General features: G+C 35.6%; 2 protein-coding genes across 6 annotated transcripts; both read left to right on the plus strand.

The window, feature by feature from the left end:
• Positions 1-28,392: 28,392 nt before the first annotated feature.
• On the plus strand, positions 28,393-48,349 carry LOC100791481 (histone-lysine N-methyltransferase ASHR3). Of its 3 annotated transcripts, XM_014776663.3 has the most exons (13): positions 28,393-28,885; positions 29,028-29,177; positions 29,824-29,988; positions 30,354-30,380; positions 30,700-30,817; positions 31,014-31,113; positions 31,690-31,783; positions 31,932-32,010; positions 32,227-32,398; positions 37,705-37,785; positions 47,100-47,144; positions 47,240-47,595; positions 47,863-47,993. In XM_014776663.3, exons 1-12 carry the CDS (start codon positions 28,454-28,456, stop codon positions 47,397-47,399), a joined length of 1,623 nt encoding a protein of 540 aa, XP_014632149.1. In that variant the 5' UTR covers positions 28,393-28,453; the 3' UTR covers positions 47,400-47,595; positions 47,863-47,993. The 3 variants fall into 3 exon arrangements, with proteins under 3 accessions (XP_014632149.1, XP_006582100.1, XP_006582099.1); XM_006582036.4 differs by lacking the exons at positions 47,100-47,144; positions 47,240-47,595 and having other exon boundaries at positions 28,405-28,885; positions 47,863-48,349; XM_006582037.4 differs by lacking the exons at positions 37,705-37,785; positions 47,100-47,144; positions 47,240-47,595 and having other exon boundaries at positions 28,397-28,885; positions 47,863-48,349.
• A 2,554-nt stretch (positions 48,350-50,903) lies between these two features.
• LOC106799160 (protein MAIN-LIKE 1-like) lies at positions 50,904-57,783 on the plus strand. Of its 3 annotated transcripts, none has more exons than XM_041016126.1 (6): positions 50,904-51,048; positions 51,681-53,183; positions 55,670-56,020; positions 56,149-56,808; positions 56,912-57,539; positions 57,613-57,783. In XM_041016126.1, exons 3-5 carry the CDS (start codon positions 55,673-55,675, stop codon positions 57,350-57,352), a joined length of 1,449 nt encoding a protein of 482 aa, XP_040872060.1. In that variant the 5' UTR covers positions 50,904-51,048; positions 51,681-53,183; positions 55,670-55,672; the 3' UTR covers positions 57,353-57,539; positions 57,613-57,783. The 3 variants fall into 3 exon arrangements, with proteins under 3 accessions (XP_040872060.1, XP_040872059.1, XP_040872058.1); XM_041016125.1 differs by having other exon boundaries at positions 51,684-53,183; XM_041016124.1 differs by having other exon boundaries at positions 50,904-53,183.
• Positions 57,784-72,089: the final 14,306 nt, after the last annotated feature.

Raw genomic sequence — 72,089 nt, forward strand, 5'->3', positions numbered from 1 at the left:
CCTGTTAGCTTTTTTTGGATCTGGAATTTTGGATCCTCTCCAACGACTTGTGACTACGACCTCTCTCCAGCAAAAGTATGTCATTTCATACATCTAAGTGCTGATATTAAAAGTTAAAAAAGCCACAGACAAACTAATAATATCCCTTAAATATCAATATTTGCAGAGTCACACTAACTTTAATGAGTCCCGATTTTTTGACAACTCTACATTACACACAATCGGTTGACAACCGTCTATGTGGCTTTTTTTATTAATTTCTCTTTCATATTTTTTTAAAAAATAAAACCTTAATTCAACAAAAGGGGAAAAAAAGGGTTCAAAAAAAAATTTACACTCTTTCTCTTTCTGGCGTCACTTGCCCTAAATCACCACCACATAGCTCGAGCCACCTAGAACCACCACACCATCAACATGCCACCCAAAAACACCACCACCAACCAAATCACCAACCACTGCGCCACCCATCTGCCTCATCAGCTCCGACGTCGTTTACCTGAAGGTATGGTTGTTGTCTTTTGTATTTATTTGTCTGTTTGGGTTTGTGAGTATCATCTGGGTTGTATTTTTTTGTGGTGAAAGCTGAGAGATTTTTAGTGTGGGGATTGGGATAAATTGTTGGGAACCACGTCCATTACTCCGCATACACTCGTCCTTGTTAACACTACCCCACAATACTGGTTCCATCAACAACCCAATTGATCCATTTTTATCCTCTTTAAAGTTTAAATTTGTTTCCAAACACACATTCAATAATGAAATAAGAGTATGTTTGGATAGAAAATTTTAATTGAGGGAAGTAATTTATCAGAGAATTTGAATTTCTGTAATATAGAATTCATTGTTTGGATGTTTTTTTGTGAAGAATTTAAAATTTTGAAATTTTAAAACAGAATTTTAAACAATTAAAAATCTGGAATTTCAATTTTCTTCTAAAAGGTGAGAAATTAAAATTCTCTTCCTGCCGTCTTTTTCAAGAAACACCGTATGAGATTGTGGAATATCAATCGGGCCTAAGAACACGTATAACTAGCACATCAATCATATCTTTTCTTTTTTTTTCATTCATTTTTTTTCACCCTCATAATTTTAACTTTTTTTATCCAAACACAAAATTTTGAAAATAAAAGAATTTCAATTGAAGTATTTGAAATTCTTAGAATTTAAAATTTCTCATAATTTTAAATTCCTCCATCCAAACACATCCTAAAAGAATTTCAAAACGAATACAGTTGGATGTCGTCTATCATAAACCTTGTTGAGTCTCATAGATTCCCTAATATTTATGATCATAGGTCATTTGTGGCAGCAATGATGCTGCAGAAATTAGGAATTTATAGTTTTTGGAGCTAGTCTATAGAAAATTAGAAGAGTATATAATTTTGGAAACCCTACATGTAGCAACATGTCAATATGGATGTGATTTTAACCTTAAAGAATTAAGGAAGTATTTTGTTTGCAATCTTGAATTATATAATAAACTGCTGGTTGGAGCGTGAGACATTGAGTCTTTATATGATTGTGCTTTATCAATTTATGGAAATTATAGTGCATGGACCAGTGAAGGACTTCTGTCTACCTAGATTGTTGTTTATGTTGGTAGTCAATTAGTCACAGCATACATTCTTGTTTGAACATGTATTTTTTGTCAATTGTGCAAATTTTTGATTGAATTTTATAATAATAAATCTACGCATGTCTAAATTCGAAAAACATAGAAGAACACATATACCTTTCTTACCAAAAACAAGTAAATGCTCCCTAACATCCTCTACTTTGTTCTAAACACTCTTTTGCTTTGCTTGAATAGTTTTGAAAAATCAATGATTCAATCTCCATCCATCTTATTTAGCAAATACTTAGTTATTATTTCTACAATAAATCACCTAAAATGTTTTATTTGACTAAGGATTTTAGTATGCAAAACTTGTTGCTTTAGTTGGTGCATGTCAATTTGTTAGAGATGATTGCTAGTTCTTGCATTAGAGGTCATTTGCTTTTACTTGGTGATGAATTTGTTGATGTGGAAATTCCAAAGCAATAGTTGTTGCATAAAATCGCTAGTGTGGTGTTGAGTCTTTGAGTGAATTGATGCATATTATGTATCAATGTTCTATAATATGATGTTGGTTCCATAGCTTTTATGTTTGACCTGTCTTAGTTCGTGAGCATCTAATCAATGTTTATAATTTTTTCCTTGTTGTCATAGACCTCTCATATTTGCATAAAATTTTCATTTTCTTCAGGGATTTCTCAATCTATGGGTAAATTACACAACTTATGGCATTCTCAGGATTAATAAGAGCTAGGAAGGTGTTGAGCAATGTTCTCTTGTTATTATTCCCAATATTTGATATTGGATTATTCATAGCATAATTAAACCCTACCTATTCATTGTTGTTTAGTTATTTGTCGGCATGAGTTACTACCTAGATCAAGGTTCTGATGGATGGAAGAATTAAAAAAAATTATATTAATTGTAGAATTTTCTCAATTCTAGTCATATTGTGTTGATTAAAGATAAAGGGGGGGGGGGCAAAAAACACTAACTGGTAAAAGTTAAATCAACTTGCATAGTAGTTGGAGTTTCTTGAATATGATATTGTGGTTATGTAATGTTGTAGGTTTTGATGATGCTAAAAAGCAAAGGACAAAAAGGCAAAAGCAAAAATAACATGAAGAATCTTGAACACAAACAAGTCAAGCAATTAGACGATTCAAAACTTAGGTTAAATTGTTAAAAGGTTTTTCCAATAAGCATATTTGGCCATTTGATTAATTTAAATCAAGTCTTCAAGTTTCTTTTAAAAGAGTTAAAGTAGTTTTTCAAATTTTGGAATCAACGTTATCGATTATCACATGATGTAATTGATTACCAGAAGCAACGGTATAAAAAAAATTTGAAATTTGAAATTGGACCAAAAGGTGTTTTGAAGAGTTACATCTTTTGTGAATGACCCCTAACAGTTTAAACAAATTTTTGCTATAAATATTCATCATTTTAACACGTTTATAACATGAATAAATTTTGAAAAGATCTTGTTAACAATCTTTCTTGATCATCAAGTTCTTGATAAAAAAAACTTGGTCAAATACACTTATTATTGAGAAAGCTTCTAGTGCTTCAATTTGTAACATTTCCTCTAAATGAGAGAGTAATTCTTGTATTCTTTATTTAAACTTTTGAAAAGGGTAAGACATCCCTTGTAAGAACAAGAGTGTGGTATCTCTTGATTATTGAGAGACTCAAACACAAAGGGTGAGACATCCCAAGGTGTAAAAGTGCTCTGTTGTTGTAAATAATTTAAAAGATAGTGAAACTTTCAAGTGGGTTGCTTGAGGACTGGAGTTAGGCACAAGAAGTGATTGAATCAGTATAAATCAAGTTTGCAATTCTCTCTATCCTTATCTTTTTACTTTTATTGTAAATTTATTGTATTCATTTATATTGGTAGAGATCTTAATTACTTGCTTTTTCTCTTTTTAATCAAGGTATTGATACATTGTCATATTTATCATATATGAAGTTGCAAATCTAAGTCTCATGGCTAGAGATTGTGAAAGTGATGAAGAGGTAACATCCTCCAATCTTGATTCAACTATTTCATTTGATGAACTTCAAGATGCATTTAATGATTTGCATAAAGAGTCCATTAAACTTGGAAAACTTGTTTCATCCAATAAGAAAGTCATTTCAAACTTAGAAAAAGAAATTTCAAAATTGAATAAAGAATTAGAGGAACTTAAACTTGAAAATGAAACCTTAGGATTAATTGATGCAAACTTATCATGTACTAAATGCTTAATGTATTGAAATGCTATTAAATCCTACTCATGTTCATCTCGCAACAAGTTTGAGAAAGAAATAAATGATTTGAAAAACACTCTTTCAAAGTTTACCTTTGGTAAAAATAATTGAGACATCATATTAGGAAAACAAAGATGTGTTTTTGATAAGGCTGGATTAGGATACAATCCAAAAAGTCAATAAAAGTTTTATAAACATTTATTCATATCATCTAAAATGACTAGCTCTCTATTCCTATCATGTTTTTATTGTGGAAAGAAAGGTCATAGTGATGCAATCCTATCCCCCAAGGGCATTAGATAGAAGACTCCAAGAAGATTGGGCTAGAGATGCAGGAGAAGGCTCAAGGGTTCTCATGATCCTTAGAGTAGACTTTGGGTCTACAGGCTAAGTATGAGCCCACTTATCTTTGTAAATATTAGAATAAATTTTCCTTCTTTTGGGCCTTGTATCTTGGTCATTTTAGGTTTGTAGGGTACCCTACGAATTAAGGGCACCCTGCCCTACAAGTTAAGGGTACCCTTATAAGATTTAAGCCTTATATTTCAAGGCATTTTGAATAGTCTTTGTAGTAGGGACTTTCTTGTATTTTCATGTATATTGGGGGGTGAGCTTAGCTATCGGAGGGATGTGTGTTCTCATGGGGGTGAGCTTAGCTATTGGAAGGGTGTAACACTTGCTTCCCAATGATGATTCTCAAGGAAGCTTTCTTCCTTCATGTATTTTGGCATGGGATGAGCTTAGCTATTGGAGGGGTGTAACACTTGCTTCCCAAGGAAGCTTCAGCTACCTAGGCTATAAACATAAGCATGTGTAACACTTGTTGTAACTTTGATGAATGAGAAACTTGTGAGACACATTTCAAAGTTCAACTTCTCTCCCTTTCTTCCTTTAATTTTCCATGCCACTTTCTCTCTCTCTCTCTCATTGTCTTCCTCCATTGAAGCTTCCTTTCTAAGCTTCTTATCCAAGGCACTTTCTTGGTGGTGAAGCTTCTCCTTCCATGGCTTATTCTCTAGTGGATGACGCCTTCTCTCTCCTCCTCTTCTTTATCTTTCATTGCAAATCCATTGCTGAAAATCACCATTGAAGGACCTTATTGAAGCTAAAAAATCTAACCTCCATTGAAGCTTCTTAGGCAAGCTTCCATCAAGTGGTACCAGACACTACTAGAAAATAAGGTTTTTACATCGGTTATTCAAGACTTTCAACATCGGTTAATAACCGATGTTGAAAGTAATATCGTTAACATCGGTTTTTCAAAACCGATGTTAATTAATAAATACATCATCGGTTATTTAAATAGTCGATATTATATGATAAGAATTATGAAAAAAGAAAGTTATAAATCTACATACCAACATCGGTCTTTTAAAAACCGATGTTAACTGGCACTAACAACATCAGTTTTTTAAAAAATCGATGTTGTTTTAGAATATTTTTTTAATATGCTGTCTGTTTTTTCAATAAATCCAAAATTAACTTGCAAATTTTAAAACTGGGCCACACAACATATAATTTTCATTCTATTTTGAAACTACTTTTACCAGAAATTACATGAGAAATTTACTAATTACTATGAATTAAAAGCATATTTAATGTTGAGACATGAATTGTAAAAAATGTAAAGTAAGTAAATATAAACTACAATTACAAAATTTCCTAAACATCCTAAGTTTCATTTTTAACTTTCAAATAGTACTTTTCCCACTGGATGTGAAGCGCCTTCAATCTCTCTGGTTCCAATGGTCTAGCATCAATGAAATATTGCATGATATAATAAAACATAAGTTAATAATATAATAGCAATCATAACAAAATGAAATTTTGTGAATTAAAAATTACCATTTCCCAATTATTCTTGAAATTTCCTAAGATTATAGTTGACATCCAGTGCATGACATAATACCCACACTCAGTGCTTCCTTTTTGTCTATTACACTAAATGCATTATGAAATTTAGATATTCAACGTTAAGTACAAATTAGTCTACACAGTACTAAAATATAAGTAGAAGCATATTGTTTAAATTACTTACTTTAACAACAATCCACCTAGCAGCATGCTTGGATTTACTTTGTTGAGTATCATCAAGTCCTTTCAAAGCATTGTTGAATACAAACATGGATGCTTATTGTACAATTAAAATTTTGATGTTCATGACTAATGCTAATGCAAATGTATTGAAAAACAACACTGACTTGTTAATTATGCCTTTGAGGTAGTTGTCTGGCCTATTATGCAACAAACAAAACCAGATGACAACATTTTCCTTAGGCAAAATGACGACCATTTGCCAATGTGCACTGCAGTGGAGACCAATAGGTTATTATACTATTATACATTATTTAAATTCATTTGTTCCATTTAAGTTACCCATTCAGGTAAGCTCCTAGGTACACATCCCGTTTTGAATTTTGCGTCCAGTTCTTAATGTAACTTTCTTATTCAAATTGTGATTGGCCAGATCTCTGGATAGACTATGGCTCGAGAAATCCATACACATCGGTATTCCCCGCTCACATACTTGTCTCAGTCATATGTCTATTGTTGTTAACACAAAGTAAATTATGTATGAAGGTAAAACAATAAGTTAGGTAATTAACAATAATCTAAATTGACTTACAGAATCCACAACTATATAACAGAGATGTTGAGACATTGACCACCGTGTGCTATTTCAAACAGATTTTCATGCTTTATGTACAAGGGGAAGTATTCATTAAACAAGCCAAACAAGGTAGCATCCTACATAACCTGCAATGGCTTCAGAAAAAGTTGTGGGATGGTCAATGTCATCAGATATAAGGGATCATCGACTTCATGATCCGGCCTATCTACAGGTTTTGCGGGTCCCACAGCTCCCTGTTTATCCAACATAGTTAATTAACATAATTTAATCATAGTGAACACTTTAATGGAAAAAATAAGCATTTAATGACACTGAAATACATGTTCTGATAAATGCTTGACAAGATGTGTCAGCCAAGCAAGGAAGGTATTAAGTGTCTGCCCTATGACCTTAACCTCTTTAGTGGGTACATGAATGGGAGCATCTGTATCTCTAACCTCCTCAACACCAACCTTGACTTGATCATGCAACAAAGGAATGTTGTGAACAAAAAATAAAGTAAGAGAAGCACGGAGTGTGCACCTGATCTTTCTTAAAAACCCTGTAAGAGCTTGTGTTGTGGGTGTAGTGAACACTAGCTGACAGAGGTGGCACACGCAGAACAGAAAGGGCATTCACCACACCAACACGTAGCAAAAGCTAAAACCCTGAAACCATTGTTGAATTGATATTTTTAGGTAGCAATGTGAAGGTGTAGCGATGAATCTAACTAGTTTTTGTTGTTGTTCTTGTTGTGTGTGTTGGAATGGAAGGAGGAACAGTTGGCGAAGAAAGAGAAATGGGAGAGGGAAGAAGCAATAAAGAAGTCTCACGCACTTTACTGTCTGAAACACTGCCCACTAAGTTATTACAACTGAACAACATCACATCTGCATCATTGTCGTTCGTTTTGCCCTATGGTCTTTTCTTCTCTCTCCTTTTTTCATTCTTTTAATATGTTAGAACAATTATTTTAATATGAGAAAAAAAGTCATACTAACTTATGTTGTTGAATTTGTGATGAACTTTTTAAAAATAATTATTTTAATATATATTTTTTTATTGGAATTTTACCTACACTATATATTTGTAGGTAGAAAATTTTAAACTTTATCTACACTAATGGATTGTAGGTACAAGTTTTATAAGATTTTACCTACACCAAGTAATCATAGGTATATATTTTTTGAAATTTTACCTACATTAAGCATTTGTAAGTAGAAGTTATTTTGACTTTAACCTGCACCAAATGATAGTAGGTACAAATTTTTGAATTTTACCTATGATAAGCAATTGTAGGTATAAGTATTTTTTACTTTTACCTACAGTAATTTATGTCTGTAGGCAAAAGTTTTTGTAGGCATATGTCATTTTTCTTGTAGTGAAAAGGGTTTTAGATCTTTTTGGCAAAGGATCTTTAGAGCACTGAGACTAGATCTAAGGATGAGAAAATGAAAAGAGATCTAAATTTCAGTTAAAGAGATCTAAAAAGAAAAGGCAATGCGATGAAATCGCAAGAAACATTTGATTTTGGTTAGAATGATTGTAGATGAAAAGGCAATGCGGTGAAATGGCTCGTTAGGAATTAGGAAGAGAGAGCAACATCATTTGAGAGAATAAACAATTTTTTTAAATTTACCAAAGTATAACTTATCTTTTTTTCCTTTCAATGCGGTGATATATTTTATTTTCAAAAATTAATTACACTAAAGTTATATATGTATATACGATTCATCTCAGTTTTTTAATTTTTTTATTATTAAAAGTTAAAATCTAATGTTAAAATATAATTTTAATGTTTTTATGGTTATTTAAAAATCATATTTTAATATATATTTCATTAGAAAAAAGAAAAAAAAAACTAAAATCATAATTTAACATACTATTTCAGTTTTTAGAAGAAGAAAAATGTTTTAAGCAAATAAAAAGCAAAATCGTATTTAGATATATGATTTCTTTATTATGAAATTGTATACCAAAGTATAACTTATCTATTTTTGTAATTTAAAATAATACCATTTGTGATCAGTTTTTAAAAAATTTATCCATTTCCTTAATTAATCTGATGTCTGAACAATGTCACCGCATGGTTAGAATGATTTTGGCTCATTAGGGATTTACCAAAGTATAACTTATCCTTTTTTCATTTTCATATAATAAATAAAATATAAAATATGAAAGGAGGCTACATGTAGTGGGGTTAGTTAGCATATGTTTTTCAAAATATTTTTATGGAATTTTTTTTTCATTGAAACAAATTATTTAAATAAATAAAATATTAGTTTAGCTTACAAGAATAAACAAAGTAGATACTAACACATGACCATAGAACACTTGGGGTCAAAGCCGATAATCCTGATGAAAATAGGCACCAAGTGAATTTAAAGATTGAGTTGAACATGTCCACATAACAACAAAGCTGCAAAATAAATTCAGCCTATCATTTATATTTAAACATCATTGAGTCCATATAATAACAGAGATTCAAAATAGTTTGAAATGCACATGAAGTCATAAATCAAATAATATACCAGATGTTCCATTACACATGAAGTCACATGTTTACATGAATCTAATGTCAATTTTTGAACTTCCATTGTTTCTAACAATTCCAATCTCAAACACCTAGTATTCAAAATAAGTAGAATAGACACAACAAGGAGAAACAATAACAGATCACGAATATTAGAGAGATTGGAAACAATAATGATATGCTGACAAATCAATAATAAAACTAAAAAAACAAACACACAGACTAGAAACCCTTACTTGCACTATATCTAAATATCATGTAGCCACTACTACAAATATAGGTTTCAAAGTCGATTGTTTGGGACTTTTTACGACGGTTTTGAACAGTCGTAAAATGCAGTGTTGTAATATAAGATAGCATTTATAATGACGGTTTTAAAACCGTCTTAGAAAGTAAATCATTTTAAGACGATTGTGAAATAACCGTCTTTGAATGTCTCCTTTTCAAAGGCAATTTCAAACTATAAGTCGTCTTTGTATGATTGACTTTCTAAGACGGTTCTTTAAGAACCGTCTTAGAATATAATAGATACTAAGACAATTATCTTGAAAACTATCTTAGTATGTCATCATCAACATGTGAAATCTAAGACGATTCTCGAGTAACCGTCTTATCTAAGACGGTTATTTAAGGACCATCATAGTATCAAGGATGCACCAAAAATGCAGTTACTAAATTGTCAGTCATGATGCACATGTTTGATCTCCCAATATGAATATATGATTTCCATGGTAATTGTATATCCAAATAGTAATCATTTTATGGAGATGTGTTTGTCAAAACTACTAAGAGCTAACAATCCATTGGCCAACTAAATAGATCTCATCTTAAAGCCAAAACTTATATTCCAAACTGTAATTAAACAAATCATCAATATAACACAACAATAAATCTAAATTTATATAGTAGTATAAGATAATAATAATAATAATAATAATAATAATAATAATAATAATAATAATAATAATACATAAACACATGTGTTGCAAGAAAACAGTGACTCAGGACTGAAATTTTTTTACTATAAAGATTGAATGTTAACATGCAAAAGTAGACTTACGATCCAAGTGGAAGTGTGTGAGAAATCAGTGAGAACAATCTCCTCTGAGATATTTGAAACCATCCTGCATATAGTAAAAGTATTATCTCATTATGGATATTTCTCTAACCTAGAAAGTTGGTATGAAAAAGGTATTTTTCCAAAATATAAAGAGGCTCAGGCATAAGAAACAATGATACATATCAAATTTATTTAATGAAGTACTAAATTTAGAGTGACAATTAATATTGCGAAAGAGATATTAAATAGTTTGCACCTATGTTGTTATTGTTGCTAAATATTTTTTTATTAATTTCATAAAATATTTTTTCATTCACTAATTTTTTATTGATCGGAGAAACATTATGCAACTAACCTCGAATGGATCATGCTGCAGAATCCCATCAGATAGGTATGTAGGAAGAAATTTGCCAACATCGTCTCTACTATATCCAAACGTCATTTGAGTAAGGTCATCAATTCCAAACGAAAAAAACTCTGCTTCAACGTGAATAATAAAGCAACAGATATCCGAAACCAAATGAAAACACAGGTTACAAATAATAATAAAGTAAAAGTACATAAAAATAAAGTGGCAAATGACGGTGAAGGAGTGGGACTTACAGAGCTCGAATCCATCGAGGAGGAACATCAAGGGAAGCAATCACAACAAGATTGGCTTCAGCGTCGAGCATAGCCAGCGATTTGAGAAGCACGCGTATGGCTATGTAGAATTCGTAGTCCTCGGCGTACCTATGTACATCATCGTCGCGTATGCATTTCTTTTTCCTTCTTTCACACCAGAAACACACCAAAACCCCGATAACATGTAATGGATTTGGCAAGTTCCTTGATTCTATTCCAAAGAGCTATTTGGGGGTGGAGATTTCGTCGCGACATGAATTTGGGTTTTTTTGGGGGTTAGGGTTTTTTGTAGTTTCACTGGAGGAGAGGGGAATGAGGGCGAAGGACGAATGTGGAGTTGGGGGGCGGTGGTGGTACCAGGGAGAAGGTGGAGAAAGTGTAATGGGAAGAGGAGAGAAGAGGAGAAGGAGAAGACAACTAGCGAGTGGGGAGAGGAACAGACGCCAGTTGGGAAAGAAGAGGAACGGACGCGAGGGGCGCTTTAAAAATTAAAATGGCCCGCATTCAAAGACGGTTTTCCGAAACCGCCTTTGAAATGTTCGCAATATTTACAAAATTACCATCCTTATACATACTAAGACGTTTTTGTATGATCGTCATAAATATGATGTCGTAAAAAAATGTTTTTTTAGTAGTGGGCATTTTGGACTTTCCAATGATTCTAATAGTTCCAATATCAAATACTTGAGGTACAAAATAAATAAAATAATTAGAATAGACAGATTGTAAAGGAAATATATGGTCAAAGATTCAGCAAATTATTATGAGACAACAAACCAAGAAAATCAAAGAAAAGAAAAAGGACAAGTAAAGTAATCACGAAATCAAAACCCCAAAACAAAAATATATACTCCATAAACAATCATAAAACTATAGCAAAGCAAGAATATATAATGAGAAAGAAAAAACCCAAAATGTTTGCACCAATGTTATAGATTAAACCCACATACAAAAAGAAAGAAAAAAGAGTGAGAAAAAAATTTCACTTGACTATTTTTTTCTAAATGAGTCAAGAAAAAAGAAAAATAATGAACAAAATTAGTACACAATCCTTCCTTTAACATTAAAGCAAATGAGAGAAGGAAGAAGAACATTGCAAAGAAGTGCCATTCATTCTTTTATCTCACATGTTTGTGTAGAAAGGTTGAAGTTATATGTATGCCCTTTGCATGTGGATTTGCTTGTTTCTACCCCTAAAGCTACTCTTGTGATGACTTCTCTGGTTTGTGTTGGTTATCCTTGATGTAGCTCCATCTGGAGTTTATAGGCCTTGAATCGTCTTCATCAATGGAGTCCTTTGCTTCTTGAAAATCAATGGAAGCGAAATGGAGAAGGGGGAAAGGTGATTGGAGATGTCACTTCAAGGAGAAGATGACTCAAGAACAAGTTCATCACCATAGGAAACCATGGATAAGAGCTTGAAGGTAGGAGAACATGAGTGGAGGGAGAGGGAGGGAAGGGACATGAAATTTATGCCTCAAATGAGATCTGAACTTTGAAGTGTAATTTCTCAAATGATCAAAGTTGAAAAAATGCACACACAAGACCTCTATTTATAGCCTAAGTGTCAAAACAAATTAGAGGGAAATTTGAATTTCTATTCAAATTTCACTTGAATTTGAATTTGTGGAGCCAAAATTTCACTAATTATGATTAGTGAATTTTAGTCATGGTTCAACCCACTAATCCAAGATCAAGTCCAAGATTCTCCACTAAGTATGCTTAGGTGTCACGAGGCATGTAAAGCATGAAGGACATGCACACAATGTGACTATATGATGTGGCAATAGGGTGTAGCAAGCAAATGCTCACCTCCCCCTTAGGAAGGTCCAAAATTTAATTGGATTGGGCTTCTCCCAATTCAATTAAATTTCTCTCCCAACACATACACATCAAATAGTGCACTTAATGCATATGAAATTACAAAACTACCCCTAATACAAAACTAGTCTAGGTGCCCTAAAATACAAGGGCTAAAAAATCCTACAATACTAGGGTACCCTCCCTAAACTATGGAGCCCTAAATAGAAGGCCCGAAAATAATGAAACCATAATCTAATATGTACAAAGATAAGTGGGCTCATACTTAGCCCATAGGCCCAAAATCTACCCTAAGGCTCATGAGAACCCTAGGGCCTTCTTCTGCATCTCTGGCCCAATCTTCTTGGAGTCTTCTATCCAATATCCTTGGGGGGTAGGATTGCATCATCCCCTTCCCCTTGAAAAGGATTTGGCCTCAAATCCAAAGGTTCTTGAAACTCTGGGCTTCTTCCTTCAATACCTATAAAAAGAATAAAAACATATATATTAATGGTGTTGAGTATGTTAGAGTAGGGTGAGGTCTGAAAACCCTTTTCCTGGGCACCTTCCCATGAGGGAACATGGTTCCTCACCAACTCAATGAGTGGTGCTACAAGTATAGAAAAATATGGGACAAACCTTTTGTAAGAGTTTGTTAAGTCATGAAAGCCTCAAATTTTCGTTATACTTGGTGGAGTGGGCCACTCAGGGATGACCTTTATTCTCTTAGGGTCTGGGCGAACCCCTTGATCACTGTTTAAAAAATTAAGGAAAGTAATGCAATAAAACATACCGTTTTTTATATTTTCATGTTGATTACTCCTACCTAAAAGTCCTTGTGTACACGAAGTTGGGTGCATGAGTGATTTTACAAAAGAAGGTTGCACCACTCAATATATTCATCATATCACCTATTTTAGGGATTTGTTGCCTAATAATACCTATTTTGGGCACCAACAAAGCACAAGGATTTAAGCTCTTTCAAACCAAACCTTCATCCAACAACTCTTTTACTTAAGGAATAACCTTAAGCCCAAGAGGTGTGGTAGTGCTAACAAGTATATTTTTACAAAAGAGAAAATGTGGAGGTTGTCTAAGAGAGGAAGTTTCTTTAATGTTTGTCTTTATTGCAAATTACTTTCCTTCTTAGCTAACCTCTTGGAGGAGACACTTACCTCCTTACACTCATCCTTAACCATTAAAGGTTATCCTTCTTCTTAGGGGTAGATTTCTTCACTAGATTCTTCCTTTTTTGCTTCTTTAGTTTCACTAGAGGAAGGTGAAGTAGTAGCCTCATCTTGGCTACTATAAATGTCTTGGCCTCTCATAATCATGGTTTTCTTGATGGGGATTGAGAAGTAATGTGTCCTCTTTCAAGACATTTAAAGCACTTTATAGAGGTAATCTTCTCTTGCATACTAGCCTTAAGGGGTTGCTTTTCTATTGTCTTCCCCTTACCATCTTTGGGCTTAGAAGGTGTCACCCCTAAGATTCCTTGACCTTGGTCTTTCATTGGATAAGAGTGAGATCCATAAGATTTTGAAGTAGACTTTCTTTTAGGTTGTTGCTCTACCCTTATTTCCCAATCTAAGTAAGCCTCTACATTGTCCTTTCCATGGAAGTATGGGAGGCTAATGTTAGCCTCTTGAGGCTTTCTTTCCTTTTCTCTCCTATGGGAGTGAGGTCTAAGTTGTGAGCTATGCATTTCTTCATAATAGCCACGAAGTTCTTCACTTAGGCTCTTACAAGAGTCATGACTACTATAGGTCACATGTTTTTCTTTTCTTAACTCTTTTAGTATTTTTCTTCTTTCTTCTTCCCTTATTTGTTCCCTCTCATCTTGATTTATTTCTACCCTCTCCTTTTTTTTTCTTTCTAGTTTTTCTTTCCATAACTTGAGGGAACTCAACTCATCTAAGATTCTAGATAAAGGGGGTCTTTATGACTAGTACCCTTACCATTAACACTAGATGAATGATGAGTCATGTTGATTCCTAAGTTGTGGTTTTTTCTTGTTGGTGGTTTGCAAAAAGGTAAAAGCTATGGTTCCAAAAGAACTCAAGATAAGTGTGATAAGCAAGAAGAAAGTATTATGCAATAACAAGATAAACTAGGCGTGACTAGTAAAGAAAATAAGTTATGCAAGTAGGCAAGAAATTAAAGTGCAAGAAATGTAAACTAGGCGGATCCTAAGAGTGTTTGAATGATCACATTTAAGGTTCCCAACAAAACACTCACTATCCTAAGGGAAAATTGCCTAAAATTTTTACACACAAATGGAAGTTTGGTAACCTATTGGAGGCTCCCAACACACTTCCAATGAAAGGCCTTTTTGTTACAAAATTTGAAAGCAATGAAGGTAAGTAAATTGCCAATTACAAAGTTACAAAAAAAAAGGTACTCAATTTTGTTGGTTGTTCTCTCTTTGGTGTTTCACTAAATTCAGAGTACTTCTTAGTACAATAGCTCTTAAGCTGGTTGGCCCCTTGCTTCTTGACTCAAATTCTTCAAGGGATGGCACCAATATGTGAATGCATGAATACAGGGTTTTGATAATGCCAAAGTATAATAAAACAAGGTTGCTTCAACAAACATTCAAGGTTAAGCATTGCTTCAAGATTAATTCAAGGTCAATCAAACAAGATCAAGAAAAAGATAAGGCCTCAAAACAATCTCACTGGTTGATTACTTTTTGCCTTAAACAAATTGTTTCCAAGAGATCAAATGCACTGGTAATCAATTACTAGGCAGTGTAATCGATTACCAGAAGACAAGTTTGCAAATCAGCTTTTCAAAAGGGTTTTGAAATTTGAATTTTAAATCTTGTAATCGATTACCAGATGTTTGTAATCGATTACCAGTAATGGAACTCCTGAAATTCAAATTGAAAAGTCATGACCCTTCAAAATATAACTATGTAATCGATTACCAGAATCCTGTAATCGATTACCAGTTAGAAAACTTCAGAAAAACTTTTTGAAAAGACACATCTCTTCAAACCATTTTGAAAAGGCATGATGGGCCTATATATATGTGTGTCTGACTTCAAAAAGTAAGAGAAAGATGTTCTAAGAGAACTTAATTATCAAATGCTCTCTCAACAACTATTGGGCAAACACTTGCAAATCTATTGAGAATTCATCCAAAAACTTCAATTTGTATTATCATCTCTAAAAGAGAGAAATTCATTTAGGATCTTCAATTTGTATCATCTACTCTAAAGGAGAGAAATCTTTCTATTCATCTCAGAAACTCAGTTGTAATCAAGAGACTAATTGTCTCTTGGAGAATCTTGAACACAAGGGTGAGGGATCCCAAGGTGTGTTAAAAGTTTGTAAAGGATTTACAGAGATAGTGGAAAATCTCAAGTGGGTTGCTTGAGGATTGGACATAGGCACGGGAAGTGGCCGAACCAGTATAAATCGAGTTTGTAATTCACTATTCCCTTATCTCAGTTATTTTACTACAGTTTACTTTGCCTTGCACATTTAAAAGACCATTGTTAAATTGATTACTTCTTCTTCTGCATTTTGAGCCTATCATATATCATTTAAAAAGGGGGTTAAATTTGTTAGTGGGAAATTTGAAAGACTTAATTCACCCCCCCCCTCTTAAGTTATTGAGTCCACTTGTCCAATACAATCCTCTTTTCTAATTCCCTATATGGCAACTCACAAATAAGGAAACAAAGAGACAAGAAAAAACCAAAGACCAAAAATGAAATGAAAGCTAAACCAATAGATTTTTAACAAAACAAATTTTCAAGGATTATTCAACAATCAAAGCAATAAAAAGCACATAAAAGCAAGCTAGGACTCAAAGAGAAACCTAGAATTGCTCTAAAGTAGAGTAAAAAAACAACTCAAGAAACCTCTAGTTTTGAAACTTGTTTTCACACTACTTTTCAATTAAAATTTCAGAACTAAGATTGGTATAAAATAGGCACCAATTATAGAACAAAGTTTGAGCCAAAACAACAAGCACACTTCCCTTTCACTTTTTTTCTGGACACTGATTTTTCTACCAAATTGTGTGATTTTTCTTATTGTTTCCTTTTATCCAAATCACTTGGTTCTTTTTTTATAATTTTTTTCCAGATGTCTAGAAAATTCAGTAAAATTTCAGCTTAAAATTTGAAGCATTCAATCCATGGTGGAGTTAAGAACACAGTGTGGCAAAACTGACAGCAACCAGAATTTCAACCTAGAAATCAAGAGTAGTGTTTATGTTGCTTAAGACTTGGATAGTTACAATTTGTGTTTGCTTGTGATCAATTGTCTTGAATAACACAATTCAAGAGAGCTTAAGACTTATTTTGATTCAGAAATCAAGCCACAACTCAGCACCACAACTCAATTTCTTCATAGGCATCATATAGGAAACTTAGAAAACAAAAAAAAAGTTCAACAACAAGACTACTTCTAGGGATTGATTTAGAACATGTTATGAACTAAATAACATGCATGAATTAGACTCAAAATTCAAATGATAGGCTAAGAATTGAAAGAATACATGAACAAATGTATCTAGAATTCAATCAACAAAATCAAAAGTAAACACAAACTTAGAACATAATGTGACAATTATTATGACTAAACATGACTCTAAGACAACATGAATGAAGTGATTTACACTTAGATTTTTTTTCTTTTCTAATCAATATTTTGCAAGAAAATTGAGATCTAAAGGTTCATCACAAGAAGATTATGACTGAAAAATTGTAGAACCTAAAATCAACACAAAAACATGATTCAAGAGTAGATCAATAAAATTTGAACCATAGAAATGCATGAACAAGTGTAGATCTAAGATTTAATCGATTTATTTTTTTGAATCTACTCTAAACAGCACAAAATCACAAGACAATGGAGGAGATACATGGAGAAGAAGATGAAGAAGAAGGAATTAAAGTGAATTGATTGAACAAAAAGATATAGGAAGCAAAAGAATATCACCTAGATGAAGATGCTCTAATACAACATGATGTAGCTCCATGTGGAGCTTTTAGGCCTTAGATCTTCTTCATTAATGGAGTCATTTGCTTCTTGAAGATCAATGGAAGCGGAATGGAGAAGGGGGAAAGGTGATTGAAGACACTACTTCAAGGAGAAGATGAGTCAAGAACAAGAACATCACCATAGGAAGCCATGGATAAGAGCTTGAAGGTAGGAGAAGATGAGTGGAGGGAGAGGGAGAGAAAGGGCACAAAATTTATGCCTCAAATGAGGTCTGAACTTTGAAGTCAAAGTTGAAAAAATGCACACACAAGGCCTCTATTAATAGCCTAAATGTCACATAAAATCGGAGGGAAATTTGAATTTCTATTCAAATTTCACTTGAATTTGAATTTGAATTTGTGGAGCCAAAATTTCACTAATTATGATTAGTGAATTTTAGCTATGGTTCAACCCACTAATCCAATATCAAGTCCAAGATTTTCTCTACTAAGTGTGCTTAGGTGTCACGAGGCATGTAAAGTATGAAGGACATGCACACAATGTGACTATATGATGTGACAATAGGGTATAGCAAGCAAATGCTCACCTCCCCCTTAGGTAGGTCCAAAATTTAATTGGATTGGGCTTCTCCCAATTCAATTAAATTTCTCTCCCAACACACAAACATCAAATAGTGCACTTAATGCATGTGAAATTACAAAACTATCCCTAGTACAAAAACTAGTCTAGGTGCCCTAAAATACAAGGGCTAAAAAATCTTACATTACTCGAGTACCCTCCCTACACTATGAAGCCCTAAATACAAGGCCCAAAAATAATGAAACCCTAATCTAATATGTATAAAGATAAGTGGGTTCATACTTAACCCATGGGCTCAAAATCTACCCTAAGTCTCATGAGAACCCTAGGGTCTTCTTCTGCATCTCTGGCCCAATCTTCTTGGAGTCTTCTATCCAATACCCTTGGAGGGTAGGATTGCATCAATCCTATTGTGGTGTATGGACATAGTTACAAGGTTAGCTTGTTATGCCTCCCTTTGTCTGACTTGGATGTGATCTTAGGAATGGATTGGTTATCTTCTAATTGCATTCTCATAAATTGTGCCTAGAAGACTCTTGTTTTTCCCAATCATGAAGATGTAGATATCATCACTTCTAGTTAAGCTATAGATTCTTTAGAAGAAGGAGCACAAGGTTATATGATCCTTTCCTTTTTGGAAGTCAAGGATGATCTTAACTTGAAGTGTGTAGATGTGGTCAGGGAGTTTCCTAAAGTCTTTCCTGAGGATGCGACTAACTTGCATCCGGGATGAGAGGTTAAGTTTTCCATTGATCTAGTCTTAGGTGTGAGACCAATGTCAATTTCCCCTTATAGGATGGCACCGACTGAGCTAGTTGAGTTGAAGAAGCAAGTTAAGGATTGGCTTAAGAAAGAGATGATTTGACTAAGTGTTTCTCCTTGGGGAGCATCGGTGTTGTTGATCAAGAAGAAGGATGGTGGTGCTCGGTTGTGTGTTGACTATTGTCAGTTTAACAAGCTCACTATCAAGAACAAATATCCTTTACCAAGGATATATGACTTGAAGGATCACTTACATGGAGCTACAATTTTCTCAAAGATATATCTGAGATCGAGATACCATCATATTAGAGTGAAGGATGAGGATATACCAAAGATGACCTTCCAGACTCAACGTGGGCATTATGAGTATGAGGTTATGCCTTTTGGGGTGACAAATGATCCCGACATATTCATGGATTACATGAATAGGATCTTCTGTCCCTTCTTAGACAAGTTTGTTGTTGTGTTCATCGACGATATTCTTATCTGTTCTTTTTTTCTCATGAAGAACATGGAGAACATATGAGGATTGTGTTGGGGATCTTGAAGGACAAATTGTTGTATGCTAACTTCTCTAAGTATGAGTTTTGACTTGATGAGGTACGGATCTTAGGTCATGTGATCTTGGTGGGTAGCAATGTAGTGGATCCTTCCAAGGTAGAAACAATTTTGCAGTGAAAACGCCCTAAGATAGCTATAGAGATTACAAATTTTGTTGGATTGGTTGGATACTATCGAAGATTCATAGAAGGATTTTCGAAGATAGTAGCACCATCGACTCAAAGAGTTTGCTCTAAAAACTCAAATCATGACTGCAATAAGAAATCAATAGGTATATATATATATATATATACAATGGAAGAAAGAAAAATAAAATAGTACAAAAAATGCACTTTTCAATGGAAGAGATGGAGAAGAAATACAATAGTAAAATCATGCATGTCTTTGTTTAAGGAAAAAATGTAGAATGAAGGTTGGAGGAAAAAGAACCCTACGTTGATCTATCTAAGCTTAATTGCAAATTTTACCACTCAAGTTTTATTTTCGTAAATTTTACCATCCAACTTTCATAATTTTGCGGATTTTACCACTTAAGTTTTATTTTGCAAATTTTACCATCCAACTTTCAACATTTCGCAAATTTTACCAATCAAATTTTTTATTTTTGTGCATTTTATCATCATGTTGGTAACAAAACGATGCAAAAAATTATTTTTCTAGATTTTTATACATCGGTTGTAGTTATAATCAATGTAGAAAATTGACTTTCTACACCAATTGTGGTTACATGCGATGTAAAAAGTCACTTTTCTACATCAGTTATAATTATAATCAATGTCAAAAATCATCTATCTTTCATCAGCAATGGTAAAATGCACAAAAATTTAAAAACAAAGTGGTAAAATTTGTGAAAATAAAACATGGCTGGTAAAATTTACAAAATAATAAAAGTTGAGTGGTAAAATTTGCAATTAAGTCATCTATGTATTTAGCTACTAACAAGTAGTATGGTTTATATATTAACAAATCATAATAGAATTCAATTTGAAAACAGCTTAATGGACCTTTCTATATTTAGGGAAATAATTTAAAATGACATTTATTTGAGTCCTTGAAGTTGCAATTAAATTGTTACCCATTTTTCAATCTGATTTTATCATAATGTATAATATAGAATTTTGCTTTAAACAAATTTTTTATTTAAAATGATTTTATTATCCTAAATAAATTATTTCAATTAATCAATTAACATTAATATGTCTTACTTTTTTTTAAAAATAATGTCTTAATTTAAAATATTTTTTTATAAGCATTTCTTATAACTCAAATTAATTAAAAAATTGATTTTAATTAACATATTTAATTAAATTAATATAGTAAAAACCATATTTCAATATAGTAAAAACTTCATGATAGACATAACATTATATATTGTCCTAAATTTTAACATCGCAAAAAAGTAATCAAATAATTTTATACACATATTTAATAACAATCATTGTAAAGTATATATTAGAGTAATTTGTATTTTGTAATTGCTAGTTTGTCTTTTTCTTATTCTCTAAGTTTTGCTTTTGTTGAACCCTAAAAGGGGTTATATATAGGGCAAGCTTCCTTAGGCCCGAACATGTCACATCATTTCTTTTTTCTTGTATCTAATCACATATTATTAATATAAGTGAGTGTCAAGTGAGACATGTACTGGAGCACTCTTTCACTAAGTTTTCTCTCTCAAGTTGGTATCACAACGGGTACGATCTCGCTTTGTTGGTTTCTTATCACCGGCCATAGTTTCTTGTTATCGAAGCCGCCATTCTCCACCTTCATCCGTCGATGACCAATTTTTTGGTGATTTGAGGGTTAGGTGTGCCTCGTCGAGTGCAACCTAACCCAAGTGGTCTCGACTTCTATTTTTGAAGGATACTCCCCTACACACCTTATTTGGCTTTTTCATTGGTTGGTGCATGCACCTCATGCACCCCTTTTTCGAAGTTGGAAAGTCACCATGACGCCTTTGTAACTCTCGTCGGCGCTAGGCTAACTTCGTTTAGGCCTTGGTTTGTCTTTTTCTCACTTGAACAATCGCGAGTCTTATATTTTGTTCTTCCTTTCCTCTTTTAAGAAGAGTTTCATGGCCTCCACTTGTTTAGACCCTTCTGTCACTGGAACACCCCTTATTTGTACTGAAAAACTTAGCGAAAAAGTTAGCCTTCATGGTCTACAAAGCTATGGTTTCTTGATCAAGGACACCATGAGCAATTACAAAAGGAAATAGGTGATGTATCAGTGGAAGACCTTGAATAGTGGAAAAAGGTTGATTTTCAACTTTGTGCATTTTTGTGGCAGTCTATGGAACCAAAGTTTTTGGTGAATCTCAAAGCATTCAAGACTTGTTCCTTTTAGAAGAGGGTACAAAAAATTTATGCTAATGACATCCAACATTTGTATGATTCTACTCAAAGGTTTGCCTTTCTTAAACAAACCGATTATGATATGGTTTCATATGTTGTTGAAGCACAAGCTGTTGTGGAAAAGTTAAAAATGTTTTTAGAAGGTGACTCTATGGAAGAAGTAAGGAGGAAGAATAATAATTTGTATATGGTCATGATTCCTCGAGGAGCGAACCAAGTTTTTAACCATATTCATGTTCAAGTTCTAATTGCACATGATGTTCCCTCGGTGGAAGATTTAGTCACCCAACTCCTTCATGTCCCTACTCAAAAAAATAAGGTTAGTTCTCTTGAGGTTCATGAGTTATCTGCTATGGTATCCTCTAGAGGAAGAGGAAGAGGAGGTTATCAAAGAAAAGGGGGCCAAGGAAGGGGTAGAAAAGGCAAGAACAATAATCTTTGGCGCAACCATTTCAAAACCTCAAGTCATACACAAGATCTCTGCTATGATTTAAATGGTTTTCTTGAAAAGACAATCCATGTGTCTAAATTTGGAAAATCTGAGCAAACTAATGATATTTTTGAAGAAAAGTATCAGGAGTACTTACTGTTGAAGACAAACAATCAAGCTCATTCATCCTCCACACCAAGTGTCTCAACAGCCTGCATCTCTCAATTTGTGGAAGGTCAAGGTCCATGGGTAATTGATTTAGGTGTTTTTTATCACATTGCTGACAATGATTCTCTATTCCCTTTTATGTCTTCCTGATAAGTGTCATATTTCAATTATTTTTGGGATTAATATGTTAGCACTTATCTTTTTATTATAATAGTTTTCTTATAAACTACACTTAAATCTAGTTGCTTTTTATATATTGTACATTTACTAATGTTTTTGTTTAAATATGAAAGATTCACCCATGATTTTGTAGGTTTTGATGGTTGTTTGTTAGGTCTACAAACAAAGTCAAAAGGAATGGCAAAATGGTAATTTTACCAAAATTTCATACATTCATTTGCCCAGGCTAGCAACCATCTCGCTTGGGCTAATCAAATTTCTTCAAGCTTAAGCAACCAATTCGCTTGGGCGAGCTACAGCTTACTTAGGTGAATTGATGCCTTCAGCACTAAGTCACAAATTCGCTTGGGCGAGCTACAGCTTGCTTGGACGAATTTCTTTGCACCTCTTGACTTTTTTCTATAAATAGTCATGTTTAGGAAGTTGAAAATGAGATCCGGTAGCAGAGAAGAAATGTGAGAAGCTGAGGAAGTGAAGAAGAAAGTGGAAAGTGGAGCCCATATGCTGCAGAGTTGTGATCGTGGATCACATCCAATAAAAACTCAGAAGAATTTTTGAAGTCCATCAGAATGATGAAGTATACTTCACTTTGAGTACCTAGTTCTTGACAAAATATTGAAACAACAAGACCTTATAGAGAATGATCATCTAAGGCTACATGAAGAACATCATAGTTTAGAATCAAGTCATACATAGTCAACATCAAAATGATGAAGACCAAGACTTCGAGTTTTCTAAATATCAGAAAATTTCAGAAAGACACGGAATGCGTCACTTAAATAATATGAGTAGAATGAAGGTTCACAATCTTCCGCTTTCTATATGTTGAAACTGACATAATCACTGAGGGTACAACAAAAAGTGAGAGCTATATGCATAAGAAGATGCAAGTCTGTTTGAAAGTTATAGTTGTCCTTACAAAGCATTGATGATCAACATCAGAATAAAGGATTGAAGTAAATTACTCAGTCTTACCTTGGACAAAACACTAACACACCAACAACTGAATGACTACTAAGCCTTTCTAAAGTGATCAACATTAGAATGCTTAAAGCTATGAAGAAATGTTAAAAGTGATGGAGTCACACTACATCAGAATGGAACATCTACTTGAACTTCATCAAAGGATTTCACTCCAACGGTCTATTTGAAGGTTTTTTAAAGCTCTTTTAAGGGCTATGAAGAAAAAAAGTTAAAATACTCCATTTCTGCAATATCTTGAACTAAATCTATGGGTGAGAAATTTATGTTCTGGCTTTAACCCTTTCTGTGAGAGTAACCTAGTTATGTATTGAGCTCTTTAACTTGTAATAACCTTAGTTAGAAGAGTAAAACTACATTCCTAAGTGGAATCTCTGTGTGAGGAGAGAAATCTGTTATCTGTGCAGTAAAATCACAAACCCATCCACTATAAAGTGCAAAAATGTCTAGCAATAGTGAAATATAGTGGTGTAGTTGGTTAAGCAGAGGCTAGTGCTGAAGTCAAGTAAGGAACTAGCAAGTTTGCGAAATCTAGTGGTTGCAGGTCTAGTTGTGAACTGGTTGTATTAGTGGAAATTTCATCTTGAAGAGTAAGGACTAGATGTAGCCCAAGGTTAGCGTGAACCAATATAAAAATATTTGTGCACTCTTCTTTTCTATCTCCTTTATTGTATTTTTACATGAGTCTTAAATCTGGATTTAATTAAGAACATTAAATTTGTTTCTCTATATATTAATCAACTTTAAAATCAGGTTTTGATTGAAAGGTTTTTGTTTAAAACTCTTTGAAACACAAGTGATTATTTCCAAAGAAACTATTTTTCTAGAACTATTGTAATTTCATTCTAAGCAACTTGAATTTCTATTCTAAACTCAAAACAATTCTTAAGATATAACATGTTCTTCTAAATAATCACCTGAAAAAGTATTTTAAACAGGTTTTAAAAATCAATTCAACCCTCCTTCTTGGTATTTTTGTCACTTCAATCACCACTTGCTCTCCTTATAAAGCAACACAAGACACAAAGAGTTGACTCTATCTTGCAAGAAGACTTATTTGGTTCATCTTCTCCCATAGTAGCTCTTACAATGGATCCTTCTTCATCTTCACCTTGTAATTATGAACATTCAGGTCCTTGTCCATTCTCATCTCCACATGATGACAATTTAGGTTGGCTAATTGCTCTTAGGAAAGGTATTCGATCAACACAAAACCCTCATCCTATTTATAATGTTGTGAATTATCATCGTTTGTCTCCTTCATATTTTGCCTTTGTTTCTTCATTGTATTTCATTAGAATTCCTAGAAATATTCAAGAAGCACTTGACCACTCAGGATGGCGATAAGCCTTGATTTCTAAAATGCAGGCTCTTGAGAACAATGGTACATAGGAGTTAATTACTCTTCCTCTTGTGAAAAAAAAACTGTTGGTTGCAAGTGGGTGTATACCATCAAAGTTAGCCCAAGTGGTGAGGTAGATCTTCTGAAGGCCCGATTAGTCGCCAAAGGCTACACTTAAATCTATGGCCTTGATTATGGAGATACCTTTTCTCTTGTAGCTAAAATCACTACAGCTCGTTTGTTTCTTGCCATGGCAGCTATTCGACATTGGTCACTTCATCAGCTAAGCATTAAAATTTTATTTCTTCATGGAGAATTGGAAGATGAGATTTACACGAAGAAACCTCCTGGGTTTGTTGCTCAGGGGGAGTTTGGTCTAGGTTGTAAACTTTGATGGTCACTTTATGGCCTTAAGCAGTCTCCAAGAGCTTGGTTTGGAAAATTTAGTCAAGTTGTGTAGAATTTTGGGATGAAACACAATGAAGTTGATCACTCTATTCTTTATCCTCATTCTTCTCTATGAAAAAGTGTTTATTTGGTTGTATATGTAGATGATATAGTCATTATAGGTGATGATATTACTAAAATCTCACAATTGAAACAACACTTGTCTAATCACTTTCAGACTAAAGACCTTGGTAACCTTAAGTACTTTCTTGGTATTGAGGTAACTCAATCAAAGGAAGACATTGTGGTCCGCAAAGGAAATATGCTCTTGATATCTTAGAAGAGACATGCATGACTAATTGTAGACTTGTTGATAGTCTCATGGACCCGAATCAAAATTTAATGGCAAAACAAGGAAAGTCATATTCAGATCTAGAAAGGTATAGAAGATTAGTTGGAAAGCTTATCTACCTCACTATCACCAGGCCTGATATTTCCTTTACAATTGGAGTTGTCAGCCAATTCATGTAGAGCTCATATGTTGATCATTGGAATGTTGTGGTTCAGATTCTCAAGTACATTAAAAAATCTCCCAAACAAGGTTTGTTGTATGAAGATAATAAGACACTCAAATCTCTAGATACGGTGATGTTGATTGGGCGTGATCGCCTATAGACAAACGGTGTACCACATGATATTGTGTGTCTAATGGAGGAAATATCATCTCTTGGAAAAGCAATAAACAAAATAATGTTGAAAGGTCTAGTGTTGAAGTTGGATATAGGTCTATGGACTCGAATACTTGTGAATTGATATGGATCAAACAACTCCTCCAAGAATTAAAGTTTTGTGAAATACAACCAATGAAACTATATTGTGATAACAAGTAGCTCTCCACATTGCTTCTAACCGAGTGTTTCATGAAAGAACTAAGCACACAAAAATAGACTGCCATTTTTTTAGGGAAAAGTAGTTGTCTAAGGAGATTAGCACTAAACCAAGTGGGAGATTGTTAGGAATTTTATAATTCATAATTAATTAATATGGGCTACATATTTATTTTAACATTTATATTAGTTATTTACATTTAGATGAGTTCAATATAAAGTGATCTAATTCAATGAGCCCATTAGACTGCCAACAAAAAATTGATATAAGCTTAATGAGCGGAAACCAATTTGGCCCATTAGGGGATAATGAGAACTCTAATAGGTTAAAACCCAAGACATGGTTATGGTCCCCAATACACCAAATCAAGAAACAGTTTCTCCTCTTCCCATCTGAAGAGAAAACAAAGGTCTCATAAAGAAGAAGGTGATTTGGTTGAGGAAGATCATTAAACCAATTGTTTGTGAACACTATAAGATTCCGTTGCGTATTGATCAAGCTCTATGGATCGAGGTATTCCTTAAAACCTCTTAATAATCTGACGTAATATATTTTGATGCTCATTTGGTATTTTATAAGGTTTGTTAAAAATTTCAACAAGTTGGTGACCTGATGATAAGAGAGCTCACAACAATTCTCTTGCTGCTGACTTCCCTTTCTCTTCTGTCCACAAAGACAAAATGTAAGTCAGGTGCCAGTCGTTCATCACAAAAGAAAGGACTAGTTGAGTTCTACAAAATCTAAATTCCATTTGCTTTTTTGGATTTAATTTATTTTCTATCATGTTAATTTTTTATGTTAAAAAAAAGCATCGTCGGGTAAGGAAACTAGTACATTGATCAAGAAGGCTTAAATTTTTTTTTCTTGAAATTAAAAATAAAATGAATAACAATTGGAATTCTCTTAACTCGATCGTAATACTTTGATGAAACATGCTTCACCTCCAAGTAAAACATCACTCACTAATATCCAAATCTATTTAGTATCTATGGAAACAAGGTTCTTCACCTTCCACGAAACACTATTTTTTGGGAATATTTTAGTTATGTTTCTCTCAAATTTATTTCTTTGAGTGATAAACTTTCTTGAGTTAAAAAAAATTATATTGTAAAAATTAAATAATCTAATGTGACAAATAATTATATTTTTTAAAATATTACTTATTATTTTTTTTCAAAAAACTCAAAAATATTGTTAGATACATTTATGACCAAATAAACAAATTTTTAGTTATTTTTAAAATTTATGATGTCTAGCTCCACACCCCCACACCCCATTGTTTAAGCTTGTGGTAGATAAAGAGTTAAGAAAAGGAATGAAAATGATTGAAATGTGATGAATGAAAAGAGATGAAAGAGGGAGGAAAGTAAGATTGTTTATTTGATATGAAATGTTTAAATTAAAATGATTTTATAGATAAAAAAAGGAAAAAAAAGAAAATTGTGCATTATGAAAATTTCCATTTTATCCTTTTTTAAATTGTCTACTTTATTTTTAAGTTAACACACATTTTTTAAAAAAAATATACACCGTTCCAAATAAAATTTCATAATCGTGACTTCTTCAAGGAGATTGACTCTAGTTCTCGGGAAGTTATAGCGATGTTTGACTCTCATGATCTGAAAAATGGAAGGACAAAAAGTATAATACACAATGACAAGGACATGAGGACACTCTGGCATGATATGTTAAATGCACACAACTCGATATCACATACCACGTATTGTGTATGAGGGAAAGAATGAGTTGCATGGCAAAAAGGAACCAATGAGAGTCTTATGCATGGACACCATTGTCGGAGAACACCATGTATAAATAAATGTGAGTCACATAATTTACTTGAGGTTCATGGTTAAACAAAGTTAACAGAGATATCGAAGATGATTGGAATTAGAACATTCCCATCTTGTTCTGAATTGTTCTCCGACATGAACAAAAAGAAACATAATCAATTGTGCTTTTGACATAATAAAATATATACCTAATTGACCCATTACAATTTTGTTTTTAACATAACCAATTATACTAATATACATAACTAATTATGCCAGTGTGAAAATGATTAAAAAACATAACATATTCAATAGAGTTATTTTAATCTAAAATTATTTGAGTTTATCTTACTTTTTACTATAGTAACTCTTATAATGTTTCAGCTAAATTTGATAAGAGTCCAACTTATTTTTGAATTTTTCACCCCCAAAACATTACATCCAAACACGCCATTTTCATTCCCATCATTTCACTTTAGCGCGTCTTTCCTTCCTAGGAACCAAAAGAAGTGTAAACAAAGCAACCCAGTTACCAACCTGTTGAGACGCTCCGAAGGCCACTTTTGTCTTTCACGGGGAAATTAAAAATTTCAGCAGTCCCCTCATAATTGGGGCGCAAGGCAGGACCTGGCAAAATTGTAAATACAAGCCTTGTCCCATGCCCCCTTGGGTAGTTTCACATCACCCCCTGAAAATTACAAAACCACACTTTCCCGCCCACTTCTACCTCCTACTCCTCCTCTTCTTTTCTTCTTCAGCTTCTCCTTTCTCTCTCTGCATCTTTTCCCTACCCTCTGCCTCTGTCGGCAAGTTTCCTCTAAGGGTTTCGGCGATGCCAGATTTGGGAAACCTTTCTCTCTCCGCGCCTCTCACACTCTCTCGCTGCTCCTCCAATGATGCCCTTGACGCTCCCGTCAAAACCCTACCCAATGCTTTCAGTTCCGAGCCTGGTTCCGAACCTGCCTTTGAGCCTCGGGTTTTGAAGCGCACCCGAGGCTCCCTGGATCGGGTCAAGAAGCCCCCCATCGCCGACAAGGCCTTCCAGGATCGCCTCAAAGATCTTCCTTTTCTAGTTGGCGCTCCCATGATGGTACTTTTTTTTTTGTAACAATCTTTTCAATTTTTTTTTAAATACTGATTAATATTTTTGTTTTTAACTGATAATGGGTTTCATATTTTTGTTTTGTTATGATAATGGGTTTAATTTATTTTTGTTGTGTGTATGGGTTCAGGAAGAATGTTGTTTTTGCTGCCATTTTATTTACCCTGGTGATGATGAGCTCTTGTGTTCGGTTCGAGGATGTGACGCACGCTACCATTCTGAATGTGCAAAAGATGCTGTTGGGGCTTCCAATCTGAAAAAATTCAAGTGTCCACAACATGTAGGTTTTTTAGTGACATGACCCTTGCTTCCTTAATGCACTGATTTGCCTTTGGACATATGAATTTAAATGTATCGGCTCCTACTTTATACATGTACTTAAAATTATAACCGCATTTCATGGGCAACTCAGATTTTTTTTTATTTGGATCGATAAATGTTAGTTTGTTAGAATGTTAGTTTTGTTAGCAGAGGGGATCGGACCCGCGGTCTTTTCCCTCTTCCCTTCTCCTTTAACCATCCAACCCACCTTATATTCTCCATGGGTAGCTCAAATATTAGTATTTCTGTGCTTTATCATGTGAATTGTGGTTTCCTTCTGACTAATGAAATTTATAGAAGATTAATTGGATACTCAAATGTATCATTTTAGCTGATATTTAAAACAGGGAGCGGATGTTAGATTATTTGTGTCATTTGATGAACTTGGGATGGTATGAACACATGTGAAAGCAGAGATTGATCACAAGTTCTAAACTGTTTTTGTGTGTGACACTCTTGTATAAGTAAAACTTATGAATATTCTCACTTAACAAGAGCTTATTTAATTAAGCTATTTACCCAACACCCAACAGTGTCCACAGTCTTTTTTCTTTATTTTTTCCTCCTTGTCTTGCCATACTTATATTAAGTCCTTTAATGAACAGGTGTGCTTCATTTGCAAGCTAAAGAAGCAGTTTAGGTGTGTTAGGTGTAAAATAGCATTCCATAGTAAATGTGCACCATGGTCAGATTCAGTGGTGCAACTAAAAGATCATCCCGGGCAAGCTGTTTGCTGGAGGCATCCTTCTGATTGGCGCTTGGATAGAAAGGTCAATTTTTTCTTTTCACCAGAATCTTTTACTGTTATTGTTTATTGATTATACTGCAAATTGCTGTATGTCCTTCCATTAAATTCCCACCCACATTCAAATTCAGTTATTCGTTGTGCTTGGGATATCTAATTTTTTTTTTCTTTACCTTGTCATGTCTTTCCTTTTATAAGCTTATTTGATATTTACATTGACTTAGTTGTCTCAACTGCAATATGCTTTATAAGGTTTTTCTGCTTCTAATTGGAATATTATTGAGTATTTCTCACTAGATTTAGATATCTCTTTTCCAAGTTTTATTTTTTATTGGTATTTTTCATTGATTAGGCTGGCTGACAGGAATGTTGTATTTGTTGGTTGAGCAGACTGATGCTTCAACAAGTGACATTTCGGTAAGGCTTTGAAAAATGTTTTACATCTACTGCACTTATGCATATATCCCATGCTGACCCTTTGCTATATATTTGGCATTTATGGATACCTGTTGTGAGATGAATAATATATAGCGTGCTTGAGAAAGAAAGGAACTTATATTATTAAATTAATAAATTAATACAAATTCTGAAGGACTCTGTATTTTAATGACTTTGATTGCTCATCATATATACTGGTTCCTTATATGTTGAGTGAGTCAAACCAGCTGTTTACATAAGAATTTAGTAATTTTGTTAATATCAATTTTGAAAAATTTCTTACCCCACCTTTTTCCAGGAAGTATTTTGTCGCTTGCCTCTTCCATTTATCAGTGAGGAGTTTAAGATTGACTTCACTTGGAAAGACATGGACAATAAGATGGAGCAGCCATCACCATATGTACACATAAGACGCAGTATCCTACATGTTTCTTGATATCTTGTGTGCTATGCTGAAGAAACTACTATATTTAAAAAAATTAAAATTACTGTAGCCCTTTTAGAATGCTAAGTAAAAGAACTTGATTTTTACTGTTGGTTTAATTAATATTTAATAGTTTTCAAGTTAATTATTGCACTGCTCACCATGTTGCTAGCCTGAATTAATATCAGATATATACTTAGTAAAGAAGAAACGTAGTGATGCGGATGATGGTGCAGGGTGCACCAGTTGCAGTTCTACTTCTACATGTTCTGATGATTGTGTGTGCAGGTACATGTGCATTATCAGTGTTTTTCTTTTTCTTTTTGTTTTGAATGAAACTTGTTGTAGCCTGTAGATGTAGATAATGTATGCTATTTAATTTTAGTTGACAATGAGTTATTTTTTTGATGCATAATCAACATATATATGATTTTTTATGGTTGAAAATTTGGTGATCCCAGACTTGAAGGATATAGATATTGATGCCTGCTATTCCTTTGTGTTAACAAATTATATTGAGAAATATTATTTGTCTGGATTACAAAATTATGTTCAACTTCTCCCTGTTAATTGAAGAACTTGTAAACCTACAGTTATACACCAAATATTAGCATGTTTGTATTGCTGTTCTAATTGCGGCAGTGTGAATTCCCATGCCCTTTCACTGTATAAGTAACTAGTGGGATGCTTTTCAAAACGTAGGTAGGAGACAACACACCAGTGATACAACCTGCACTATCATGCTACACATTATATGACATGTCACTGTAATTAGTTGTAAACTTGTAATACTAACATACTTGTCTAGTAAGATTTCATAAACAGGATTATATATTAATTATTGCATGACGTATCATCTATCAGGGTTCAATGCATAAGCTGTTCAAAGGCATGTCGCTGCTCAGAAAATTGCAACAATCGACCATTTCGCAAGGAGAAAAAGATCAAGATTGTCAAGGTGTGAAATTTTACTACATTTAGATGAATGAAGTATATTTTTATTTGAGGCGTATTTGTATTTTTTGTTTTTTGGGTTTCCCTTCTATTGGGCTTAAGCATCACAAAATATTACTACCAATTACCATATATGCTTTTTTATTATTCAGACTGAACTTTGTGGATGGGGAGTGGAGGCCGCTGAAACAATTGATAAAGGTGGATTTATAATTGAGTATATTGGAGAAGGTAGCTCATATTTCTAAATGGTTTATAGCTTCATTCTGTCGAACATTGTTTGTCCCCCCTTGTTTCCATAATCTAGTAAATCCTTTAGAAAATATAAAATACCATTTTTTCAGGGATGCTTTAAAAGCATATGATCTTCTCAACCATATGTTTTCTGTAGCTTATATCTTTAAACTATGCCTTCTATCCATTTAACTAGAAATTTTTATGCTGCAGTCATTGACGATGCTTTATGTGAAAAAAGGCTTTGGGACATGAAATACAGGGGTGTACAGAATTTTTACATGTGTGAGATTCGGAAAGACTTCACAATAGATGCAACTTTCAAAGGAAATACTTCACGCTTTTTGAACCATAGCTGTGATCCCAACTGTGTTTTGGAGAAGTGGTTAGTGTCAAATACCAACATAGTCATCCTAGGCTGCATTACTTTCTCTCTTTAGAGATTCTTCTATCATCTATATAGTTTCTAGTGAACCAAATTACTATTAAAAACTGGTGTGCAGTATAACCTGATATTATGCACTGTAGTTTCCTTTATGTACTCAAATAAGATATGCTCCATAGACATGATTTAGATCAGATACTTAATTGCTGGTTGTTCATTTTAATTGCTTAAACAGTGGCTAGTCTAGATAATACTTATGTGTCAATCATCTGTCTTCTTTGTTAATGCAAGACAAATTGACATGGGATACATTTCTTTGATTATTGGGTATCATTTGAGTACTGCAATATTCCATAGGCTTTCTTGAGTCCTGATGTATAAGAGAGTAGTATTTTATGCTGAGTGTTTTTTACTTAGTTTTCTGTTAGACAGTTGTAAGCTATGAAGTACGGACACTTCAGCCCCTTGTCGTGTCCGGTGTCCGACACGCGTCCGTGTCAGTGTCCGACACTGACCCGACACCTGTACTACATTCTATATTTTGGAAATTACAGGTGTCCACGAGTCTGTGTCCGTGTCGTGTCCGGTGTCCGTGTCGGTGTTGGTGCTTCATAGGTTGTAAGGTTAGTTTTCTATTACAGTTGTAAGTACAATTGTCATCAACTTTATCATTTTGTTATGCAACTGCCTATATGTACTGCTTCATTCCCCAACCTATAGTTGGGTTGAATTCTCTTCAATACAAAAACATTTTCCCCCTCCCTCTTTCTCTCTCTCTCTCTTCTCCCTAAATCTCTTTATGGTATCAAAGAGCTTGGTTAAATCCTTGCTTCTGAAAATGACTTCTGCGAACAACAATTCTTCTCTGCCACCACCTTTGCCTCCTCCTCCACCACCAGTTCCGATGCTGGTGCCGTGCTCCCCTGTCTCGTTCTTTGCATGCTGTAACGGCGAAACTCACAGATCCCACTTACCTTTATGGCGTTCTTAGGTTCAACTTGTAATCATCAGGCATGGTCTTCTCGGTTGCATTCCCTCTCTACAGATTCCGCAGAAATTTCTCATTGCTGAAAATCGTGACAACAACATCGTTAGCATTGCTTATCGTTTTTGGGAGCAACAGGATCAATTGATCCTTTCTTGGCTCCAATCGACTATTTCAGAAGCAGTTCTTCCTTGCATCATCAATTGCGCAACCTTGTGGCATTTGTGGGATCGATTGTATGAGCACTTTCAATCCATTGCGTGTGCGAAGAAGAAGCAACTGCTTAGTGAGCTTCGTTCTTCTTCTCTTGAGACTATCTACATGCAGAAGCCACTAGGCCTTGAAAGTTCAGATAAAACCTTGGTTTGCTAGCTACAAAAAGCTTTGTATGGCCTTAAACAGGCCCTACAACAGTGGTTTGATAGGCTCAAAGGATTTCTTTTACAGCTTGGGTTTGTGGCCAGCAAGTGTGATCCTTCGTTGTTCTTGTTCATGTATATGATATTATTACTGTTACCTCCAATGTTGTAATTTAGCAACTCACCACTAAGCTGCATTCCAATTTTTCTCTTAAACAATTGGAAAAACTTGACTATTTTCTTGGTATTGAAATCAAATCAGTGGCTGATGGGACTATTCTATTGACTCAAAGCAAATGTATAGGAGATTTGCTTCAGAAAACCAAAATGGCAGAAGCACAACCTATTTCTTCCCCTATGACTGCTAATTGCAAGTTAACCAAAGCTGGTTCGGATTTATTCAGTGATCCATCTCTCTGTAGGTCTGTTGTTGGTGCTCTTCAATGCACAACCATTACAAGACCGAGTTAAGCTATGCCGTGAACAAGGTCTGTCAGTTCATGGCTAATCCTATGGACTCTCACTAGAAAACTGTTAAATGCATTCTAAGGTGCCTCAAAGGCTCTATTCATCATGGTCTGCATTTCAAGGCTGCTCCTTCCTCTTAGCCTTTTACTATCAAAGCCCTGTGTGATGCTGATTGGGCCTTGGATCCAGATGATAGAAGGTCTACCTCTGGTGCAGTGATTTATTTTGGTCCTAATTTGGTCTCATGGTGGTCCAAGAAACAACAAATTGTGGCTAGATCTTCCACTGAAGCTGAATACTGGAGCTTCACTCAAGTCACGACTGAAGTTACATGGATTCAAACTCTTTTAGTAGAGTTATCTGTTCCTTTTCAGACCCCAAAGATTTACTGTGACAACCAAAGTGCAGTAGCTGTCACTCATAATCCAGTTCTTCATTCCCGGACTAAGCACATGAAAATTGACATCTTTTTTGTTAGGGAAAAAGTCTCAGCTAAAGAGCTCAAAGTGTATCATATTCCTGCTATAGATCAATGGGCTGATGCCCTCACTAAGCCTCTATCACCAACTCGATTTCTCTTTCTTAGGTCCAAACTCAATGTAGTTGAGTCCATTTCTGATTCCCAACCCCATTGAGTTTGAAGGGGGTCAGGAGTATTAGTGTATTAAGTAAGTTTTACCTTTGTGATTCAGTTAGAGCAGCTGTTAGAAGAGTTATGATTCAGTTAGAACAACTGTGATTTTGTTATTCTGTTTGAAGCTGTTATTTCTGTTAGAGTAGTAACTAACTTTGGTTAGTTAATTGCCTTAGTCTGGTTATGTGTAATCATATCTGTTTTCTCTATAAATAGAGAAACAGAATCAGTTTGTAACTGACCTTTTCATTCTGAATCAATGATAATATCTTCCATTTTTCTTCTTTTCTCTCTCTCTCTCTCAAACTCCATGAGAGAGGATAATGTGCACTAGGGCCAAATCTGGCATAGTAAAGCCTAGACTCAATTTTACTGCTAGCACATGCTGAACCTAAGAATGTCAAAACAGCACTCTCTAATCTTCGGGTTTTGAGAATGAAAACAAGCAGCTTGTGTGCAAGTTACACAAGGCAATTTATGGTTTAAAACAGGCCCCTAGGGCCTGGTTTGCCAAACTAAAATCCACACTCTTAGCTCAAAAGTTTCAGTCCAGCAAATGTGATCCTTCACTCTGTCTACTCAGATAATGCTACTATTATCTACATGCTGGTCTATGTTGATGACATTATTGTCACTGGTAATAACCCAACAGCTATCAAGTCTTTAGTTACCAACCTCAATTCTGAATTTGCACTCAAGGATTTGGGAGATTTGGATTACTTCCTTGGTATTGAGGTGAATCATCACCCTAATGGCTCTCTCATGCTCACTCAGTCCAAGTACATTCGGGATCTCTTGTCCAAGACAGCTATGGATGAAGCTAACTCTATTTCTTCTCCTATGGTTGGTGGCTGCAAGCTTACAAAAACAGGTTCTGAGGATTTTATGGATCCTACCTTGTATCGCTCTGTAGTTGGTGCTCTACAGTATGCTACTATCACACATCCAGAAATTAGTTTCTCTGTCAACAAAGTTTGCCAATTTATGAGTCAGCCAACAGAACAGCATTGGGTTGCTGTCAAAAGAATCCTTAGGTATCTAAAGGGCACACTTCATTTTGGGCTGAAACTGGAAACCACTTTTTCTACAAAACACTACTCTGTTCATGCCTTTTGTGATGCTAACTGGGCTTCAGATCCTGATGATCGAAGGTCTACCTCTGGTGCTGCTGTGTTCTTAGGCCCAAATCTTGTCTCTTGGTGGTCCAAAAAGCAATCTGTTGTGGCCAAGTCCAGTACTGAGGCAGAGTAGTTTAGCCTTGGCAACAGCTGAAGTAATTTGGATTCAGTCCCTGCTAACTGAACTCAAAGTTCCTCATGCTCCACCAGATATTTTCTGTGATAATATTAGTACTGTGTCCCTTGCTCATAACCGTGTTCTACACTCTTGCACCAAACATATTGAGCTGGATTTGTTCTTTGTCAGAGAGAAGGTTCTCCGCAAACAACTTCAAGTTGTCCATGTTCCAGCAGCAGACCAGAGAGCTGACATCCTCACCAAAGCTTTATCTCCCTCCAATTTTGTAATGTATAGGAGCAAACTCAGAGTGGTTGAAAAACATTCTGCCAATCACTGTTGAGTTTGTGGGAGTCTAGCAAGCATATTTGTTGGTCTAACCATATAGCAGAGGAAATTGGACCAACTAAGGAGCCATCAAAACAAACCTATAGGCAGAATCCAAGAGGACAAATCTGCTCTTTAACACAAAGTGTAATGCAGGGCAGGGAAATGGTAAGTGTAGGGATTGTATTTCTCAAGTGCTGTATAACAAGAAAAATAATTAAGTATTTTAGAAACAAATCATAAAAAGATTTAGGGAGAAGAGAGAGAGAGAGGTGGGGGGGGGGGGGGGAGGAAGTGTTTCTGTATCGATGAGGATTCAATCCAACTATAGGTTGGGGAATGAAGCATTACATATAGGCAATTGCATAACAGAATGATAAAGCTGTTGACAGTTGTGCACACAAGTATTTGGAATGTATTCTAAATAAAAATTGAAGATATAGTTGTTACTCATTAAGATCATTATGATTACTTTGCTTCACAAACTAAGATGGAAAGGGAATGCTCTCTTAAGAATCTTAACCAAAACATGGGCCTAAATTCAACGGTTCCAATTAATCAGACTTTTTTTGAAGTTTATTTGCATAGGAGGTAAAAGAAAATTTATTTTATGGAGGGGGATGAAATTGTACTTAATGTAGTGGAGGTGACTTGGTATCTTGGTGTAACTGTGCAAGTACAAAATTAGTTGCTTGAAACCCTATAATATCAAGAGAAAGTTGTTTTATTAGGCTTTTAGCAGGAAGTATGAAGAGAAATGAGGCTGTCAATTTCCTTCACAAGTGAATTCTGTGTTCTCTGCTTTTCTACATGTGTTTGTTAATGATTTATGCATAAAATGCATTTTTCTTACACCCATGTTCTTGATGTTGCATCTTGTTCTCAGCTTGGAATCAGGTAGTGCTGCACTGATGCTAATATAGAATTCTTTAGGTGATGATGACATGCATCAATTTTGGGCACTAATGATTGAAGTAAATCCTGAATTTATGTTAGTTATGTTGTTTATAAGCCATGCCCATGTCCCCCTCAAAGGAAAAAGGTTTATATTATAAGCCCTTTACTGCTGTATTGATGAAGCGGTTTATAGTCTCTTGCTTAAATGCATAACAAGTAGCATTGTTGATTAGTAGAATTTCTTTTTAATGAGAAGCTCCTGCTTTGCAATTGATTGACATATGTTGTACAACTAGAATAAGTGGGCATATCTTCTGTAGATTATCAAAAGAATCTATTTATCTATTCAGTGGCAACTTCCCTTTTATATTTAGGTCTAAATTCATGTGGTTTCTTCTAGGCAAGTTGATGGTGAAACACGTGTGGGTGTATTTGCCGCTTGTTCAATAGAAGCTGGAGAGCCGTTAACATATGATTACAGGTAAATTTGATTCTACCTTTTACTTTCTGCTTGAGACCTAGCAATTCTTTAGTAGTACACAGGGATGTGGTAGCATAACCTAGCAGGAATTAAAAGTGGTATTCTGTTGTACATTTAGGTTAGGTATAGTCTTTAGCCCTTTTTTTCTCCTTCTCTTCCTAAAAGTAAATGCTCCTTCCATTCAGTAAGCTTTTGTGGAAAGGCTCTTTTTTGTGACTTTTCTTTCATTAAAGAAAATTATTTTTAAGTTTTAGAGTTTCTTGCAAATTTATTATGATTAAATATTACTTTTAAGAAGCTTGAAAAAAGTTGAAGTTATTTATATTTTGTGTTTGTTTAAACTTTAAATACAAGGAATGATTTTATGTTTGGATTAGGACTGAAATAGTGAGGAGAGAAATATGAGGGAAAAACATAGGAAGGATAAAAATATATATCTTGCACTTTCATTTGATGCCAATTTGGGGGGGCTCATAAACAACTTCTCTCCTTATTTCTCTCAAATCTCTATCAAATGGTAGAAATTTCATGAACATGGTCTTATCTAGTTTATTAGAAAATTCTTGTCTTGGTGCTGGCTCTAGTTATGGATGTCACTTGCATAGGTTTGGGTAAGGTACTATTGTATCCATTTCTATATTTTTAAAAAAATACCTGTCTTTTGACTCATCCCCAAGCAGGCAAAAATTTTAGTGTCCATTCTCGTACCATGTGGGTACTTCACCCACTTAGACTTATTATCCACACTTTTCTTAAACAAAAATATTATTTCATCTTCTAAGTTCTAGTTATAAAGATAAAGCTGTTATACTACTGATTAGTGATATTCCTCGACCAAACTAACTTGAAGAATGACCTTGCAACAAATTGTTAGGACGTGATTTTGAGTTAATTTATAAAACCTATCCCCCAAAATAAAGTTGCAGATGCTTGTCTTGGTGTAATGAAGAAGTGGAATTGTAGGTTCTGATTTCTAAACTAAACTAGAATGGCTGGTCTCAAGTAGCAAGAAGAAATTCAGCATGATTCTTACTTGCAGGGAGAGATTTTAGATTTCCACCAGGACCCTACATCTAGTCTTGGATTTTCTGTACAACATGACATTCTTTTCTATTATGGCAGATTGGTCATCTTAGCGAATTCTTCTTGGATTCCAATCCTATTACAAGAGTTCCATAGCATACCTATGGGTAATGGGTGGCCTTTCGGGCTAATACATATAGAAGATTGGTTAAAAATGTCTATTGGTATGGCATGAAGAGGAGAGTTCAAGTTTTTGTTAGGGAGTGACATTTGTCAACGGCGGTAACACCAAGCTCGACCCCTATCTTGGTTACTACAACTTTAAGATGTATTAGAACATATTGATTTTAATACTGCTCTTCCCAAGTCCAAAGGGCTTGATATATTATATTGGTGGTTGTTGATCAACTCTCTCTAAGTATGCCCATTTTCTTCTCCTTAGACATCCATTTAGACCTGACTTGGTTGTGAAGTAGGTGGTAAAATTACACGGGGTTCCTAATCCATAGTCTGTAATCGAAGTCTTTTCTTTCTGTCAGTTTTGGACTCAGCTATTCAAATCACAGGGTGTCAAACTAAGGATGAGCTCTTATCAACTTGAAATTAATGGGCAAACTGAAATTATTAATAAGCGTTTAGAAACTTAATTTAGGTGTTTTAGCTCTAGAAAACCTAAGACATGGCTTAGCTTTGTTATGTGATGCAAAGGTACCGATCAAGCTAAAGGGAAAGTTTTATCGGACTGCGGTAAGACCGGCGATTTTGTACGGAACAGAATGTTGGGCGGTCAAGAGCCAACATGAGAATAAAGTAGGTGTAGCGGAGATGAGGATGTTGCGGTGGATGTGTGGTAAGACTCGACAGGATAAAATTAGAAACAAAGCTATTAGAGAGAGGGTTGGAGTAGCGCCTATTGTAGAGAAGATGGTGGAAAATAGACTTAGGTGGTTTGGGCATGTAGAGAGAAGACCGGTAGACTCTGTAGTGAGGAGAGTAGACCAGATGGAGAGAAGACAAACAATTCGAGGCAGAGGAAGGCCCAAAAAGACTATAAGAGAGGTTATCAAAAAGGATCTCGAAATTAATGGTTTGAATCAAAGTATGGTACTTGATAGAACATTATGGCGGAAGTTGATCCATGTAGCCGACCCCACCTAGTGGGATAAGACGTTGTTGTTGTTGTTGTTGTATTATATCTGATTTAGGGGAAACTAAATATCCTTTAATTATGTGTATTAATTACCTGAGCCTATATAAACATGTATTTGTGGTGCATTAAAACACACTTTTCAGTCAATTATTCCTGTTTCTCTTATTTTAATAAGCTTGTTATATTAAGCAGAGTGGTGGTATAACATCACTTTTCATATCCCTATAGAAGTTAGTGCTTTTCGTAGGGGTTAATCTTGAATACTGGCATGGAGTGGTTGACCCCAAAATGGGATAGCGGATAATGAGATGACCACTATTCTTATATGTGTAAAACACAGTCAATTAATATAGAAGTAAAATAGTACATGAAAGAAAGAATAAAAAGCAACATAGACCTCTTTGACATGAATACTGAATAGAAATACAAAGGATGTGAACAGAGGGAGGAGACCAGGGAACAATGTTTTAGAGTTCCAATGTGCAAGTTAGCTGGAAACTCCACCAGAGTGATGGGTTGGTCAGAAATTCCGTTGGCCACTCTACCAGAATGCAATGGGTTTGCCTGAAACTCCATTAGAGTGCCATGGGTTGGCCAGAAACACAGTTTGGAGCTTTATGTTAGAAGGTTTGCTTGCATCAAAGAGAAAAGAGACCATTGGCATTTAGCCTTCAAAGGTATGTGAGTAGAAAATAGTGTCATATGCTAAAAAGAGGTGAAATCTCAAGATTGACCCCCCCCCCCCCATTAGTGCAATATGTTATGAAAACAAAAGTAGAATTTGTACATACTTGTTGATAGGGATGAGGTGCTTAGGCAATTACCATATCATCTACAGCAAGCTCAGGCATATTGAGAAGTGTGCAGATAGGAAGCAGTAACCTCAGGGATTAACAGTGGTTATTTGTTTGGGGCCTACGGTGATAAACCTTAAATTAGCCTTGGTAATCTCAGCTAGAGTCATGGTTCCTAACAATACCTCCCCCTATCAAATTAGCCTTGTCCTCAAGACTGAATGTAGGAAACCTGGTGTGAATAGATGTTGCTGACTCCCACGTAGTTTCTTCTACAGGTTGGGATTTCCATAAGACCAACCACTCCTCACAACTTCCATCAGTTTTGTCCTCACGCGTAGCAAGCACTGCTTATGGGAAAGGAGAATTTGATTCATCCAGGATCAGGCTAAGGGGTAATGCAGAGACATTGGAACTAACTGTCATGGACTTCTTGAGCTGTGACACATGAAAGATTGGGTGAACTTTTGCATATTCCAAAAGCTTCAGCTTGTAGGCCACCTCTCCAACTCGTGATAAAATTTGAAAAGGTCCAAAATAGCAGGGTGATAGTTTAGGATTAATACGACGAGCACAGTAAGCTGCCTATGAGGGCGCAACTTAACAATCACCCAATCCCCTACAGCAAAAGACACAAAGCGACGATGTTTATTTGCGGCTTCTTCATGGATTGCTAGGCACGATGCAAATGATATTTCAGTTGGTAGATAACCTCGTCTCTACCAACCAACATTGAGACTATTGAATCAACGGGTGTCTCTCTAGGCAGAAAACAAAGCATAGATGGAGGTGCTCGTCCATAAGCGACCTCGAAAGGAGTCTTTCCTGTGGCTGAGTGGAAGGAAGTATTGTACCAATACTCTGCCCAAGAAAGCCAAAGATGCCATTTTGTTGGTTGTTCAGAAGTGAAACAACGCAAGTGGCTCTCTAAACATCTATTAAAAGCCTCTGCTTGACTCGTGTGTTTGAGGGTGATAGGTCGTGTTCATCCTCAATGTTGTTCCTTGGAGACAATAGTTCACTCCAAAATTTACTCAAAAATAGAGAATCGCGGTCACTGATGATGGATTTGGGAAACCTGTGTAGCTTGGCCACCTCCCAACTAAACACTTGTGCCATTATGTGAGTTGTGTAAGAATGCTTCAAAGACAAGAAATTGACATATTTTGATAAGTGGTCTACAATCACAAGTATCACATCAAACCCTTGAGAGTGAGGTAAACTAGAGATGAAGCCTAAAAATATATCGTCCTAGACCACTTTAGGAATTGGAATGGTTTGCAATAACCCAGCAGGAGACAAAGCTTGATATTTGTTTCTCTAACAAACATCACAATGGCGAATGTAGTCCATAATGGTGTTCTTCATCCCCTTCAAATGAAAATTTGCAGCAAGGAGCTTATATGTCATAGTGAAACCTGAGTATCCCTCTATCATAGTGGAATGGAATTCTGCTAAGAGTATCGAAATTATAGAAGTCTTGTGCAACATCATGTGCCCCTTGAAGAAGACAAGCCCATCACATTAAACATAGTGTGGCATTGAAGCTGGAGCAGTTTGAATTTGGGTGGAGAATTTGCTGAACTCCATGTCTTGCTGAACCTTGGTGCTGATTGTGGTGAAATCCATCAGTGTTGTCAAATGGCGGCGCCATGGCGGTGCCATGGGGGTGCCATGGCGGTTTGACGTGGTGGAAATTTGAAAAAATGCCACCGAATAGCGGTGGCATGGCGGGTTTCGTATGGCGATGCCCATGGCGGCCGCCATAGCCATGGTTATTATGGCGGCATGGCGGAAAATAACGGCTTTTTTTTAGCGCGGTAGGAGTTGGGCTGACCCGACCCAACCCTACCCGATATTTTGTTCAAAAGCGCAGCCCTCCCACACAGCACAACATAGAACGCAGCCCTCCCACACGACCAAGGGCAACACCTTGCACCCAGCCTCGACCCCGCACGCAAAATGCAGCCCAGCAGCGGCGACCCCGTGTTCCCCCCGCACGGCCCAGCAGCGACGAGCACTGGCGCATGACCCCATGGCGGCGACGAGCACTGGCAAGCGACCCAGCGAAGGCGATGCCGCACCGACCCTGCACCCGCACGAACAGCGGCGAACGTCGCGGTGCAAGTTCAGTGGTGCGCTAGCTTCTTTTTTTTTTGTCTGCAACTTTTTTTTTCGTTTTTCTATTTGACACCCTCTTTTTATTTTTGACTGTCCCATTTTTATTTTTTTTTCTACTTGGTTATTGTATGAACTCATGAAACTTTTTTAACTTTTTTAGTTTATTTGAATGCAATCCATTGTTTTTTTCAATTTCAATGAGTTTATATATATGTATATTTTTTTTTTTGTTCGCCATGACATCTGTCATTTTTCGCTATGCCATCCGCCATATTTTTATGGCAGGTTTTTGACTTTCCGCCATGAAACGCCATCCGCCATCAACGACATTGAAATCCACCCATATCGGGCTTATGGAAATGGCCCCTAACTCTCCAAAACCCATTTGACGCAAAAGAGCATCAATGGCCTTGTTTTCTGTATACACCACTTCGAACTAGAAACCCATCAGTTTCACCAACCAACATTGTTGGCTAGTAGTTGTAAGCCGCTGTTGGAACAAATGACACAAGTTGTTATGGTCTGTATAAACCTTAAAACTATGACCCAATAGGTAGTGCCTCTAGTGTTGCACCGAAAGTGTTAAGGCCATTATCTCCTTGTAAATTGATTTAGCTTGTATCTTAGAGGGAAAGAGCCTTGCTAAAGTAGGCAATGGGCTGTTGATTTTGCATCAGGATGACACCAATTCCTTGTCCTGAGACATCCCATTCAATCACAAATTCCTGTGTGAAATCTGATAATGCCGTCAATGGTTGGGTCATTTTGCCATAATCTCGAATAAACCTTCTGTAATATCCAGTGAGGCATAAGAATTTGCGAATGTCTTTGGTGGAGGTTGGAATGGGCCACTCCAATACTGCTCGAACCTTGGAAGGATCCATCTATACGCCTTTTGTTGAGATGATGTGGGCAAGGTAGTCAATGGAGGTGAGACCAAAGGAACATTTCTTTTGGTCTGCCACAAAGGAGTGTTGAGCTAACACCGACATAACTTCATTCAAATGTGATAAATGGGTTGGCCAATCTGGGCTATACACTAAGATATCGCCGAAGAAAACAAGCACAAAGCGGCGAAGGAAAGGCTGAAAATTTGAATTCATCGTGGATTGGAAAGTATCTAGGGTATTCACAAGACCAAATGGAGTCGTGAAGTGCTCATAATGACCTTCGTGAGTGTGAAAGGAAATTTTGGGAATGTTAGATTCCCTTATGCGGATCTGATGAAATCTAGATTTTAAATCAAGCTTCGAGTAGACGCAGGAGTCATGGATCTTGTCAATGAGCCTCGTTGATGGTTGTAATAGGATACTTATCTAGGACAAGGACCTTATTGAGGGCCCTAAAGTCCACACATATCCTTTATGATTCATCTTTCTTCACTAAGATGATAGGGCTCGAAAATGGACTAATTGAGTGACGGATGATGTCCTTTGTGAGAAGCTCTTGCACTTGTCGCTTAATCTCGTCCTTGTGATGGTAAGCATTTTTGTATTGACGCACGCTAACTGGGTTAGTGCCTAGAAGCAAAGTGATGGAATGATCATAGTCACATTTTGGGAGAAGGCCTTATCGTGGAAGGAAAACATATTCATGAGAAGACAACTCATTCTGCAAGTCTGGAGGAAGTGAAGAATTGGAGGAGCTCGTGGGTGTAGAGTCTTCCAAAGCAAGCCTCTAGAGCAGCCTTGAAGCACAAGATTACGAGGATGATCACGTAGATGGTGACCTTGTAACGTGATTAATTGGTTGTGGTCTTCAAAACTCATTGTCTTCTTTGTCTTCTTTTGCCTATCAATAGTGGTATGACCCACACTGTCAGCCAAGCTATCCCTAAAATTAAATCAACATCACTCGAATGTATCCATCACCATTGTGTAGTGCCCCACTTTGACTCGAATAGTTTGACAAATGCATTGAGAAGAAAATTTGGAGCCATTACCCAACCCCACATTGAATGAATTAGTATAAGTAATCTCTAGATTGAGCGAACACACCTGGTCACAAGCAATAAAATTATGAGCAGCTCCATTGTCCATAAACAGAAGATTAGGTAACCAATCAACTTACCTTCCAACTTGATGGTGCAAGACTAAGTAAGGTCCCCAAGGTCTAACGCCCTATAATCTAGGATTTGACAAAGCATTGTCTCACCGTTGCCAAAAGGTGTATCGTCGGTTGTGGGCGGATTGGTTGGGTCGAGTGGTAGGTTGTCACCCTCCTAAATGAGAAGGCGCAAATGGCGGTCTAGGCATTAGTGGGTTGGGCCCAAGTTGCCCCCACACTTGAAGAAAAGATCATGATTATGTCGATCCATCAACTTTGGGTATGAAAGACTGTGGGTACCTACTCGCGAGTTGGATCCGGATGACTTGGGGTCGGATTTGGGCCTTTTAGTCATAGGCCCATTTAAAGGTGGGACTCATAGGCTTTGAGTGTTGTGAACGTTGGCCACTAGAAATAGAATTACCTAACTTGCGTTCGATCAAGCAAGCCCTAGAGATCAGGCGGTGGCAATTGGGGGGTTCAAATGCGAGCACCTCCATGCAAATGTCGTTGCATAGCCCACCCAAAAACAACCCACATATTGGTCCTCGGAGAGCAAGGAAACCTAAGACGTGAGGACCTCAGGCCTCAACATATTCGTCGACAGTGGTAGACTGACGAAGAAGCTTAAGTTGAGCAAAGGGGTTACCCAATTGATTGTCACTATAGCGGCCTAGGAGAGCATGCTTGAAGGAGTCCTAATGGAGGTTTGGATCAAAGTTGGAGAGGACCTTGAACCAATGCCATGTCATCCCCTCCATGCAGATCTGAGCAAGGGAGATGCACATTTTTGGTGGGGTTTTCTAAACAGAGAATTAGGTGTCAGCCTTGGCCAACCACTTGATAAGGTTGTTGCTTGTGAAGGGAGGAAGATTGACGTGCTTTGAGTACAAAGTAACGTCGCCAGGGGTTTGGTGGAACGATCCCCCCGAGTTGGAAAGAGCAAGACTCGTGCATCTCATCACAGAGAGTGGAGACAGACTTCGAGAGATCACTGATGGAGGAGATGAGGGAATCAGGCTTGGAAGATTGGGTTGAAATAGAGGACTCATGTGACTCGAGCAAGTTTGATGGCGGCAAGGTCAGCTTCCATGGCATCGAGATGCTGGGATGTCATCCTAGTGCACATACAAGGAAGGGGCGACTCTCAATGAAAAGCACCAATGATATGAGTAGTATCAAAGGTACCTGCAGAAATGGTTGGTGACATAGGAAGGACAAGGAAAGTAATGAAAATATCATAGAGCTAGTGCTCCCTCAAGTGAGAAAGTCTCTACACTCTCAATTCTATTATAGATCCCAAAGATGATATCTCCAATCATCGCAACACTCCCTTATAACAAAATGCTCACACCCCCACTACTACTAACAGACTCAGCAATTCCCTTACTACCCCCAACCTCAGGGATTAACATTAGTTATTAGTTTTGGGCCTTCGGTGATAAACCTTAAAGGGCTTATCTAGAGTCACGTTTCCTAACAGAATCTTTCTCAAACTAAGACCTCATAAGACAACATAGTGTGGCACAAAGAATAAGTCCCAAATTGGTTGCTTGATTCTATGGGCCCTACCAAGTTGAGAAGAGGATTGGGATGATAGCTTATCGGTTAAAGCTTCAACTACTGTCCGAAATTCATCCTGTTTTTCATATTTCTCAACTCAAGAAGGTTGTTGGCAACTACCAAGAAACTGTTGATGGAAGGGCTAGAAGTGGAAGTGTCTGATGACATCATCGCTGAGCAGATTCTAGCAATTCAACAAAGGAAGAAAAATGGTATTGTTCCTTATTGGTTGGTCAAATGGTGTGGGAAACTTGTTTAGGAGGCAACCTGGGAAGACACATTTACTATTATGGTTTCAAATAAATCAGTTTCTTGATGCAAGCCTTGAGGACAAGGCTATTGCTGAAGGAGACAGCAATGTCAGGCCTCCCAAATTATCTAGCCCAGTTCAGCTCAATTATTGGCCGTGGGTCTGGAAGACATATAATATGAAAAGGGTAATTGGGAGCGAGTGTTAGCTACACTTTTGTCTAAGCCTTTTTAGGGAGAGAATGAGTGAGTGTTTCTTCTGTTTCTGTTGATTCTTTTCTTGGCTCTTGTTCCCTAGAAATTGATCTTCACTTGTATTTTCTTCTGCCAATATGAATTATTGCTCACAATTGGTTCCCCAATGCCAGGTTCTCCAATGCCATTATGCCTACAATACCCATTTCCATCAAACGGTAGAAACAATCTTAGTGGGTTCTATCATCTACCTATTGCTTAAAAGTGTCTCTTTTCTTTTTCCTTGACCCAGTGGATCGTGTTACAATTTCAGGATTATCCGTGTTTGTTTTTGCCAGCAGTTTTTCCGTTATCTCCTTCACAGATTCCATTGCCTGCCACAACACTTCAAACTGCATCTTGTTGTTGAGCCTCATCATGTTGGCATTGAATCTCCTCTATTCTGGCTTCTAGGACTCGGTTTGACCCCATAATGGACCTTTCATGAATTTTTGATCAAGAAAGCTCCAAGTGACTGCTGATTTTGTACCCACAATGCACATGTGAATTGCTGATAGTTCGATACTAGTTGATAGAACAGGTTTCGTAACAGGGAGAAAGAACCCTTTCACTGAATGAAGCTAGAGAGAAGCCCCTAGAAGCAATACATGATTCTAGATATTTCAAAAGGTCTAGATCAACTTCTTACACTACTTTCTCAATTACAATTCACAAAATCTCCGTAAACTGTTAACAGTTATTCCTATTTCTAGGCAGCAACTGGTCTACAGCTTTAATCAGAAACCTCCTTGTATTTCTTTGACCAACTAAACTAACCAATGGGTATCTATGATAATTTTGTTTAATCTATAAGATAATTTTGTTTACTCTTTCGGATTTTTTCTGAAACTTCTGATAATAGAGATTTAATGTTCTGTTTTTTTTTGGGCTCTGTAGATTTGTGCAATTTGGTCCAGAGGTGAAATGCCACTGTGGTGCTGCAAATTGTCAAGGCTTTCTAGGGACAAAAAAGAAAATTGGCAAGCTAGACCTCTATTGGGGTTCAAAACGTAAGAGAACATCGAAAGCTTCTTGCATTACGTTAGTAACAGCTGTATGATTTGCCATCAACGTTGTAATGTAGACAAAAAAGTGAAAAGCTGCTTATATAGGGATGGATGGTCGAATGGAGGAGTCTGGTTGTGTAAGAAATGACGGGAGTAGAACATCTCAAACATTCTGTTCTATTGTTGTAGAGGGAAATGACAATTTATTGATTTAAGATTGTGACAGCATGCATTGTCACCCAGAATTTCATCCCAGTAATATGGTGTTAAATAAAACATGTAAATTGATATTGCTGATATAGTACACATCAGTGTTGAATAATGACAAGTATCAAAATTGTTTGTTTGATTGAAATTTGAAGTATTCTTATTTTGAAGGACTGGATCCTCATTTTGGTTTATTATCAATCGAGAGATACTATTATTAGCATATATAGATGGAGAATGATGATCCCACAATCTTCTATATATAAAAAAGGAGAATTTGACAAACACTCTGTTTGAAACTTGTAACTTTCATAAATATGCAATCAAATTTAAAATAATTCATGTTATTTTTAAGCGTAGATGTATTTTTAGTTACTATAAAACTAGTCACGAATAATAGTATTTAAAAATAATTTTATAAGTTGAAAAATTGTTTTTAGTAATGTTTTTTTAAATCAGACTGTTTACTTAATCAATCGAGGCATTAAAATATAATTGTATTGATTTTTTTAAAGAAATATCTAGACTATTACTTGAAATTAGGAATAATTTATAATTTATGGTGGATTGATTTAATGGTTCAATCTTTACTTTATTTCTTATCTATTTTTTAAAAAAATTCTTACTTTTTTTTCTCTTTTATTTTCATCTACTCTATTTCTCTTTTTTATACCTAACACCTTAAATGTAACATTTCAAATTGTTGTCTTCTTGGTAGCTCATTCTATGACACAATGATATTTCGCAAACTTTTTAGTTAATTCATCGGTTAAAATCTTCATAGTTGATTATTTTCGAGCCATAGAGAATCTACTTCAATTTTTAGGATTAATGACTATCCTCATAAATTAACATGAAATTTTTTAATGTGATTTATTTTCATTTATGTTTTTCAAGAAACTTCTTAGAAAGTCACCAATGTTATCACTACTTCAAGTCAAACACACTTAAATGTGAAGTTCTTAAATGATAAACTAGTGAAAAATGAATGTATCTTGTTAATATAAGTTGTATCAATTTATTCTTTTCAGTCATCTTCAATTGTCTATCACATACCTTCACTAACTCTGGATCTATCTCTTTTTTGTGTGATTTGTTGAAGTGTTAGAGTAATTCATCCTCCTTCTACCCAATTCCCCTATGACATCGTTTTGAATATCCTAAACACTTGTTAAATTTATGTTGGAATCTTGTAACTTAGTTTCATGTTTTCATAATTTTTTTTTCTTAATAGTTAATGATCTTGGTTTTATTTGAGTAAGAATTAAGAGAGGTGTAAGAGGAAAAGAAAAAAAGGGAGGTATGTGATAAAGATATTTAAATAAATTTAATACTCTCCATTCTAAAATAAGTTTCATCCGAGATTATTTTATATAAATAAAAAAGTTAATAAATAAATGAAAGAGACAAATAATATTACAAAATTAACCTTATGAAATAGATAAAAAAAAATAATATCAATATTTCATTAAAAAAAATTAATGACACCTATTAGGAATATTAGTGAAAAATAATTAATATTATATCAAAAATCTAATATGACATTTATTTTGAGACTCTTTTAAAATAACACTTATTTTAGAACAAATAAATAATAAATATAAAAAAGTATATATAATAATGTTGGGAGGTATTCTAAACAACTGCCTAAAAGAATTCGTATATTGACACACTTTTATCCATGCTATTTTCTATAATGTGGATATTTTAAGTTTTTTTTTTTATCAGTGAAAATTAAACACGGTTATCACGCTTATATATCTTATTCAACGTAGACCGTGAACATTTTAAAGTTATTTAGTATCATTTTTTTTATTTAATTTATAGTTACTTAGTGTCATTTCCTTTAAGTGTGATTTTATTCTTCAATTTTTTGAGTTAACAATACCTTTTTATTTTTAAAAGTAAATAATATTTGGCACTGGCGCGTGGTGTTAATTTTAAATTATGATTTTTTATTTAAATATTTGAAGATTTCTTTTATGAATTTGGAATACGAAACTTATTTAACTAGAAATAAGTGTTAAAAGGGCAAAAAGTGAGTTTTATTTGGTAAAAATTGATGTTTTATTACGTGAATTTCACATAAAAAAATCTAAATAAAAGAGATTAAAATTATAATTAACTTTTGTAAAAAAATAAAGGATAACAGCATCCTAATAAAGTCAATAATGATATGGATGACAAAGGAGCCTAGTAAGCAGTAACGTGCTTAAGTAGCCACCTAATGTGGCTCGAGGGAAAATTAAAGTAGGGAAATGAAAAGAAACATCAGAGCAAAAGTATTATTGAAAATTAAATCCCTCCACTCTAGTTGCAATTGCAAGTTGCGAGTCCCAATTTTTTTTTTTTTTTTGCTAATTGTTAATTCAACTACTACGGAGGGCAGTATAATCAATAAAGAAAAATTTAAATATATTTTTTTCTTATAATTTATTTTTTTCATTTTCATCCGTGTAATTTTCTTTTTTTTATTAGTCATTATAAAATGTATTTATTATATTTTATTTTTCATTCTTAAAGAATTTTTAATAGTACTCTTTCTTTTGCTGAGTTGCTTTAAATAATAAAAAAATGCTTTTAACAGTGAAAAATGAATTTTTTTTCAGTAATGAAAACGAAAAAAAATATTAAATTGTAAGAAAGAAAAATATATTTTAAGAAAAAAATGGTGAATATATAATCAATATTTGAAAACAATGGAAGGATGAAACTCAAAAGTGAACTCAACTTTTGAAGAAGGGCAGGAGTGGAATTACGCTAAAGTATTCAAGCGAGGCAAGAAAATTACAAGAGGGGCAGAGGTTGCTTGCCCAAATGCAGCTAATTTGGTCTTCGGTGGCAATCATCAAGAGAAAAAGAAAAAAAGGTAAGCAAGTGATTTGAGTTGAGGGAATGTGGTGGTTAAGCGGAAGTTGCAAGCAGATTTTACCTCATGTCCTAAAACTGTTTTCTTCTTTGCCTATGTTGAATGGTTGGGCCATATCATGTTTATTGGACAAAATTGCACTCCCAGCTAGACATTCTCAACACCACCACCGTCCTTTACAAAAATAGACAATTCTTGCCTTCATGCTACCCTTTTCTGTTTGTTTTCTTTTTCTTTTTAGTTTTCTTTTTGACAAAATATGCACCCACACACCCCACTATTTGACCAACAATTGACCCAAGTGGTACTGGTTTTTGTCTCTTAATAAGTAATCCATGATTAAAATCTTAGTTGACACTTGAAATAAAATAAATCATGAGAAAAATTTTCATTTTATATATGCTCATGATCTTTGACAAAGATTTATTATCACTTTGGGTGAGATTTTTTGGTATCAATATCATAAAAAAAAAATTCATTATTTGGTCCCTTCTCATTTTGTCTTCAAATACTGAAAGTTTTGGTTTTTTTCTTTCCCTGTCCCATTTTTTGGTCATATATATATATATATATATATATATATATATATATATAATATTTATTTGATGATACCATTGTGATGGTGGTGGCAGCAGCTGCTGAATATGGTGAGGCTCGTAGCTGTCAGGGCCTACTGGATCGAAGAATACAGTCTTTGACGCGAGAATCTTTGTCAGGCAAATGGGTTTTTCTTAGCTTATGTGGTGATTGTGAAGGAGGATGGGATTGCAATGGTTGTAGCATAAACTGTTTCTGAAATATTCCAATTCTTGCCACCTCAATATATTGTGTTCTTCTACCTCTCATGCTTTGATGCTGCTGATGGTGATATTGGCTAAACGGCTCAATCTTTTAGCTTAGTAATAGTAGTATTGATATTATTTGTTTTATTTACATCTTTTTTCTTTTTCTTTTTCTTTCATTTTACCTTTTCCTTTTGATTGTTTGACCCATGTCAATATGCAAAGAGTGGATATTATTATTAATATTCGAAAGCAAATACTAGTATTGATGATTTGCCACAGGTTTGATTGATGATTATGATCACAGGTCTTTGATTGGCTTTTTGGATTTCATAATTTTGTGCATTTCTTTCTGCATCTTGAACTGAAGGCCATTTTCCTGAAAGAAAAAGGGTTGAACAAGAAGACGCTTCTTCATTTCAACATTGGGTTTCTACATATTGCAGTAAATGGGGATGCACCCAATCCTGTAGCTTTTCGGTCAGTGATCTTTCTAATTTTGGGGGTCCCTTATAGAGTTATAGCAGACCCTTCAAAATCTAACCACTGTTTTATTACCGTTTCAAATTCAATGTCAGTCTTTCGCTTCTGTCTCTCTTACACAATTTTGTTGATTTTTCTTGGGAAGTGTGCTTGATCATTGTACAGAGATTTGTATCAATCATGCATTATTGCTTAATAGTTAAAAAATTAATTGTCATTCATAGTTAAAAAAATCTAACGTTGGTTTTGTTTAGTTTAGATCTTAGTAAAATTAATTTTCATCAAACATTTTGTATGTAGATATGATATTTTAAAAGAAGAAATTTCGTTGATATAAAAGATTCTGTTAGTTTTAATTTATCTTTTTAAAATTCTCAACTTTTGTTTTAATTTCTAAAAACACATGTCACCAAGCTTTGTACATTCGGGTCATTATTAACTATCTATTTGATAGGAGTGAAACAGTGTTGTTAGGTGCACCCAACATTTTTGTTGGTGCACTCAACACTTGTAGTGAAAAGATCGTAATACCCCTGACTTATTTTTAAAAAAATTAACACGAGACTCTTTCTCTCCCGCCCCGCCTGCGTTTTCGCTTCTTCTTCCTGCAGTTTTCTTCTCTTCTTCCTCACAACCTTTTCGCTTAATCTTGCTGCATTTTCGTTTTGTTGTTGCTCACATCACTAGCGTTTTCATTTGTCGTTGCCGTTAAGAGGAGGTTGCGGGAAGAGGTTCCTCTTCTTCTTCGTTGAGGAGCTTGCCATCATTGTTGCCGTGATAGGAGGTTGTCGTGGTGCATTGAGGAGGATTCTGCGAAGAGCAACGCCGCCGTCCATTGCCGAGGGAGCTTTGCCACCGTCCACCGTTGAGGTAAGCGTCGCGACCATGTCGTTTCCACCATTGTTGCCGGCGATAGGGTAGATTGTTGATCTGAAAGTGGAAATGTGAGTGTTACGGATCAAGTTGATTCGTAAGCATCTTACGAATCAAGTTGATCCGGAAGATGCTTACGGATCAACTTCATCCGTAAACTTTCTTCGAGCAGTTTACGGATCAAGTTGATCCGTAAGCATCTTCCAGATCAACTTGATTTGTAAGATGCTTACGGATCAACTTGATCTGTAACACTCACATCTCTATTTTAAAAATTGCCAAATATTTGATACATAGTGAGTTTTCTTTTGAAATTAGGAATTTTGGTTATTAGGATCACCTTTGAATGTATGCTAAATATTTGATAAGTAATGTCATTTCGGAGAATATCAATTGTTTCAATTTGATTTAATGCAAATATGTAATTGCCTTTTATGTAATTGCCACTTAGAACTGAATGTGGTATCGAAAAACTGAATCAAAAGAAAAGACAACTCCTTGAAACTTATTATTTGTACACTTGATGGAACTTTTGTAATATTGATGGAATGTGGTATCGAAAATGACATTTACGTCTTCTCAAGGAAAATAAAAATCTGGTGTAGTGGAATTATGTTAATTAATTTCAATAATTCAATAGAGGACACTAAAACCTTTGTTAGTACATTATCATTTCACTTTTTGTGAGCTTATACATCACTCTACTTAAATTTTACCTACTAATCAAGCCACCTAGATTGCGTTAAGGGGCACTTTAAAAAAGTAGTTTTGACCAAAATTTTAAATTATTTGCAGCTTTTTCCGATCATTTTAAAACACATTGAAACACCAATTTAATATATTATAAATAAATAAGTTATTTAAATGTTTTCCAAAATAATTGATATAGAACACACTTGTTTAAGCATGAAGTCACCTCTTTATCAGCAAATTAAGTTCAAAAGTAACATGATTAGGACAAACATGTCCGCATAAAACATTTTTACTCAAATGTGGATAAATAGATATTTTTTATATAAAAAAATCAGCAAACAAAATATATATTATCATGGTACCATGGGTACTTAAAATCTGTTACAAATCCCTATCCATGTGAAATGCATTCCTGGTTAGATTTATTCATACCTGAAAACAGTATAAACAAGCTAACCAAAGCTATAGTCACATGTAAGTATCCTTTCGTATTTATCTGATTACCCTCAATTATAGGTAAATAATATTAGAGAAAAAAATAGTTAAGAATATCGAAATATTTATTTAATCTAGGATAAAAATTAGTCATTGTTCATGCTAAAAAATACATTTTAAATTTGTAAAAAAAAATCATATTTTAAAGAGTTTTAAATTTAGAGAGAAACTTAAAAAAACTTAGCTAATTCTATTAAAACATATAGGTTAAAATTAATTTTTATTAATTCTTATACATGGACATAAAGGAATATAAAATGGAGTGAGTAGTTAAGAAGAAGGAAGTAGTAAAAATGATGATGGTGTGGGTAAGTTAATCAAGTGGGGGGAGAGTGTATGTTTTGAGTGAGAAGGAGACAAAACTCTAATATGGCTGACATGCTTGAAAGTAATGTTTGTGTGCAACAAGAAACGACGCGTGGACTCAATCCAATCTATGACACATTAAAAAAAAAAGTGCATGAGAAAGAAAGAGGACATTTGTCCTAACCATTCTCAACAAGTTTTCTTTCCTAGACCAAACTCTCAACCGCTTGGACTACCTGCCAACTTCACCTCCTTGTCTCATCTTCTCTTCTCTTCCTTTTTTGTTTCTCAATTCTTGAAAGTGAGAGATAATCATCATGGTGGAGTGATTCTTGCTCAGTTTGGAAGCTACAAAAAGAAAGAAAGAAAACATGGGTTCTACTTCAAGAGTTGAAAGTAACAAATACGATTACTCCTTTAAGGTTTTGTTGATTGGTGATTCTGGTGTTGGCAAGAGTAGTCTTTTTCTCAGCTTCATCTCCAACTGTAACTCCATCAATGACCTCTCCCCCACCATTGGTACTTTCTTTCTTTCTTGCTTAGGAAAATGGAACTAGGTGGCATAGGATCATATATACCACATTCTTGCAAATTGAAGAATTGTTCCTCTCAAAGGAAACCCTAGGAACTGAGCCATTACCAATTGTAGGAGGAATGGCATATATTCTGCTTGGTGAATATGGTGCATACCTCTAATACATGCAGTATTATAAATGCACCTTCAAAATTTAACTTGAACTAATATTAACATTGGGTTTGATAGATTTTTAATTGTCTAAAATTTCTAAAAAATAAACATTCAAACTAAACTTTTCAAATACATAAATGTAATCCTGACAACTTTGCAAATAAATAATAGACTGAATGACAGCCCTACAGTCAATGAAATCCTGACAACTTGTGTGACTTTAAGTCGATGAAATTTGCGTTAGACCAATAAAATTTGAGTGAATGAAATCAGTGATGGAATTTGCGGTACTAATTTGCAGATCATGGTTAGGACCAGAGGATTAGGTTGTGCCTTAGGTCATGTTACTGGCAAAGGTGTAGGCAGAGGAGATCGTGATGATTCCGATGTTGCTCCGCAGCGTCGATGGCCTATCGCATCCACACGGAGGCAGCGAGTACCTCTGACTGCGACGCACGATGAGCCAGTGCTCCCTACGCCAAATGTAGAGGCTGACGTATTTCCAGATGACTTGATGACACCAACTGATATTGGGGTAGACATCCCTACAGACACAGGCGCCCAGGCTGCTGAGGATGAGCATGAGAGATTTCCGAGTGGTCCAAGCAACCCATCCGTGCTGACTCAGTATGCGGATCACGTTGCTTGCAGCGTATGGACGGGAGAGATATTTATAATATTTATTTTTAGTTACTTGTTAATTATACTTTATGATTGAAATTAGTTTTCCTTTAAATGATGATTTTAACGAATTTTGCGTTCCTTTATACTTTAATTCAGGAGTGTCCTGAGTTGAAGTTATCCTTTCACGGGAGGAAGGTCCATAGTTTAGGCAGGCCTGTCCCTACCATTGAGGGACTAGATGCTGGGACAGGACTAAGTCCTCTGATCGCGTGTTCGGTAGACACTGGTGATCGGGGACTTTTGTCCTCGTTTGTCGAGCGGTGGCACCGGGAGACGTCTAGTTTCCATCTCCCTATGAGAGAGGTGACGATCACGCTGGACGATGTCTCGTCGCTTTTGCATCTGCCTGTGGTTGGCGACTTGCATGCCTTTCAGCCCTTGCACGTGGATGATGCAGTTCAGATGCTGGTGGACTTATTGATGGTCTCTGCAGAGGCTGCCAGGGCTGAGACAGGGCAGTGTCATGGACCGTATGTACGCCTACAATGGGTACGTGATATCTACGAGCACCGATGCCAGGCAGGTCATTGGACAGTTGCGGCTCGCGCGTATCTTCTTCATCTTTTGGGTTGCACTCTGTTTGCTAACAAGAGTGTAACCAATGTTCATGTTGTGTATTTGGAGGCCCTTCGTGACCTCAGTCAGACCGAGAGGTATGCCTGGGGAGTAGCTGCGCTGGTGCATATGTATGACCACTTGAACGATGCCTCTATCAACAGCAGCCGACAACTTGGCGGTTACATCACACTGCTGCAAGTAACAAACATGTTTTTCATTCTTTGTGGTTCAACAATGTTTAACTTTAAATTTTGTTAGACTTTCATTATTAATATTTATCATTTTGATGTTACCTCTATAGTGCTGGATATACGAGCACTTTCCCTCAGTCGCGGAGTCCACTGCTGATCAGGAATACGACGACGATTCACCGCGTGCCTGTAGGTGGATTGCCATGAAGAAGATCGTGAAGAACATACGTACACCGGGGTACAGGGAGCGCCTGGACCGACTCTGGATTCTGGATGTCTGTTGGATCCCATATGGGGAGCACCGACCGGTCCAGGACATCCATATGATTTCATGTTATTCCGGTCTCCTATGCTGGGGGCCCGTTGCGTGTATTACCGACCAGAGAGGGTCATGCGGCAGTTTGGATACACCCAAACCATTCCTGCTCCGCCTGTTGATTCATGGGTGTCGTATGATGATATACACGATAGGTGGATGCACTATTCGGATCATAAGGTTCCAGCAGGTGAGGTGTGCGTTGTGCCTGGTCAGTGTGCCAGCGACTACATAGACTGGTTCTTCTGCATTTCGCATTCTTTCATGACACCAGGCCAGCATCAGATCCTCTGCCAGATGGTCATGCTCCGCAGCCCTGAGTCGTCCCTCAGGCCCCAGAGACAGATATCCCTCACGTGCCGGAGCTAGGAGCACCATCGACATCTGTGAGGCCCGCTATGGAGGAGCCTAGACATGCAGTGGTAAGTAATACTAATAATTTACGTCAATATTTTCATAATAATTTGTGTAATCTGTTTGTTTTGTATTTAACAGGAAGTTTGCTATGGGATTGCTGAGAGGTTGGAGCGCCATCTGAGCCTAGGGGTAGTCACGCCAGGCTCATCAACACATGAGGTGATCGAAGAATGCCTCAGGATGGTCAGAAGTGTCACACAGGACCAGCTAGTATATGTTAGGTCTCGACGCAGGCGGTGCACGGATCAGACATAGTTTATTTACATATTTTATATTGATATTCGATGTATATACAAATATTGTACTTGAACCCATTTCATTAGTAATGTTAGTTTTATTTATTTCCATTGATTGTGTATTCCCTTTGCCTAATCTAGCTTATAAAATTTTATAATTTTATTCTATCAAATTAAAAAAATGTTTTTTTAATTTGTCTCCTCAGATTAAAATTCGTATTTATATTTTATAATTTTATAATTAGGCGTAACATTTATATTTTATTTCAAGAGACTAAAAAATAAAACCTTCTAATTTGAGAGACTAAAAAATAAAACCTTCTCATTTGAAGGATTATACAACATATTAAATTAATAATTGACTCATATAATTTATTTATTTTCTTCATTTTCATATTTTGCATCAGAGTTAAATGTACTTTGTTAAATATTTTTAATTAGTTCAACATTAAATTATTTTTAATTGATGAAAAAATATATTTTAATTAAATTTTAATTTTATAGTAGTTTCTTAAAAAAATGAACTACTCGAGTTTAAATAATTAATTGTTATTTTTCGGTTGTTGTAGTTGTTTTTTTATATTTAAAATAAAATTGCAAGACTGACAAAAAAGTAAAAGTAGTAGAAATCAAATTTAACAGAGAACGACAACTCATCTCCCATTTCTAGAAAAAAAAAAGATTATGTGATACATGAATTCAAACAGTACATTAACTTCAACATAGTCAAACAAAATTAAATTTGCATCAAATACTACAACTAACTCACGCTAATTTTGCGACAAGGACAACTCGTCTTCCATTTTCGGTATAAGTTTGCTGAAAACAACTAAAATTTCTATTGGCCCAATCTTCTTCCAGTAGTTAGACTCAATCAACACCTTCATCACGTCATCGTTGGTTTTGAGTTCAATTATTTCAAATTTTATAACTTTTTCTGAATACTCATGGTGACTTGGTTTCCGAAAAAACAATCGCCTTACCATTTGTGTTTCATCAATACCATAAAGGGGAATCCCAGGAGGTGTAACTTGTTTGATCAAATCCTTCAGTTCATCCATGGTACATCGGTGGGAATGTCAAACTTTTTGGGATTTTTTTTTTCTGTGAACGAGTAACCAAGAAACTCATTTTGGCGTGACATGTTCCACCTCCCATTTTAATAAAGCAGGGCATCATGAGTAGGGGTCATAGTAGCTTGAAGTAAGTTTAAAATACCATATGGGGTTCTAGCAATGCTACATAATAACTCAATCGGACCAACAAACGAAAATTCATGATTACACATTAACATTGTGTTAACATCTGCATCATCTTTCAGTTGCATACATTGAAACCGAAATTGATTACCTGCATATGTGAAAGACCGCCGGTAGTAAATTTCATCCAAAAATTGCTTGTCGGTTAGCTTAAGGGTATTGTGTATTCTAGTTTTTAACGTTTGAAAATCACACCCATTAGGTACTCGAATGTGAACTAGAGTGGAAGCTTGAAAGGAAACACCACTGTCGTTGTGAACAATGGATCCATTTGGAAAAATAAAATCAAATGTGGAGTTCACAACTATCTGACTACTTGTCTCTCCTAAGAATGCCATAGTTTTTTTGTAAGAATTGGGTTACGACTGAAACTTGTGGTTTTTTACAGTGTTAGGCTGTGTCATATATATAGATGAGTTTTAATATCAATGTTGTATTTTTTAAAGATTAAAAATACGTATGCACATGCTTTCTGTATGTGTTGTCAACTACACCAATAACGTGGCATGCTTTAGCTTGCATCAGATATGCATCTGTAGTCATGCTGTGCAAGGTCCTTTCACACGCTTTATGTTAATGTAGACAACAATTTATCATACACATTTTTTCACAATGTGTTGTCAACTCAGACAACGATATATCGTACATGCTTTTTTAGAATTAAGTAACAATTTTGTTGTGGACGTAACAAATATACAAAGACACATAAATGTGAATATCCAATTCAAAATGATCAGTCATTATAAATTATATGTTCAATCATCATTTATGTCAACATAGTCTCTCTTGAACATCACGAAGCTCTTGTAATGCTGCATTCTACTAATATATGGATTTGGCCCCAGCTTCGCCTGAGGATGACAATTGCTAGACCATAACAATGCTACAGGCGGTAAGGGACAGCGTTCTTTTAAATAAACCTATTATACATGCGAAAAAAGTGTTAACTCAATCCTACAAAACTCATTGCATAAATATAAAAAAAAACACTTCATATCTACAATGTACCTCAACAAAATGATTTCCATACACATGACCGATACAAAATGTACGATGCCATGAAGAATTTGCCAGCGATTGATTTCTAAGAGGAAAGAATGTCGTGCTTTGTTGTTTAGACAAGGATACAACGATTACGTTATACCTTGATGCAATGACATGTCCCATGTCCGTTATATCCATCCCCTTATCCGTAGTCACCTGAATGAAACAAATATACATGTCAAACTTAATTTCAAAGTTAAGTCTTAAAAATCACATACATAAATTACATACCTTGGTTAACCCTTCAACAAGTAGTGACATCCTTAATTCCTCAAATCTCTCTGTGCCACCAAAGAGCTTGATATAGTCTTATGAGAATTTGGCAAGTTCTTTAAGTAGATGGTTGCAGACCACCGACTAAGAGTCTTGACCCATACCTAATAAACCGGCAACCGACCGATATCCACAGTTACCATCAGCTTTGACATCAACAATCTTATCAATGAAGTCGTGCATAAATGGCTGAAGCTGGTCCAACATGGGCATCATTGTTCTTCGATTCGGTTGCTTAGAGGATGATGCAGTACGCCTCATCGACGAATTGCTATTTCACATAGATTCAAAGGCATCTACATACTCCTAGTAAGATGGAGGAGGACACATCGAATTTTGATCAGGGTATGCAATTTCCCAAAGTTTAGTCTTCAGAGTAAACTTGCCACAAACATCAAGTTCTTCGAATCTTTTGGATATTGTTTCGATTTCTGCCTTGATGCTCACTTCGGGCTCAGATAACCCTTGGTCTGAAAAGCTTAGTCTCCTCCAAAACATATGGATTGAATCCAGTGGGATGCAACCACTAACATATTTGGATAGCTCACAAGGACAAGGAAGACCAAGCGTGGTTCTCACCATGCAACCACAACTTGAGGGATTCTTGCCAGCATAGTCAACACGCTCTAATTCAGTAGCAATCTGATTTAAAGCATACCTTGAAACCATTCCTAGAAGCCTCTTGTATAAGGTTTTTTTGAACACATGTCCAATGACATGTGTACTTGTTTCAAATGATGCTTTAATCTCCGTGTGTTGCAACATAATCATGTTGTTCATGGAATCCCACACATTGCATAAGTCTCCAAGGCTATTTTGTAACAATATTTTTAAAGACGACTGAGCAGATTCAATCCTACATTTCAAATACACAAATAAAAATAAACATATACAATAATACAATCCCATCAATTCATCAATGTTAATAGAAATAGTTGAACAGTTTCATACCTGTTTGTTGTTGTGTTTCCTTAGTGCATCACCTTATTAGTCCAGGCGGAAACAAATTTTTCCTTGTGTGGTATTATCCATGTTTCCTTGACATAGTCAACAAACATTGGCCAAGGTGCGCAAGCCATTTCGAACTTCTTTAGGCATTCATCAAACTACTGTTCTGAAGGACAGTCAGTCAGACATCCCCAGCAATCCATGACATAATCCCAAACATTTTTTTACGCAATTAGTTATTTACATTTGGCCTTCACATTCTTGTTTATGTAAAAGCTGCACAACAAATTTGTACAGTCAGGGAATACAGCCTTCACTGCATTCATCAATGCTTGGTCTTTGTCAGTGACAATAACTCGAGGGAGGGCATCACGTTTTAAAAAAAGGCCTCGGAAGCGTTGTAAAGCCCAGGCCAAATTATTAACGTGTTCATCCTCCACATATGCAAAACCGACAGAGAATGTCATCCCAGTCGGTGTCACCCCAACAAAATCGAGTAGTGGGAGTCTGTATCGGTTTGTTTTGTAGGTGTTGTATATCAAAAACACCAAATTACATGCGTTGACTAACTTCACTGCATCAGGGTGACACCAAAAGATATCACGAACCACGTCTTCATCCTTTATTTTGTGCCAATGAATATACTGATCATGTTCAAGAAACTTCATCAGACGTTGCATTTCTAGATTGCTTCCTCTTATGGAAGAATGGAATGCACTTCTTGCATTGTATATCTGTTTAATGGTCGTAAAACTATTGGCATTGTGTTCCTTTAGAGTTAGCAGAATGTTTCTTGGCTTCATCATGGACTTCTTCATATCAGCAATAAGTGTTTTTTCAGCTTTAGTCAATCGCCCCGCATATGGATGTCCAACTAATGACTTGGCAAATTCATGATTATGCACTCCACAAATCAACTTCACCATCCAACCTTCTCCTTTCACAGCCAATTAACACAAACGTAGTCCTTCCTCTACTACCTGTGTTTGTGTCCAACCTTAAAATCACCGCCACAAATTCGTTTTCATGAACAATGGATCGAACCCACCACAAAACATCCTCTTGATACTCAAACACCTACAAAGCAATCCACATAATTTAAGTTTTCTACCAGTATTCATTTTATTAAATATGTGACAAAACATTATAACCTGAGAAGCATTGAACACATTGGAACAATCAACATGTGGTTCATTCGCACCACATGCTTCTTCATTTTCATTATCCATATCCGCTAGTTCAGACATTATTTCATACATCCACTCATCTTCGTCCATCTAACCAACTCAAACAAAAAATGGTCATACAAACAAATTAATAATTTAAAAAAATGGAAACTAAATTAAAAAAACATCAAATTTTAAAAATAGTTACTCTTATGGATCAACTTGATCCGTAACTGTAACACACCACCTTATGGATCAAGTTGATTCGTAAGTCACTTACGGATAAACTTGATCCTTAAGTAATCCGTACGTTCGCGACACAACCACCACCTTCTGCGTACCTCGTTTGCCGCCGCCGACCACCGCAACACACCTTCACCTTCACTGCACCTAACCGTTCACAACGAACCAACGAACCGAAGACAATGCCGAACTAAAACCACAAAAACAGAGAAAAACAACGAACAAAAATGGAAGTTGTGTGAAGCGCAGGAAAAAAAAGGCTTTTATAATGAAAAAAATAAGCCAGGGGCATTTTTGCCATTTATAAATTTTGCTGGGTGCACTAGTAAAAATGCTAGGTGCACCTAGCAACACTCAGAGTGGAATTAGAGCGATGTGAGAAAAAGTGAAGAAAAATGAGGGTGGGTTAATTTGGTAAAAAGGAAATAAGTTGAATTTTTTTGAAAAATAGATGGGACCTACATATTATGGGTACTAATGGTATGGATACCCACATGGACAAATCTAGAAGGGGGGCAGCCCTAGTCTCTCCTCCCCTCAGGACTTTTCATGTATACCGTATATATTTTTAAGTTAGTTAGTATAAAATTATGGTCTTGTTGTTGAACTTTTTTTGTTTTCTAAGTTTCCTATATGATGCCTATGAAGAAATTGAGTTGTGGCTGGATTTGTGAATCAAAATAAGTATTAAGTTCTCTTGCATTGTGTTATCCAAGACAATTGAGCATAAGCAAACACAAGTTGTAACTATCCAAGCCTTAAGCAACATAAACATTACTCTTGATTTCTAGGTTGAAATTCTAGTTGCTGTCAGTTTTGGCACATTGTCTTCTTAACTCTGTTATGGCTTGAATACTTTGAGTTTTGAGCTGAAAGTTTAACTATATAAAATAGATATATTGACGGAAATAATGGAAAAAGAATGAACATAAATGAAAAAGAAATGAGCAATAAAAGGTGATAAAGATTAATGTCAAAATACACATCCATAACAACAACAAAAAAATGTGTATGCTTGATTTGCTTGAAAATTGTTCATTATTTTGAGTTGTATTACAAGCCTATTTGAATTCTTGGAGTTCTTCATCTTTTAGATGTGTTTCAAAATTGACATAACTAGAATTTTTCTTTGAGTCTTGTTTTTAATTTGTCAATATAATCTAGTGTCATTCTAGGACTTCCTTTGTGTTAGACCTTGGCTTATGGTGCTGTCCTTTTGCTTTATTTTTCTTTGAATCTCATTGAATTAATGTCATGTTAAATTTCCTTTTGGTATAGCTTTCATTTCATCTTTTGGGTTCTTGCTTGTCTTTTTTTTTTTTGTGTGTTTAAGTGTTGCCAACAATAAGGATTGGAAGAGGAAATTGGTGCATTGCTTGAAGGAAGATTTTTTAGTCTTGGAGGTTAACCATTCTAAGAGCACCATTGGATTTGAAGCAACCAAAGCCTCAAAAAAATTTTGAGTGAAACATTTGAGAAAACAAACAAGCATTGAAGACCTTAATTGCTTTTTTAAATTTGTTGTAATAGAACAATTGAGTGCTGAATTTTTTCTATTGCAATTCCTTGTATTGGGACATTCTTTAGGGGTGTATTGGGAGTCTCCAAGAGACCACCCAAACCTCTATTTGTGTGTGATAGCTAAGTGTAAATCGTGTAGACTAAGTGAAGAGCCAGTTGGGACCTCTAAAGGGTCATCCAAGCCTTTACATAGGAAACCGTCTAGCTTGCTTTAAATTTCCTTTACTTTCCATTGTCAAACCGCCTAGATATCTTGCTTTTTACCAATTAGTTTTTAGCTTATCTTTCACACATCTTTTAGAGTTTATTTTGGCTAGTTTCGACCATATTTTCTTTTACCTTTTGTTTTCAAACCCCCAACAAGAAAGAACCACAACTTAGGAGCAAACATGAGTCTTCATTCTTCATCTAGTGTTAATGGTGAGGGTTCTACTCCTAAGGACCCCTTGTATAGGATATTAGATGAGTTGAGATCCCTTAAATTGTGGAAAGAAAAACAAGAGAGAAACGAAAAAGGAAAAAAAGAGTGGAAGAAATAAGTCAAGATGAAAGAGAGAAAATAAGAGAGGAAGAAAGAAAAAAATAATGAAAGAAATGAAAAGACAAAAACATGCCTCCTATAGTAGTCATGACTTTTGCAAGAGTTTAAGTGAAGAACTTAGCGACTATTATAGAGGGCGCCATAGTTCACGTACTAAACATCACTCCCAAAGAAGAGAAAAGGATAGAAGGCCTCAAGAGTTTAACATTAGCCTCCCATATTTCCATGGAAAAGATAATGTTGAGGCCTACTTAGATTGGGAAATGAAGGTCGAACAACTCTTTGCTTGCCATCATATTAGTGAAGATAGAAAAGTTCCATTCGTTACCCTTAGCTTTCAAGGGTATGCCCTCTATTGGAGAACTTCTCTTGTTAAGGAAAGAAGGATTCATGGGGATCCTCCAGTAGAGTTATGGAATGATCTTAAGAATGCCCTTAGGAAGAGGCACACTCCCTCCTACTATGAAAGAGAGCTTATGGACAAGCTCCAAAGGCTTAGACAAGGGAGTATGAGTGTTGAAGAATATAGACAACAAATGGAACTACTCCTTTTAAGAGTTGGACCTAGGGAGGAAGAAAGAACAAGCATAGCTAGGTTCCTTAGTGGGCTTAGTATGGAAGTGAGAGACAAGGTTGAACTTCTTCCATATAGGAACCTAGATGAGCTAGTCCAACTTTGTATAAAAATGGAACAACAACTTAAAAGAAAGTCTTCTTCAAAATCTTTTGGCTTTCACTCTTATCCAAGGAAAGACCAAGCCCAAGGAATTTTGGGGGTTGCACCTTCAAAACCCAAGGAAGATAAGGGTAAGACCGTAAAGAAATCCACCCCTAAGACTAGTTCCCAAGCAAGGACTAGCAACATTAAATGTTTCAAATGTCTTGGGAGAGGTCACATTGCCTCTCAATGCCTTACAAAGAAAACCATGATTTCACCTAGACTAGTTTTTGTATTCGGGGTAGTTTTATAATTTCACATGCACTAAGTGAATATTTGATGTGTGTGTTGAGAAATAAATTTAATTGAATTGGTAGAAGCCCAATCCAATTAAATTTTAGAGGGGGAGGTGAGCATTTCCTTACTACACCCCATTACCACATCATATAGTCACACTTTGTACATGTCCTTCATGCTTTACATGCCTCATGACACCTAAGCACAATTAGTGGAGAATCTAGGAATTGATCTTGGATTAGTGGGCTGAACCATAACTTAAATTCACTAATCATAATTAGTGAAATTTTGGCTCTAAAGTTTGGCTTCACAAATTCAATTTCAAATTCAACTGAAATTTGAATTGAAATTCAAATTTCCCTCCAATTTTGTGTGACACTTAGACCATAAATAGAGGTCATGTGTGTGATTTTTTTCAACTTTGATCATTTGAAAATTAAACTTCAGATTTCAGAGGTCTCTTAGAGCACAAAATTTTGTGCTCTTCTCTCCTTCTCCCTTCATTCATCTCCTTCTTCCTCCAAGCTCTTATCCATGGCCACCTATGGTGGTGAGCTTCAATCCATGTTGTCTTAGAGTCATGTTTAGTCATAGTAATTGTCACATTATGTTCTAAGTTTGTGTTGAATTTTTATTTTGTTGATTGAATTCTAGATACATTTGTTCATGTATTCTGGTCATTCTTGGCCTATCTTTTGAATTTTGAGTCTAATTCATGCATGTTATTTAGTTCATAACATGTTCTAAATCAATTCCTAGAAGTAGTCTTGTTGAACTTTTTTTTTTGTTTTCTAAGTTTCCTACATGATGCCTATGATGAAGTTGAGTTGTGGTGCTGAGTTGTGGCTAGATTTGTGAATCTAAATAAGTCTTAAGCTCTCTTGAATTGTGTTATTCAAGATAATTGAGCTTAAGCAAACACAAATTGAAACTATCCAAGCCTTAAGCAATATAAACACTACTCTTGATTTCTAGGTTGAAATCACTGGTGCTGGCAGCTTGAACATATGAACTTGTATAAATTACTGGAAATTGGTCACTACGTGTTTTGAGCTGAAACTTTTACTGAAATTTCTAGACATCTGGAAAAAAATTATGAAAAAAGAACCAAGCGATTTGGATTAAAGAAAAAAATAAGAAAAATCACACAAGTTGGCAGAAAAAATCAGTGTCCAGGAAAAAAAAAGTGAAAGGGAAGTGTGCTTGTTGTTTTGGCTCAAAATTTGTTCTATAATTGGTGTCTATTTTATACCAATCCTAGTTATGAAATTTTAATAAAAAATTACTGTGAATACAAGTTCCAAAACTATAGGTTTTTTGAGTCTTTTTTTTGTAGTTTTTTTTACTCTACTCTAGAGCCATTCTTAGTTTCTCTTTGAGTCCTGGCTTGCTTTTATGTGCTTTTCATTGCTTCAATTGTTGAATAACCCTTGAAAATTTGTCTTGTTAAAGAATATAGACAACAAATGGAACTACTTTTTTTAAGAGCTGGACTTAGGGAGGAGGAAAGAACAAGCATAACTAGGTTCCTTAGTGGACTTAATATAGAAGTGAGGGACAAGGTTGAACTCCTTCCATATAGGGACCTAGATGAGCTAGTCCAACTTTGTATAAGAGTGGAGAAACAACTTAAAAGAAAGCCTTCTTCAAAATCTTATGGCTCTCACTCTTATCCAAGGAAGGACCAAGTCCATGGAATTTTGGGGGCTGCATCTTCAAAACCCAAGGAAGATAGGGGTAAGACCGTAGAGAAATACACTCTTAAGACTAGTTCCCAAGAAAGGACTAGCAACATTAAATGCTTCAAATGTCTTGGGAGAGGTCACATTGCCTCTCAATTCCCCACAAAGAAAACCATGATCATGAGGGGTCAAGACATTTATAGTAGTCAAGAGGAGACTACTTCTTGCCCTTCCTCTAGTGGAAGTGAAGATGATGTAAGGGGTGAAGAGTCTAGTGATGAAGTCTACCCCCATGAAGATGGTGACCTCTTAATGGTTAGAAGGCTCCTTGGAGGTCAATCTTGTGATCTATCTCAATCCCAAAGAGAGAACATCTTTCATACAAGATACAAAATTTTAGATAAAACTTGTTCTCTCATTGTGGATAGTGGATCTTGTTGCAATTGTTGTAGCATAAGATTAGTTTCCAAGTTGAATCTCACTATCATTCCCCACCCAAAACCTTATAAACTTCAATGGCTCAATGAGCAAGGGGAAATGATATTTAACCAACAAGTAAAGGTACCTTTCTCCATTGGGGCATATAAGGATGAAGTTAATTGTGATATAGTTCCCATGGAGGCAGATATATTCTTTTAGGAAGGCCGTGGCAATTTGATAGGAAGATCATTTACAATGGCCTAACTAATGAGATTACCCTCACCCATCTTGGCACTAAATTTATGTTGCAACCTCAAACACCTTCACAGGTGGCCAAAGATCAACTAACTATGAAAGATAAGAGGGATGGGGAAGAAAAACTAGAAAAACAAAAGAAAAAGAAGGATAGTAAGGCCTTGTCTTCAAAGGCCAAGGGGAAGGAAAAAGAAGGAAAGGATTCCTCCAAGAAGATTGTTAAGAAGGAAAATCATTTTGCAACAAAAGGTGATATTAAAAGAGCACTCCTTCTTAAACAATCTTTCTACCTTCTCCTATCAAGGGAAACATCCCTTAGCATTGCCACTATTCCTACATTTGAGACTTTACCCCTAAAGGTCCAAGAACTCTTACATGAATTTGGTGATATATTTCCCAAAGAGATACCCCCTGGGCTACCTCCTTTAATTCCCATTCATTCTAATTGAATACTAAATTGTTTTCAAACAAATCTTTATCCAACCAATCCATTTTGTGTTAAATCCCATTTTTTCCATCAAGCTGACAAGATATTTCCATTGGACCTTGTCAAAAGCCTTGCTAATATCAATTTTTAGAGCCACCTCACCCATTTTGTCTCTGGTTTTACATTTCATGTGTTGAATGATCTTAGAAGCAATGAGAACCTTATCAAGGATAGAACGAACCTCTACAAAGGTTGATTGTTCAAGGGAGATACATTTGTGAAGGAGAGGCTTTAATATGTTGGCTAGGGTTTTGGGGATAATCTTATAAAGAACATTGCATAAGGAAATAGGTTTGAAATCTTTCAGGGATATAGGATTGGGGCTTTGGGGGATAAGGAAAATGGAGGTTTGGTTTATTTGTGGGGGTAATAAGCCAGTCAGGAGGTGGATGTTGTAAAAATGTTAAGGCCACAAAGATCCCATAAATTTTTTATAGAAATCAGGGTTAAGGCCATCTTGTCCAGGTGATTTATTTAGGTCCATTTGGAAAATAACTTCTTTGAATTCATATAAAGAAAAAGGAGCAAGCAAGGTCATATTATCATCAGATGACAAGTAGAAGGGAGCATGATTTATTATTTCATCAGCTTCAACATAAGAACCAACATACAAATTGTCAAAATAAGATTTTGTCACATTACAAATGTCCTAATGATCCTTGAGAACCAGACCATCATCTCAGCTAAGTGAGATAATGTTGTTTATTTTCTTCCTTGCTGAGGCAAAAGAGTGAAAAAAATTGGAGTTGATGTCCCCATCTCTAAGCCAATAAACTTTAGCCCTTTGTTTCTAGTAGGCCTCTTCTTGTACAATCAATGTGTTTAATTTCTCCATGGTCGTGTCTAGATGCTTTGTTGATTCCTCATCAGATGCTTCTCTAAGGATTTCCATCTTTTTACGCAGTATGTTGATTTAAGATTTAAAGGCCACTATAACTTGTTTGGCCCAAGCATGCATATATGATGAACAACTCTCGAGTTTAGAAATCAAATCACCATGTGTTACATTACTCCATCCTTCATGAACAACACCATCAAAGGAAGGTTCCAAGAGCCATTGATTTTCAAACCTAAATTGATTATGAAAATTTGTTTTGTGATTTGAGTCAAGGACAAGGTGAACTGGGGAGTGGTCTGATTTAGAAGCAATAGTGTTGTGAAACCTGAAGTTTGGGAACATGTCATGCCAGTCAAGGTTTGTCAGTGCTCTCTCTCAAGATTTTCCTCTCCAACATTGTGTTTCCTTTGCTTTTGGACCATATGAATCTCTAAAACCTTGGTTCAAGTAGTTAGGATGGTCCCTAGTACCAATTTTTTCATTCGAAGAAAGGAGATAATTGAAATTCCCTATTATGCACCAAGGGAGGATGTTGGAGAGAGAAAGGTTTCTAATTAGATTCAAGGTGTCTCTTCTTTTTTCATGATCTAGGAAGTCGTAAAATACATTTAGACACCATGGAAGAGAGCCTTGAGAGTGGAACTCAACATCGATGAAGTTTGAGGAATAGTTGAGAAGGGTGTAGTCAAAGGGATGTTTCCACATGAGAGCCAAGCCTCCACTTTTTCCATTTACATCAACAGTTAGGCAAGAATCAAAGCCAATGAGGTGTTTTATTTCTTCAATGTGACGAGTGTTGACTAGTGTTTTTGAGAGAAAGATAATATCCTAGTGGTATGCTCTGACAAGGTCTCAAAGCACTAAAATTGCAATCGGGTTGCCTAGACCCCGAAAATTCCAACTGAGGATATTCATTGACCCTGGTGGGCCTCTTTGCCAAGGCCCGTTAATAAAAAAGAAAGGTCTAAGTTGTTTGTTTGGTTTTGGTACATGTGAGGGACATGGTTGGAGGTTAATGGTGGAACATCTAAGTGGCTAGAATGTGTATGTTGGTTTGGATTAGGTGTGACCGAGTTGGTGTTTGTGTTTGGGAGTGTGTTGGGCGTATCTGGGGTCATTTGGGTAGTGGTATATGTTTATGTGTTTAGAGGGTTGGTCTAGGTAGAATAAGGGTCGGGTTTAAAGGGGATTATGGGTTGAGTGGACTCTGGTGGGGTATTAGGGTTTGGGTTTTGTGGTAATATATGTTGAAGTGTGTTTTCATTGTCCAGTTGTCGCTTCTTGTTGCCCACAATGATTTATGGGACAGTGTCAATGTCCAGATTCATTGCCTTATAATTCTCGCTATTGATTACGCCTTCATTAGGAATGATTGATGATGATGATTATGATATTGATTGCTTATTAATTAGTAGTGGATTCTGAAAAACATTAACCATGAAGTCTATATGTTTTTGTTGCTCCAAATTATAACCATTAATTGCCTTGTCCCCTACGAATTGATTGGCATTAATGTCTATTGGTGAAATAGCTTCCTTCGAGCTGGTGGTGTTATTGGCGATCGAAGTTCCTTGTCAGAGATAATAAGATGCCATTTTCGTCATGGTATTCCTATGTTCTGCTCTATTTTCTAGACCTCATTTTCGTGCACCACCAGCTTCCCCTAGGGTGAGCAATTTCCTACGGCTATCATTTGTATGACCTATCAATCCACAAAGGTAGCAAAAAGGACCTAATCTTTCATATTTGAGATTCATGTCTGGCTCTTCCCCTCTCAATTTCTTGATTCTAGTGGTGTTCTTCTTAGGTTTCTGAACATTGATCATAACATGTATTCTCATAAAAGATCTCCAGTATCCATAATTGTTCTTGTCGTCATAGTCCAAGAATCTTCCCAAATGATTACCAATGTTTTGTCCCACACCTTGGGACATGAAACCAAATGGTAGCACTAATTTTGTTGAACATGTATCAATAGTTGCCTATTAGTTTGTTATTTTCTATTAATTGTTTGACCAAGTTTTTAGGATTAGTTGTTTTATTTTCTCTTACTTAGTAGTTGTTATGTTAGTGGTTGGTTATCGTTATGTTAGTGGTTTGCTATTTTTATGTTAGTGGTTGGTTATTATTTAGGAAGTCAATTATTATTGCTTCTTTCTATTACAATAAATCTATATTTAAACAGATGATCATTCAATAAAAAAATGTGCGTTCATCTTCCTTAATGTTGTGAGTTACACTTGTTTTACAATAGATTGGTATCAGAGCCTTCTTCTTAATAAGGACCTGTGAGTGAACTAAGTGAAACCCATCACAAAAAAGCCTAAACACCTTGCTTCAATTCATCTGATAAATGGATTTTGAAACACCATACACAACACTAGCACCACCTGTGTTTAATGGTGACAATTATCAAATTTGGGTAGCAAGAATGGAGGCACATATGGAGGAAAATGATCTCTGGGAAGCTGTTGAGGAAGACTACGAAGTTCTTCCCTTACCAACTAATCCAACAATGGCTTAGATAAAAAAATCAAAAAGAAAGGAAAGCAAGAAAGTCAAAGGCAAGAGCTACTTTGTTTGTGGTTGTCTCAAAAGAAATTTTCACTAGAATCATGACCATCAAATCAACATATGAAATCTGGAGTTTCCTCCAGAATGAATACGAAGGAAATGAAAGGATTAAA

The sequence above is a fragment of the Glycine max genome, chromosome 6, assembly GCF_000004515.6.
Source record: "Glycine max cultivar Williams 82 chromosome 6, Glycine_max_v4.0, whole genome shotgun sequence".
Taxonomy (NCBI): Eukaryota; Viridiplantae; Streptophyta; class Magnoliopsida; order Fabales; family Fabaceae; genus Glycine; species Glycine max.

Bases quoted from the DNA above. Each gene is read 5' to 3' on its own strand.
- LOC106799160 (XM_041016124.1), top strand. From the start codon at position 55,673: ATGGTTAGGACCAGAGGATTAGGTTGTGCCTTAGGTCATGTTACTGGC. The intron at 56,021-56,148 runs GTATGGACGGGA...ACTTTAATTCAG, and splicing joins CGGATCACGTTGCTTGCAGC to GAGTGTCCTGAGTTGAAGTT. The intron at 56,809-56,911 runs GTAACAAACATG...TTACCTCTATAG, and splicing joins GTTACATCACACTGCTGCAA to TGCTGGATATACGAGCACTT.
- LOC100791481 (XM_014776663.3), top strand. From the start codon at position 28,454: ATGCCCCCTTGGGTAGTTTCACATCACCCCCTGAAAATTACAAAACCA. The intron at 28,886-29,027 runs GTACTTTTTTTT...GTATGGGTTCAG, and splicing joins TAGTTGGCGCTCCCATGATG to GAAGAATGTTGTTTTTGCTG. The intron at 31,784-31,931 runs GTGTGAAATTTT...TTTATTATTCAG, and splicing joins AAAAGATCAAGATTGTCAAG to ACTGAACTTTGTGGATGGGG.